Source organism: Festucalex cinctus, chromosome 5, assembly GCF_051991245.1.
Source record: "Festucalex cinctus isolate MCC-2025b chromosome 5, RoL_Fcin_1.0, whole genome shotgun sequence".
NCBI classification, from domain to species: domain Eukaryota; kingdom Metazoa; phylum Chordata; class Actinopteri; order Syngnathiformes; family Syngnathidae; genus Festucalex; species Festucalex cinctus.
In genome coordinates this window covers 16,011,086-16,083,174 of record NC_135415.1, presented here as the reverse complement: position 1 = coordinate 16,083,174, position 72,089 = coordinate 16,011,086, and the positions used below count along the sequence as shown (strand labels likewise).

At 39.4% G+C, this 72,089-nt stretch overlaps 1 long non-coding RNA gene across 2 annotated transcripts; it reads left to right on the top strand.

The window, feature by feature from the left end:
* Nucleotides 1-29,045: 29,045 nt before the first annotated feature.
* LOC144019718 (uncharacterized) lies at nucleotides 29,046-49,933 on the top strand. 2 transcript variants are annotated; one of them, XR_013283748.1, is made up of 3 exons: nucleotides 29,046-29,121; nucleotides 31,481-31,584; nucleotides 49,267-49,933. It is a non-coding gene; the product is annotated as an uncharacterized LOC144019718 (long non-coding RNA). The 2 variants fall into 2 exon arrangements; XR_013283747.1 differs by lacking the exon at nucleotides 49,267-49,933 and adding an exon at nucleotides 43,341-43,485.
* Nucleotides 49,934-72,089: the final 22,156 nt, after the last annotated feature.

Below are 72,089 nucleotides of genomic sequence, written 5' to 3'. Positions count from 1 at the left end.
AATTTATTTTCTCCATTTCACGTCACTTGTAGAATCAATGCAATTGTCCGCTCCCAAATTAGAGCTGCCCTTTGGTTCTTCATCCCCTATTAACTATTAACACATGAAAAACGTCATCGCTACAATTGCTGTTGTTTGTTTTGGTCTGCCCGCTGCTGACTGACATTCAAATTATTATTACATGCTACTGCATATACTGCCTTTAGTCTTATTTATAAGCCTAATTATCATTTTGAGGTGACATTATTTTGAACCTAACTCATTTAATGAGCTGGAAATTGTGTTTTGTAAAAACAAACAAACAAAAAAAAACATTGCTGTGCATCTGCCATGACGGATAATAAACCAAGTTGTGAATGGACTCGGTTAATTAAGCATTGTAATCTCATTTGGAAATCTGGGATTAGTTCAAGTTAGACCGGTTGCTTATTATTGTACTACCTTGTTTACTATAATTATCTCCACCAATCACAACATTCATTAAATCTTCTTTCTTACCTGTAAAAAGATCATTGCTGGATTCCTAATCAAGAACTCTTGTTTAAACAGAAGGTGAACAGTGGTAACTGTGGGCTAAAGATTAAAATAATACATTCCACATCCGAGGATCACTATTCCAGTGACATAACTGCAGAGCTTTCCTGTTTACGTTTCTCACAGCTGTCGCACTGATTAAAACATTCAAAAAACAAAAAAACATTTTGTTTGGGTTTGGATGTGTTTTCTTAAATCGCAGTGTTTTCAAGCTCTCGTGGCCATTGAACTGCTTTTACTCTCTGATATTCATCATCAATTTTATAGCCGTGCAGCAGACAGCACAGTGCAATGTTAAGAAAGAAAGTCAAAAATAAAATAAATTCCCATACCAAACACCGCGAGCCGAGCGCATAATTTCAGTTGAAAAAAAAAAATATTTTGACCAACAAGAGACGAAAGTGTAGCTTTGTGCAAATAAAGAATAGCGAAGAAAACCCAGAAGCAATCCATAAAAAGCAACCCAAAAATTGTTTCTTTTATAATATACCATCATTATAGCAGTGGGCATTGTGAACGCTGTCTGATTCCAACCTAAAAACGCTGTGATATATCTTTTCATGTCTCCACATTCACCAGGTTGTGCAACCTTGGAACCTGAGGCACCATTAGGAGGTGTGCACCTCTCAGCGTGATGCCCAACCGCTTCTGTACTCCATTTGCCTCCGCTACACCGTTTCTGTTCTTGCTCAGTGCAAGCCAATTATTTATTGAAATGCCCATTTTTCCATCATACGTCTTTGGTGCTGCCTTTAGGAGACCCTTTTGTCTCAGTTCGTAGATGCGATTGCTTCACACGTGGATGCTAATTAGCTAACTGCCAAGCTCATTTGAACACTGGTTGTGGACAATTTAGGCCCTGTTTAGATGGAAGCAAAGCCGGCTTCGTTCCTCAAACAAAACTTGTACAGACAGAGCCGTCCCAAAACATGCGGATGTCCAAAAGAAGACGCCGAGGACGTTTAACGGCTGTAATATATATGCCGAGTCTGGAGTTAACGGAAAGCGTAGAAGAATCAGCGAAGAAGACGAACCACTGATCGGAATATATATATATTGAAGCCACGAGGCCGTCATATTACTCCTCCCCAAAAAAGTTTCTCGGCATACGATCCTATACATTTACAGTATTGAACATTTGAGACAGTACTACTTAGTAGAAACAACAGGGGACTAGCAAATGAGCGATAAAAGAAAAGAGGTCTTCAAAGTAGTTTGAACATCAGTCTGCTCGTGAGATTGGAGGACCAAGATGGCTGCCCAGCCGCTTCAACGGCTTGTACGGGCATGTATGGGCTATCCAGTAATATATGCAGATCAGTGAGATTAACACAACACGGAAAAGCGACAATGCCGGGTGATTCAAGTACAACATCACAAGTGTTGCCAGGTGTACGATAGTTATCGTATTTGTACGATAATTTGACCGTCTGTACGATGTACGATCAATAATCCACAAAAATGGCAAATGTACGATAATTTCACCATTTCGTATTATTGCCGGTAAAACTGAAAAACTGAGTTTTTTTGCAAACCCTGAAGGTATCTGTTCTCATGTGACATAATACTACTACTAATAATAATAATACATGAGAAATGAGTGACGTCCATGCATTGATTGGCTGAATGATAAGTGCCCACCCCCAGGAGACACTCCCAAACAGGAAATAGCGCAAGACTCAAACCACCTATCCCGTAACATATACAGATCAGTGACGTTAACCCGCAACGAAGCACTGAGTGCCTGTGAGCGGTGAGCGCTTTTAAAAACAAGAACGACTATATTTGACTGTCGCGAATCAGTGTATTATGACGGGTGCACGATAATTTCCATCACAACACGATAATTTTGAGTCTATGTTACGATAATCCTACTTAATATTTTCCCACCTGGCAACGCTGAACATCACGCAAAACATCTTGCTGTAAAAGCATAAACAAGCTAAGGTGGTTGCGCAAAACGAGGAAAACCACAGCTATCCGCCATTGTTGTTGACAGAGTCACAGGAGAAGTAGCTATCCTGATATGGTGTCCACATTGGAACGTACGGGGCGCGTTTTGAAATCTTTCTACTCTGGAGCCCGGTTTCAAAAGTGATCGGTGTCAAGCTCCGAAACCGAGCCGCCGTGCGGACGAACTGCCCAAACGGTAAGAAACTTGTGTGAATATAATGAAACGGGCTTTCGTGTGAATGCGGAAGTGACTTTCAAGTCTTTTGGACCAACGAAAATTCTGATCCACACAAGTCAAACAGTACAAAAACAAGATGGTTCTTGGCAATAATAGATTCAATTTCATCTCAGAAGGTCAAATCATCTTTAATACTGCACACAGAAATTGTGTGGTAAGTTTCCACACTTCTATTCGGAGAGACTATTTATTAGTCTTGGTACAGTAAATACTGCTTGATTCTTTGGATATCAGCAGAGTTCACAGTTCAACGATACATTTTTGTTTAGTAGTAGTTAATTGAACTTTTGTGCCATTGCATGGAATGAAGGCAACATTACTATTTGAGTATCTGAATATGGACCTTGTGAGTTAGCATATTCCACTATAATAGCCCTAAACACTTTTTATTAAAAAAATAATGACATGCAGGCATGGGTAAACACAAATTGCTCACTAAGCAAGTTTTTTGTTTTTGTTTTACTGTTTGCAAGTCATTTTCATATCGTCAACTGAATCTTCTAAACATACAGTTTATGGATTCCATTTAATCATGCATTTATTATGGCTATCTTTACGAACAAAATGGCTTGAAGTGACCCTTGTGCACAGTATGCACAATGTATTTCATTCACATTTTTTGTACACTTTGGAACCAAATCAGAAGATTTATTTCTTTTTTTTCCGTGTTTCTTTTTCATGCAGCTCCCTGTGACCCCGGTGGCTCACTTCTCTCTCGCCTCAGAATATTTGTTTTGTTGACACCACACAATTTCTAAACATTCTCAAGCGAAGGTGGGATGAACCCATCATTTTGCTGCGTATCATTCTTTTGTTTGTTCTAATTCAGTCAAGAGCAAAAGTTCACTCTCACGAGATTGCTTTCCACCTTTGAAGTTTTTGTTTTTGTTGCAGCTGCTTAGCAAAGATATATATAGTATCTCGCAATATTATTACTTTTCAAGGGATAGCGTTGAAGAAGCAGTCAGCGTACAACTTGTATGACCAAAAGTTTACAGTTCCTTTAAATATCCATCCATCCATTTTCTTGACCGCTTATTCCTCACAAGGGTTGCGGGTCCTTTAAATATACTCAACAAAAATATAAACGCAACACTTTTGTTTTTGCTCCCATTTTTTATGACCTAAAACTTCTTCTACATACACAATATCACCATGTTTATCAAATATCGTTCACAAACCAGTCTAAATCTGTGATAGTGAGCACTTCTCCTTTACCAAGATAATCCATCCCATCTCACAGGTGTGCCATATCAAGGCACTGATTAGACACCATGATTAGTGCACAGGTGTGCCTTTGACTGCCCACAATAAAAGGACATTCTTAAAGGTGCACTTTTGTTTTATTTTTATTTTTTCTGGGGACTCAAAAAATGGTGTGAAAACCATTTTATATTTTGTTGAACTATATCCCAACATCACAATATGAAGCTCATGATACGGTAATTATCACGATATTGTGGGGAGTTTGGCAATATAAAAAAAGGTAATATTGTTAAAAAATAAATAAATAAATAAATCATACAAAAAAAGCACACTATTGTGCTTTTGTACAAAACAGCAATGCATATTGTCACGATGGGGGGGGGGGGGGGTGTTGGAGGCAGGACCCAAATGCAGGGGGCAACAAAAACAGGGCAAGGCAGGGATGCAAGTAAAAAAAGGGGTTTAATTAACAAAAAGGCAAACGAGGTACTCTGTGAAAATGACAAAAGTAACAAGAGCCAAAAAATAAACTAAAGCAACCAAAACAGGAGGGAAACAAGACATGGCATGGAAGGCACCATGGGATGACTAGACAGTAACAGTAACAGCAACAATGACTCAACAAGAACAGAAAGAAAGCAGGGTAACTAAATACACATGATAACGAGAAAACAACAGACACCTGGGCAAGATACAAGAGGCTTGGGGAGCTGATTGGTCAACACACTGGGAAGGGAGGACACACTCAGGTGGACGTGGTTACACATAACGGGACAAGGGAAGAGACAAGGAATACATGACAAACAACCAAAAGAAAACAAAATCCCACCCCCACAAAACCAAAACATGACACATATAAACGACCTACAATCTCTATAACACTTAATATTGATGCATATACTTGCTAATGCACGCACACATTGAGTTCCTCCACATATTGACTCAATTCACAGGCATATTACGACGATCATCTGACGATTAACATAGATTTTAAACATAGAAGGGCTAAAACATCCCCCATCAAAATTAAACTGTACAAAAAAAATAGCCACCAAAGGGTGGTAGAACTACTCAAATCGACTTTTTTTTTTTTAACAGATGTGTTGCTTTTAATATCATGACATGATGACGATATTGTGGCAGTTTTAATAACGCGATATCACGATATTGTCGTTATCGTTACATCCCTAAACAGAAGTGATAACACCCCTAGGTGAAAATGACCATTGGGGTCCAATTAGCCATTTGTCCCGTTGGGTGTCATGCGTGTGTGAATAGGTATCAGGTGTGTTAAATTTGGTGTTTTCTCTTTCACACTTTCTTGCTGGTCACTGGAAGTTTAATAATATTGCACCTCAACGCAAAGAACTTCCAGCTAATCGGAAAGAAGGTTTTTTTTTACATCATCGTTACGGTGATCAAAAATGGTAGATTTAATTGGTTATACAAGGAAAAATTACTCTCAAGTTTTGGGGGCAAAATTTAAGGGCAATCTGCATCCCTTGCATTATCCCTTTGAATATAAATCTTGTGCCCTTTACATAACCTCGGCCAAATTCTTTAAGGCCAGCTGGTGATGATTGAACAGCAAAACACAGGTGTGCATGTGTGTGTGCGCGCCTGTGCGTTGGCCTAGAGGCCGCTTGTTCAGGGACCATTAGTGGGTTACCAAGTAGGTCCTGTGACCAGGCTCTGGTCCAGGGCCACTGGAGCTCCGTGCCAGGACTGCCGAGCTTCCTGCCTGAGCGGCTGACGCTTTTGCGGCGGCGAACAGGCACGTCACTGTGCCTATTTTAAACATCACATCAAAGGTTTCCCTCAGCCTCGTTTTCTTTGCTCTTGTTTACGGTCTTAACTAGCAAGAAGAGTTTAGTTCCCGGGGTGCTCTGTTGGAGCACATACTCGAGATCTGTTGAAAATGATTATCCTGTTTTTTTCTGTCTTTTGGCATTTTCGAACAAAATACATTTATAAACAGTGGCTATGGATTACTGTCTGGTGGTTTCACCCTAACCTTTAATGTATATTTGTTTGTCTCTGATAAAAGCGCGCAGCAGCAGTCTCACTCCTATTTTTAATAATCCGTGCAGCCTGGCTGTATTAAAGTTCATGAATGAATAGTTGACATCATTTAAAAATAAAGAAAAGCGCAAAACTCCAAGGAAGTGTTTCTTCTCAAAGTGTGGCGGCGTCTCCTTTGAAAGAGGAGACGCTGTCACCTCAGGCAGATCTCCAAACACTTGAAATGAACGCAATCAAACGAGCTGTCAATACTGCTCACTGTGTATTCTGCAAAGTGGAAAAATTGCTATCTGTCTAAATGAGCCTGAATAAAGATTTTTTTTTTTCCATTCCCTCTCATCTCATCCAGTGGAGCAAAGAAGGGAGGATGACGCGGAGGCAGGAGAAGGAGGAGAGCGTCTCCTCTAATGAGTATCTGCTGGGTGTTCTCCCAGAGTCGTGACTTGTTTGTTCTTCTATTATTCTTCAACTCTTCCATCCCTCCATGTGGAATAAGATGTCGTTGCGGCCTCCCGTCACAGGCAGCTAATTGGATGCAGTCCAATTGACCTCTGATCCTCCGGCCGTCTCGAGTGCGACCTAATCTCTCTGAGAAGTCACTCTGACGTTCATTTGACTGCTACTTCCGCACTGCGCTGGAATGTGACGGCGATGTTTGATACGGTTGTCCCCGCGTTTAAGTGGCGGGAGAAGGATCAAGTGTGTTGGTGCATTGTTCCATATTGAGTAACACAGCAGACCCACCATAGACATGGATTAATAGAATGCCACTGTACTACAAACGATTCAGAGTTAACATGAATGATAAATGAATCTTCAGATGCTACGCAGATTTTGCAAAACTGGAAATAAACATGAAACGGACCCATTTACAAATAAGCTAGCTTTCTGTAGTGTTCTGTGTTAGCTCAGTATTTCATTTGCTAAAATACACTGTACATACTTAGCTTAGCAACAGTGCACTGCAGCTAGCTGTAGTGGTCGACACTGAGCAATAGTTAGCAAAACAGAAATTATTATAAAGTTAAATTCAAACTAAAGATGTCAAAATCAACATTATACAATTAATATACAAGACAGAACAGTAAATTTACCACTAGAGCTGTAAAACGATAAATTTTTTTTAATCAGGTTAAACATATATTAGAATTTTGATTAATCATGATTAATCCCTGACTTAAAAAGGCTTTTTTTCCCCCAACATATTTTGCCCGCTAAATTTGAGGCGCACCTGTTATGTGTTAATTTTTCCGACATGTAATGTTATGAGGACGTCTTCAAAAATTTATATCCACTGCACACGCTCATCCTGCTTTTTCTAATCAATTAATTATTTGCATAATTTAAAATGGGAAAAAAATTACCTACGGCATATGTAAACATTTATTAAATGCTTTACTTTAATGCATGTAATTATTTTTATTGCTGAAAACCCCAACAGCTACCTTTAACGTAACCATCCGCTGTCAGCTAAAAAAGATCATCTGTGGTCAAAATTAATAGTAAAAGTGTGTCATCTGTGGTAATACAATGATTAATGTGATAAAAAAAAAAATTGTGATTAATTAATTAGTTAACGCTTTAACTTTGACAGCACTATTTACCACCAAAGCCGTTTCAAGGGCTAGAATTGGAAAGAAATATCAATTCAGCTAGAAAACCATTATTTAGCCTTCTGCCTAACTTTTTTTTTTTTTATTTGAATTTGTCATGTGACCAAGCTCAGGCGTCCACTCAACATGCAGTTCCGTAGCTCTGCCCCTAGTTGTCATGGTAACGTGACATAATCCATATTTGCCATTGGCCCAGCAGTATATCGGGTGCAGTTTATGCAGTCGCCTCCTCAACGCAAGATGAAAAACAGGCTGCGGAAATTCTGCAGTAATTCTTGAGTCAGGGAGCTCAGACTAAAAGCACATCACTGACATTTTATCAAGACTAACGGGAATTGTTTTAACTTGTGAAAGAAAAAGGCATAATGTGTCCTTTAAAACAAATCTGCATTAGATTCAAATTACAGTCTGAAGACTCCATGCACCATTTCAGTTGTTTTAATAAATTTTATTTTGTCATTGTGTAGAAAAAAGGTTACTTTGACATGCTTAACAAAAAAATAAAAAAAAAGTGCCTGAATACTGAAAGCAAATGACATCAAATGACCCCTTTATCTCTCTCTCGAGGCTGCAGATTTATAATTTTATCACCAAAATCGGTCACCCTAGAACTGTTCTTCCTGGATCACTTGTCAGATGACAAATGTGTAGATCAGGCTGGTCAGCTACAAGCTCTTTTATCCTTGCTTTATACCAGAGAACAACAGTTTGAAACAAGACGATTTTCTTTCATGTTGGTGGTTTTGAACAAGTCATCCCTGGCTGTGCTGGCTGGAACACCCATGTGGAATCCATATACACGTCAAACACAGTTTCCATTTTCAGAACTGTCTGATCAAATTAGACCGTTGAACTTTCAAACGACATCAACTGGCTGCCATCAAACCGAGGGATGGTATTGTGTGCCGTGGTATCAAACGGAATTGAATTCAATTAACAATTAAAGAGGAGCCTCGGGTCATCTGATAAAAGTTTGGCGAATTCCATTGACTTATTGCAAGTAAGTCACATCCTGTTTATTCAGACAGAACTGATGCTGAATGTACAACAGTTTGGAATACAAATGAACTGTTTTCCTGATTGCCCAGGAAGAAAACATTGCATTTTGGTGTGGATCCGCTGGCCTTACAAGGTTTCTTTTCAAAATTCTTGGTGAATAGTGCTTAGATTTTAATGTCACATTTAATGCAAAGCCAAGAGGTGGGTATAAATGTATTTACATGTTGTCAATATTCGGGTTAAAGTGAAATTTCCAGTCTCTGAAACATTCGGGATAACATGCGTGAGCAGACAGCGTTTACTCCCGTACACATAACTCGATGGAAATTGCCACGTATGGACAATACACAAATAGACGTCATTTGCGCTGACAATATATTCATGTCACTCACCACTCTAGTAGTCGGTTTACTCCTGGATGCTGCGTCGACATGTTTGTTTACCTCTAATTGTCTATTTCTGGTGGGTTGCGCGCCAGACACATGGACTATATACACATTACATATTATATATATGTATTAGGGATGGGCGAGTACCGATACCAGCCTTTTTTCAAGTACTCCAGTAGTCGTGACGCAGACGAGTACAAGCGACCGATGGCAGAGGGGGAAGACGTTAAGTGAGTCATCCTTGCCTGTAACTGGCGCTAGCTTGCAGCAGTTTTTCACCAAAACGTCACCGGTTTGGAAATACTTCAAAATTGTGAATCTTAAATTAAAAGAACATTTTTGTGTTTTATTTTGATCGTTAAGACTATTGAAGAGTGACTGTGCTGTTTTTTTGTCAAAATTAAAGGAAATATATTTGTTTAAAAAAATATTTTGGTGATTTTTTTTATTTGTCAAAATGTAGTACTGGTATCGGCAGTTGGTATCGGTGAGTACTGGTGGTCTGAGTATCAGTATCGGTCTGAAAAAAAGTGGTAACGAACATCCCTAATGTGTATATAGACACCATAGAGATAGAAAATAATCAAATGTACGGTAATCAAGTTAAGGCTCATTTAGCGAGTGGCGAAGTAGAACAGCCATGCATAAAAATAGTTCCTGTACTCATGAGACCAAGATTCCTTGCGAATATAATACTCCGCTCATTTGAGATGTTCCAAATGTGTTTCTATGACCATATATTCGGGGTGAGAAAAGAGTTAACCTGGGTATAATATTCGGGTTTTGAAATTGTTATTGACTACTTGTAAATTAAATCAATGATGCTGTTGATCCAAATTAGGACTATTCATCCTTGTTGTTGGACTTGTGTTGATTAGGGGCAGACAAAACAAGTTTTACTTCTTTCTGTCCCCTTTCATTTATTTTATTTTAAAGAGTTAAATAAAGTGATTTGATTTGATTAATTGACTTGGGCTCCGTTTATAATGCATATAATGTGTATAATGTGCTCAACTCAGCTGCACTCAACATGCTAACAAATGACAACAATGGAGGAGAATGAGGGTCTCCTGTGTACTTTTCCCTTTTGTCATGTGTCTGTGGGTCACGTCAAGGGGACAAAATGAATACATAGCACAAAGACGGCGGCAAGAAAACCGATTGAACAAAGTCGAGACTGTTGAGTACAATAGTACAGTGCAGTAACAGGGTTAAGCTAGCATTAGCATGCCTGCTTATTCTTCCAATTGCTTGTCCTGGATCTGCTCTTTTACAACACATGTTGCTGTTTTATCACCATTATCAAATTCCCATCACTTATCTGCTAATCTCTCATGTATGGGTAGATTCAGCTATGGAGTGGAACAGTGTAGAGGTGGAGACCATGGTGTGAGCATACAGCGTCATCTCCTCTAATTAGCCATCTTATAAAAAGCAGTCATTTATTATTAAGCTGCAGGATGAGCCTGGCCATGCTTGAATTTGCCAGGCAGAGTGTTAAATCTGTGTTCCTCCTCTGCTCTCAGCTGTAGCAGCACTTTTCGAGTTATAACTCGAAAAGAAGAATGCGCCTCATTTAAAAAAAAAAAAAAACAACAACAACAAACCGGTGTTTTTCGCAAATAGGCATTGTCTCCATACCAATCTAGTTTGTTGTTTTGTTGCCAAGGGGCAGCAAACACGGAGGTCTCCGATGAACCGCATAGCAGGTGAGGCTGCTCTGCAGAGTTATGCGTTGTGTCAACATTGCAGAAAGATGATCAATACGGTGCTCGAGCGGGGCGGCTTCCCATCTTTCCACATCCCCACGGTGCTACACCCCCCCCAAACATTTTCCCTCCGCCTATGACAAGGCTTCTGAGATTGACTTTCCGCAGCTTAAATTAGCTTTCTGCCGTGTTGTGCACTGGCGAGACATTCCCTATTAGCATGCCGCTCGTGCACCCTGTCCTGACCCTGCCCATTAATGATAATTTGATACTTGATCGTGCTGGGGAGTCCTCGGCTCATTGCTACGCTTTGCTGAGGGGCAATTACAGGGTCACCTGTGGTGGACAGGCAGTTAGGGCAGGGAGTGAAGTATGTGATGAGTAAACGAGATGGAACAACAATTATGCCATCTGGCGTCTACCAATAACAGGAAATCAATTAGATGTAAGTTCTTTTTTTTTTGGTCACATAGCGTACTTGATACTTCCCAGACTGCCTTAAATGTCACTAGACTGACACATTCAAACGTGTGTGTTGCTTTTAAGATGTGGACTTGAAAACAACAACCATTAAAGTTATCTATATATCCTGAAATTACAGCGAAACAACAACGGTGCTGTGGTGGAGCACCCGTCTTACTCACTTGAACTTGCTCTGTGTAACATTTTACACTTTTCCTATCAGAGAGGACCCATTTCGAAGACGTGGCCATGGCCATGATGAAATAGCTGTGGAATATCCTTCTGGGAGTGCATGAAAGCACATTACACTCCAGAGGGATTACTTCCAAGGGAAAAACTTGGTTAATTTGGATTTAAAATATCTTTAGTGACGCTTGTCCTGGAACTTTTCTGACACACCTTATGTACCAAGAACAGCTTGAGTTTGTTTTCCTGGTATTGTACTGCAAAAGAGCCTCTCAATTCCCGAAAAAAAAAAAAAAGACAATTGGACCACTTTAGCCAAGCAGCAATCTCAATCATAACCGCGTTGAAGCACCCCAAACAATAACCCTCGAAATTTGAGAGATCTAATATTTTATTTGCTGTATGTCCTTTAACAACCTTTTTTTTTTTTTTTTTAAACCATACAGTACTTGCAAACGTAACATTTTATCACCAAAAATACACCCCCCACTCTGCTTCCAAAATGTTTGATCCACCAGATCACTCCCACCCAGTGTTGCCAGGTGTACGATAATTATCATATTTGTACGATAATTTGACCCTCTATACGATCAATAATCCAAAAAATGGCAAATGTACGATAAATTGACCATTTTGTATTATTGCCGGTAAAACTGAAACTGCCAGAGATTTTTAGCGAACCCTGAAGGTATCTGTTCTCATGTGACATAATACCAGCCAATCACGCTTTGCTGAGCACGAGAAATGAGTGACATCCATGCATTCATTGGCTGAATGGAAAGTGCCCGCCCCCAAGAGACACTACCAAACAGGAAATCGTGCAACTCAAACCACCTATCCAGTAATATATACAGCTCAGTGACGTTAACCCGCAACAAAGTCCTGAGTGCCTGTGAGTGATGAGCGCTTTTAAACACAAGAACGACTGTATTTGACTGTCGCGAATCAGTGTATTTTGGTTATGACGGGTGTACGATAATTTTCATCAAAATACGATCATTTTGAGTCTATGGTACAATAATCCTATATTTCCCACCTGGCAACGCTGCTCCCACCTCTAACATTGTCCGGTTGGTTTGATGAAGTAGCGCTACCTTACTTAGGACATGTGGCAATATGCCACTCAATATCATCACATTATCACTTACCAGGCTTCATTTCTGCTGCATTTAACCATATGTTAAATGTTTATGTTGTTCGTAAAGACTAGCACATACTGTCTTAAACTTCACAGTCACGAAGGTGGCCACATTGTTGTGTAACATTAGCATGCTTTGCAGAGTGTTTGATGTCAACTTAACAAAACACAGTTCCCGTAAGATGCAACCTTCTTGTGTCTCTCTTTTCTGCTTGCTATGTCTCTTTCTTCGATCACAATTCAACTGGTCGAGGCCGAGGGCCACCCAACATTGAGTCTCGGGCCTGTTTGTGGCTTTCTGTTTTCTTCCTCAGTCTAAGAACTGTTATCCGATAGAGACCTTGCTAAAAAAAAAAAAAAATCCCATCATGCATCGCAGCTATTGTTCGACTACCTCCCCCATTCATCTATGTCTCCAGACTCTCATGCTTTTTTAGTAGCACCCAATCCGATACACTCCCATTTAAGTGGTAGGACTGAGTCTGTTTGCACTCATTGTCCTTGAGCGTTCCCTGTGGCCAGCTGCGGTGTAATGGCCTCCTCCCAGTGGGACTTTCAGCGTCGTAAGAAAGGCGCAGGGACGACGGCTAATCAATGCATACCGCCCCCTGATGACACCCAAAGGGCTGGTGTGGAGGCTGTGTGAGATTTCATCATCAATGCTTGTGAATGGGAATGACCATGAGCGTGGACACAGTGGTAAAGCTAAATTAAAGGTGCTTTGTGTGTGTGTGTGTGTCTGTTGAAAACAGGACCCTGGTAAATAAACAGCTTTTAAGGGATGATGATTCGGTTCAAGGACGACACATTGACACGGGCCAAATAATTTCTTTCAAACTTAAGCACTACCCTTGCCGCTGAAGAAAACATAAATTTGTATGTGGAGTAGCCTACCTCCAGATGAGGTTGATCTGTTTTCCTTTCCTGTTCACCTTTGTTTGGATCAACAAACTGAAAGAGATGAAAGAGATTTGCAAATCAAAAAGTTGAAGCCTTGAACTGAAAAGACTTTTCTGCTCAAAAGGTGAGGAAATGGATTTGGCGAATTGAAACCAAACAGACGTCGTGATTTGGAAAGAAGGGCGCACGCCGCGGGAAGCTTTCTTAAAATCTTTGTAATAATTGATCACCTACAAGAGCTCCAAATGTGGTGTCGAGACATTGAAAGCCTGGGGAGCTTGACCAGGAAAACACGGCATTAATGTTTGAGCATACACAGCTGACGGTCGAATAAGGTTGCAGAGGCACACTATAAACATCTTATGCCATCATGTAGTCTTGTTTTGCCTTAAGGCCCAACAGTTCTAACACCCTCTGACCAAATCCGTATACTGTAACCTAAGTGTTCAAAACATTATATTCACTGCTCCTTAATACATGCTCTAGAACACACTAATGGAAATTTTATGCCACAGCAACAATGGCATTAAAAAAGGCTAGAATCTCAAAGACGATAATATTTTTGAGCCATGAATTTTTATTATGTCACATTAGTGAATTACTAAAGAAAAATGCATTGATTCACTATAGAATGGCATTTGAGTAATTGTTTTGTTACATGAGTGGTATGGTCAAAGGATTTTCCTTTTGTTTGGAAAAAAATGTAACTTGTTTCTGCACACATTACCTATGTCTGCTTAAATACAATGTGGGGTTGATTGTTAAAACTGCATAAATTAGACCCCGTGGGACTTAGTGTGCGAAGCTATAGAGTAGTGAGATGTTCTGCGTTTTAATGGTGAGTTTCTGCTTCAGATTTGCCCACTGCATACGTTTAACCACTGTCCACCAAAATGATCTAGTGCAGGAAAATTAATAATGGATAGATATGCATTAAAAGCTGTCTAAAATTGTAGTACTTTAGTACAGTCTCTGTATCTCTCCGACGCCGTGTTCTTGCTGATTGCAGCAAACGCATGAACTGAAAGATAGCACCTGCAGTGTGGTTAGTATGTGCGTTTTTTATTGCTTGCTTTCATTGTTTTTATATTTTTTTCTGCTGGAGTTTGTAATGTGTTGTTTCAATGTGTGTTTTTGTATTCCACCCTGGATTTCACATGATGTCAGCAAAAAGTAGTCGTTTTTGTGTGTCCGCTACATTTCAGATTGAGAGGCTAAGATATAGGGTTGAAACAAATTTATTATTTTTTTTCTCTGTAATCATGCTAAACAGTGAATATCAGCTATTATAAATGTTGTAAATTGAAACAAGACCAAGTCTTTTATTTAATGACTCAGAATAGATGAGAGCTTGGCTTATTTTCGCAAAAACGGCATTGGCTAGCCTCAAGGCTAGTTAACGGTTAGCATAATATGAGTCAGTTGCCATTCCGTTAATCAATTAATCCTATGTACAGTATGTATGTTTTATGTATGTTTTATAATACCACATAAACTAGATCAACCAGTATGTAATGTAAGACATATCTTTAAAAAATGTATGTTAGTAGCTCCAGCCTTCCTGGGTGGAGTTTGCATGTTCTCCCCATGTCTGCGTGTTCTCCGGGTACTCCGGTCTCCTCCCACATTCCAAAGACATGCATGGCAGGTTAATTGGGCGCTCCGAATTGTCCCTAGGTGTGCGTGTGAGTGTGGATGGTTGTTCGTCTCTGTGTGCCCTGCGATTGGTTGGCAACCAGTCCAGGGTGTCCCCTGCCTACTGCCCAGAGCCAGCTGAGATAGGCGCCAGCAGCCCCCGCGACTCTTGTGAGGAATAAGCGGTCAAGAAAATGGATGGATGGATGGATAAATAGCAGTTCAGAAATGTTTCTGTGGTTAAGATAATAATAATAATAATAATAATAAACTTTAATTGAGGTTTTATTCAGAGCAGTGTTACACATGCAAAAACATGCATACATCAGCATGCTAAATCATCCTATTATCATTTCATGTCAATATAATTTGTGAAGGGATTTCTGCATAAGAGAATATTGATTTCATATTAAACTGCACTATATGTCAAATTTGCATCTGCTAATTAACATTTCAGGGTAATCTTGTATGCATATACATATTAGAAAAAAACAAATCTGCCAATGCCAAATGATAATCATGGTCTGTCAACAGGGCATTGCGGACTCTTGCTATAATATATATACTATAAATTACTCTATTGTTCGTGTAGTCTCTAGCCTGATGCATACAAGCTACAGTATCAAGGTTGAAGGTCCTCTCTATTTGTGCTGCACGCACTCAAAGTACAGAGCCTCTCTCAACACAACTTCAGGGCTTTCTCTTTGAATTTCCTCCTACTCGCTGCTCAACAGATGCGAGCCGGCCAGCCGACGAAGAAAAAATATTGAAGATGCAGCGGCTGAGGGTCAGGAGTGCCGCGTACGGCGTGACCGTTCAATAAGCTGATTTGCATGCCATCCGTGTAGGACCCTGCCCCTATTAAATTTGCATTTCACAGGTGGAAACTGCGGCGAGAGCCCAAACATGACACATCAATAAATCTTTGTTGCCAAGTGGATAATTCACATAAACCTCATTCAGATTAGATTAGATAGATAGATAGATAGATAGATAGATAGATAGATAGATAGATAGATAGATAGATAGATAGATAGTGCTAATAAGCTAGCTAGAGCTAACTAGATAACTAGATAGCCTAATTATCTAGCTTGCTATAGAGCTAACTAGATAGATAGATAGATAGATAGATCTAACTAGATAGCTAGATAGCCTAATTATCTAGCTTGCTAGAGCTAACTAGAAAGATAGATAGATAGATAGATAGATAGATAGATAGATAGATAGATAGATAGATAGATAGATAGATAGAGCTAACTAGATAGCTAGATAGATAGCTAGATAGATAGATAGATAGATAGATAGATAGATAGATAGATAGATAGATAGATAGATAGATAGATAGATAGATAGAGCTAACTAGATAGCTAGATAGCCTAATTATCTAGCTTGCTAGAGCTAACTAGAAAGATAGATAGATAGATAGATAGATAGATAGATAGATAGATAGATCATTCACAGTCTATATTTTCAAGTATGGACACTGTTACATTGTTATTCATAGTCATCTGTTTAGACAGAAAGTTTCCTATTGTGGTTGGAGATCCAAGCTAATGATCAGTCTAATTATGTAACTGCTTTTTTTTTTTTTTTTTTAATTCTCCATGGTTCTTTTGTGCTTTTCCCTCTGAATTTGTGTAATGAATCCCCTGAATGGGGAGCAAAAATAAACTGTCATTTAATGAGCGAGTGGCATGCGGTGTCACTGTATTACAAAGTAAAATGTTATATTAATGAACTTTGAAGCAGCTTATTTAAATAACAGGCAGTCCCTCGCTGCCGGTGTCAATCAAAACCCTGGGAAGTGAAGGAAAAATTATTTCAATCGTGTTGCTTTGTGTTTCTTGATGTGTGCAACAACCAGACGACTATCATTACTTTTGGCTTTATCACTTGTGTAAAACACACATTAAAAACACTTGGCACCTGTCAGTCACAACTCAATTTTTATTTTAAACAGTTTTAGGTTGTATTTTAAAGAGAGGTACATGCATACTGTTTTAAAGATGTGAGGCCCTGCACACGATGATAAAAATCTCACTTGACGTATCACGATACATCCAACATTACTGCTTAATTGAACAAGGTGTCTATTGTGCAACCATGGCTAAACTGCAAGAGGCATCATGGTGCCACATCCAGAAATTAGAAAATACAAAGAGAAGTATCGTATTTTCCGCACTATAAGGTGCACCTCATTATAAGGTGCACCTTCAATGAATGACATATTTTACAAATTTTTCCATATATAAGGCGCTACAGTAGAGGCTGGGGTTACGTTATGCATCCATTAGATGGTGCTGCGCTAAAGGGAATGTCAACAAAACAGTCAGATAGGTCAGTCAAACTTTATTAATAGATTACAAACCAGCTTTCTGACAACTCCATTCACCCCCAAAATGAATAAACAGCTGTTTTATTATTTTCTCTGAGGTAAAGTATTAGTATTAGCTAGCGATCCAAGATGGCGGGATCTTCTGCGCATGCGCATCACCGATCGTGCGGGGTCACCGACAGCGTCTTGACAGCGAGACTTGTTGCGGCTCAATGCTGATCCATATATAAGGCGCACTGGATTATAAGGCGCATGGTCAGCTTTTGAAAAAATTGAAGGCTTTTAGGTGCGCCTTATAGTGCGGAAAATACAGTAGTAGAAGAACAGGTGGAACATTTACTAGCGTCAACCTGACCATTTTCCCGTTAGATCCAGAAGGAGAAAAATCACTCAGGATAATCTTTTATATTTACTTGACCTTAACTTCCTTGAGCAACCTGGGTCAGATATAATTCAAGATCAACATGTTTCATGCTTGGATATGAAGCCATAATCTCCGTAGGTTTGAAGATTTCACCCACAAACACAACATTGACACACCCTAATTTACTAATCTGACTCAGTAATCACAAATATCGATTTTGATATCGTTCAAAATCAATGGCGGTCTTTGCCACCAATAGAAAACCTCTTAAAGAAGGGAAACAATCCTTCTATGAATGCAGCAACCTTGGGGAAACTCCTTAAGATTCACAGGAGCTACAATAATTAAAACAGAGGCGAGGGAGTTGTCAACCCAACAGAAGAGAAACCTGCAAATTGCAAGTTTCCACACATGAGTCTTCAAATTCCCTCCACATACTTGCTGAGGATTTCTACTCCAGAGAGAGAGAGGCGCTTCTTTGGAGACAATGCCGAGCATCCTGGAATCATCAAGCTCTCTTCACCCCCTTTGAAGCCCATAGATCTTTCTTCTTTTCTTTTACTTCCACAGAGAAATTGCCTGAGCTGTTGTTGAGGTAGGACAGTGGTTGCGCATCCCAATGGAACATTAGAACACTCGGTAAATACTAATCAGCGGTAGGATTTAGTTTTCTTGTTTTGCTCGGAATACGCAGTTGTGATGCGACCGTGAAATAGTCATTCAAAGATGGTATAATGTCAATGAGGTTTGCTAACAAAGACATTACTGAACGTCGCACGGTGTGTGATAACAACAGTAGTGTGCAATCCAAGACCATTTATATGCATATATTTGAAAAGAAATATGGTACCCAAATGGAGTGTCAGTTCAGTTCCCACATGACATGAAGACCAATCCGGAGTATAAAACGCCTTTCGCCTGACGTTAACTGGGACGGACTTCAGCTTTTGTGGAACAGTGAACAGGATAAGCGGTATAGAAAAAGGCTGGATGGATTCTAAGGTTGTCAGGAAGCATAACAATGCTGGTGGTTGATTCCAAAGCAAACAACCACCACAAAGTCGATTTTATAGTCTGTATTTAAACAAAACCAGCATCCAAGCGTAAATTGTGAATTAACAAAAAGCGACTTGACTTGATGAGAAATAAGCTAACTGTACGAGACTCCGCCTACCAACGCTCTCTATGGAGCATGCAACAGAAAAATCAAAGCAAAGCAGCAACGGAACAGGCCCGTTTTACGTCCCGAGTGCTTCTTTAGAGCAAGGCCCAGCACTTCTCCTCCTGTGACGGGCGCGACTAGCAAACAAACGGCATTGAGTCTCTGTGACCTCTTGCCAGGAGGTGGATGACAAGGCCAACTCGCTCTCTTGTGGGAACAAGTCTTTATCTCAGCAGCCCTTATTTGGATGAAAAGAATCCAAGAGTAGGAGAGCGAGACAAGCCTCAGATGTGGAAGAGGAGAGAAAATGGCTTGGCAGCAACCCAAGTGCATCATTAACTTCTGGTCCACAATGCGATGCAGCGGGGAAGGTGAAAGTGATCGTTTGGAAATGAACAGAGCCCACCGGACAGGTGCTCTATCAGAGCTACTACTGTACCATGGCAGATAACAGCACAGGGCTTCAAGGTGTTTCTACCAGATGTTCCCTGGAACTGATCGACAGGCTTGTTCGTGACTTCCACACGCGCGACGGGGAAATGAAGCGATTAGAAAAACACGCCTACTTTGTAACATGCTGTTTCTGAGCGATCGTTTGCTTCATTGGTGTGTGGACATCATTGGATGTCCAACTCATGAAAAAAAAAAAACAGTGAACAAACATTAAATAAATCCATCCATTTTCATGTTTATAGATGTGTTTTTTCAAGAATAAGAACAAAAGAAATGTTTTCATTCTTGGGTTCCCCTTCAGAGGAGACGTCAGTGATCAAATGAAGGAAGACATTATAACAGGGGTGTCCAAACTACGGCCCGCCGTCCATTTTTTAGTGGCCCGTGACATATGCTAAAAAAAAATGGCATTTGACTCAGTTCAAATAAAATAAAAACAAAAATGTTTGGAGATGGTCAAAGTAAGAAGGGAGGTTGTTGAAAAACAGGTGCTATTAAAGTTTATTTTAGTTAACTAAAATTAACGGAAAAAAACTAAAATTCAAAACAACAATTTCGTTAACAAAATAAATTAAAAACGAAGATGCTTTTTAAAAAAAGAAATCTAACTGAAACTACATTTTATGTTTACTAAACTAACTAAAATAAAACTAACTGAAATTATAGGAAAAATTTCCTTAATTTTAGTCTTTGGAAATTAATTTAATATATGAGCCTTTGGGGATTATTTTAAATGTGATTTTTAGTACATTAATTTTGATATAAACCGGAATAATGACGTTGAGCACATGGTGTTTTTTAAATATCTCGCACAAGTAATACACATTAAAAGAACAAAAAAAACAAAAAAAAACTAAAACTAATAACTGAAACTAACTAAACTAAAACTAGGCATTTATTAAAGAACTAAAACTAATAAACAACCACCCTGAAAACTAATTAAAACTAACTAAATTAAAAAAATAAATAAAACAAAACAAAATAAAAACTAAAATGAAAAATTCCAAAATTATAATAACCCTACTGCCATATTACAAATAAATTGATTTATATACTGTAGCATTTTTCTAAATATGCAAAAGCACAAATAAATTATTTGTACAATTTTTAGGACTAAACACAATTTCTCTTCATAACATTATGTGGCCCTTGCGTCCTTCTGATTTTCTGTATGTGGCCCTCAAATGAAAAAGTTTGGACACCCCTGCATTATAACAACTTGACATAACTGTGAGACCATAACGGGTTTGCCCTCAGTGCAAGGTTGACTTATTGTGAAAAAAGTCAAACAGCAGTCAGTGACTCGCTCATCCTGCTGGACACTGAAAATGGAGCTAATGAACCAAACAAATGTAAAAGGTTGACGTTTCATAGAAGTCAATGGCGATAGATATATATGAGCTCAACAACTTTATGTTGGAATGGAACCAGATGTTGTTGTCAAAAACCGTGTAAAGATTTACCAACCACATTCTGATAAATGTTTGTACATGATTTACAGGTTAATGTCGTTAAATCGCAAAGTCTTTGTGTTTAATTAAAAAGTCAAATGGGCTGTAAAGTCGAGAAGGTCAAATACATAAAATGGCTTTGACTGTGTTAATTGCTCAGAAGACCTGGAGCAGGGGTTGGCAACATCCGGCCCACTCGCCAAAATTGGCCCAACAACCATTTATAACTGGCCCACCAGATGCCGTTGATGAAAAAACCCTAATAATTTGGGATGCCACTTCACATATTCTTTAATATGATAACATTTTTGTTGCAGGATTAGGCTTTTAAAATGACACATTTGTTCTTGTAGTACCATATACATTTTCCATAATATGACTACATTATTCTTATTGTTTTTTCCTCCTGCTTATCCCATGTGTTTTATTGTCAGTGTGGTTAAATGATGCAATACTGTATTTGCAAACCTCGGTGCACATGAATCACAGCGCAATGCATCAACATGAGGTGTAATTCAGATAAATGAGTGCCATTAATGTTGCTATGTAAGGTGCACATCCCCGATGCCTGCAAAAAGATGCACAGAAACGACTACTATATTTATCTATATTTAAGCGCGAGCCACTCCATTCTTGAGGTGAGGGGGCGTCGGCAGTGGTTGTTCATTTATGTGCAAATTCCTCCCATCCAACCCAATTGAGAGTTCTCCCCGCGTAATGCGGAGAATGATGACTTCAAATAAGGCGAGGCTCCGTTATAATGGATGCACGGGTGCTCCCGCAAACACTGATCAATACACTACAGACACTTCAGAAAATGACTTTGGCTTCCAAGGTTGCGGTCATTTTTCTCATTTAAATGTGCTCTCTATCTGATGAGGTGACGCTCGTCACAGATGTGGCAGCCGATGTGACGTCCGGGTTATATTACCTGCGTTCGATAGACTCGGCTCTTAATGATTGCAAAATGTTTCTTAAGGGAAATAGAGTGGAAGTCTTACAGTTTAAAAAATATGCCTTTTAAAGTTTTGATGTTGTGTGCATTAATACAAACCTCGACACACCTTGTGAGACTTCCGATAAGAAAAAGAAATAAGCATAGGGAGGTGCTATGCTTTTTCTTTGGCTTTTATTGAGGATTTGACATCGGAAGAGGTCGTTTTGGATTCATCGATCACAACAGGGGGCCCCTGTGCTGTACTCAACACTTTAATTGTGATATTCTGACGTGCGCTATTGTACACACATATATAGTACCTGATGAATAAAAGTAAACAATTACAACTATCTGGTTTGCTTCTGTTATTCAACAGCATCAATCAATCAATCAATCAATCAATCAATCAATCAATCAATCAATCAATCAAATCTTTATCTAAACCTAAATCTAAACCTTTCATACTTTAAAAGCAGCACAAAATGTTTCAAAAAATATATATATACTGGCTTTAGGAAAGGCACAATTTGCTATTTCTATTTTCATTATTTCCTATGGAAACTATTTTTCAAATCCAAAGTAACCAGAAATGTCATCCATTGTTGCGGTGGCCGGCCGATACTTTGGCCAATACCAGTATCGGACGCCCTCTAGTGGCCATTTTACAATCAGGACTAGAAAGGAGAGATTAGAAGAATAGAAAATTAGCATGCATTTCATGCAATTTTAAGGGAAAATACTGTATTGCGATTTATATAGGGCTGGCTATCGATTCAGATTTCCAGGATCGTTCGATTCACAAGGGCCCGATTCGATACACAACGATTTTCGATTCATTTGAGGAATTCATCCAGCACCGTGCTGCAAATAGTAGAAATTTCTTGCTGTAATTTAATGCATTAGTAAAAATCTGAATATTTACATTAACACATTCACTGCCATAGACGGTTTTAGACGTCAAAGATTTATTTATTTTTTCCTGCACTGGCAGTGAATGAGTTAATAAGAATTGAACTATTGCAGTTACATGAATACTCTGTTTTATTTAACATGGCCTTATAAAAACAATGAATAATTATTTAAATCAATTACAACCGCAGTACAGGTTGTGTAAAAATAGTGACAAAAAACACTGACACTCACGACATCACATTGTTGTTTTTGTGCAAATGTTCCAGTGGTGGTTGAAGGAGAGGGTGGATGGGGAGATGATTGATACTGGTTTCCTCCGTGTAAGTGACACGGGCTCGGAAGCATTTGTTTGTGTGTTGGATGTGTCGTGTGTATTGGGGGCGGGGTCGATACATGGTTTTATGTATCGATATTGGGATATGAAAAGACGTATCGATGCGATATCGATATTTTGAACCCAGCCCTAGATTTATAGGTTTTTAAATTTTGTCTTTTTTATGTTCTAGTGATATCGGTATTTGGTATTGGTATCGGTGACTACTCAAGAGTTGAGTTTCGGTATTGGTCTGGAAAAAAAAAGTGGTATCGAACATCCCTAGTTTCCGCTTTTGAGAATCACATCACTGGTTCAAAAATGCTGATCGTTTACTACCTTTAAATTTGTAGGTCATTGCGCCTCAAAGTAGGGCATAACAATGACTACTACCATTAAATGAGACAAAAAAAGCTAACATTTTACTCGTGATCTGCGGCAGAAGCACAATCATCAAGGAAAAATGGCCAAATAAGCAAGAACGAACGGACAGCAGCGCTTCTAAAAAGCTCCCAGAGGGATTGAAACCTGCTCAGAGGATGGATCAAACCGTGTCGCAGATGGACCCGTGGCTCCATCTTCATTTCTATTTAATGACCTTTTTCAGCGCCGGTCGGCCGTTTGCGGCATTCCGAATGTGTGGCATGGAACCCCGGAATGCATGCAGAGAAAGTGCGTTCCTCCCGCTGTGACACAGACATCATTTCAACTGTATCCAAATGAATGGAATGAGCCAAGCTGCTCTCACCTCATGTTTGCTCCATTTCCAGCAACATCGGAAACATTATCCAAATAATAAATCATATCAAGATTAAAACCCCATTGCTGGCCCGACCACCTGGAGGGTGCAGACTTTAAATGCATCGCTGTAATTAGTTGCAAAATTAGGTGCAAATGCGAAGTAAATCTGGCACTCAAAATGGGTTTTGTGCAGCTGTTAGCGCGCGGCGTCATCGTGAGCAACAGCCTCGGATGTGAAACTCTTGTTTGACAGCAGCTCGGTTTTAATAGACCGTACCAAATAAACACCTGCAGCCACTAGAACTCAAGACCGAAAAACATCTTCCTGCAAGACAGACAGCTGACAGCATCAGCGTGCACACTATTCCCCTAAATCATTATCAGTCATCTTCAAGCAGACAAGGAATCACACCACCTCCCTTATAGTTTGGTATTGGTGTTAAGAGCAAAATCCAATTTCAGACCAACACAGTGAGACATGAAGTGGCTTTTGTCAGATCAGGAGGGACAGGCAGTCTCATTTTACAAGCTTTTCGAAAAATATGGCACATTTGTAGAAAGTGTGAAATTAGGTTTGGTATGGTTTCATTAGTCAGTGCGTTGAGCTACTAGATTTGTTGTAGTTGACTATGCCGTGTTGAAAGTTGATTAAACTGATATTTACTACGTTTACATGCAGCAATAACCCTTTGAAAAACTGATTATTGTGCCAATATTCGGGTTTTGTAAGGCCATGTAAACATGTAACCTGGCAAAATTCGAGCTGATTGGACGATGCGGCATTCTACACGTTTGTTTTAACCAATCACGACCACAGGTGAAAATTTCGTCTTCGTTCTTGTCGAAGGGGGGAAAAATCCCGAACATCTTACCAGCTAGAAATGCATGAAGCGCCTCTCGCTGTTCAACATTCAACGAGGAAACGTTGAGTAATTCTGCGAGAACAGAATTAATTGTTATGGTATGTGGAGTATGGATGGACCCAAAGGCGGAGAAACCAGGCAGGGTGAAAGGCAGGAAGAAGAATAACTTTATTGACTAAATAAAGGAATGATTGGATGTGACAAGACTTGATATGATGACTGGACTGAATGTGGACAGACTGGGCAAGACGTGGACAGACTTGGCAGGACGTGGAGATGACCTGAGTAGACGTGGAAGTTACTTGAGTAGACGTGGAGACACTTGAGTAGATGCGGAGACTTGAGTAGACGTGGACGAGAGAACACTTGACCAAACGTAGAGAAACTACTAACACAGCTTAGCACACTGGACTGGACTGGACTGGACTGGACTGGACAAGACAAGACAAGACAAGACAAGACAAGACAAGACAAGACAAGACAAGACAAGACAAGACAAGACAAGACAATGCTCCCACAACACGTTAACAAACACCACTCCTTAAATACAACACTAACGAGACACTAACAAGACACACCTGGGAAACACAGCAGGCAGAGGGCACTAATTAGCAACACATACGATGATGGGAAACACACACATGAGGTTAACTATGACGAGACGAGGGGAGACAAAACCGGACATGCTGAAAAAAAGTGAATTATGCTATATTTTTTTATTATTCCAAGATCTGTTATACCTGATCTTGTTGTAGATTATGAAAAGTTGAAGAAAGTAATACAATAGAATGGAGAAAAATGTAACTGTAAGCGCAAATAAGACATTCCACGTGGAGTTAAATAAACATTTTCTGGATAGATATACCTTGAAAATAAAAATAAAATAAAATCACAGAATACTTCATAAACCAGATTTCATAGCTCACTCATTAATCATGTATACTTTTGTGCCGCAGATGCCAGTTTAAGATGTAATAAAACCCAAGTGTCAGCTCAGTAATTCAAAGTTTTCTTGTCTTCTAGCAAAATCAAATAAAATGGGCTCAATTAATCTCTGCACTTGCACATGCAAAGACATCTGACAGCACTGCCAGGTGTGATTGACAGATAAGATAAATATGTATAATGGAACAGATGAGCACATTAATTGGTTCACTGATAAATGCCAGAGGAAGAAAAATCGCTATTTTGGGCTTAAAGTGGTGCAGCACCTGAATGAAAATGCAACTCCGGGCTCACGATTAGACTGAGTGAAAACTTCAAGCAATGACCCCCGTGTACAGATTTGTTTTCTGAATGTGGTTTTATGTTTGTCTTGATTGGTTGTATGAGGACAGGCCGCGGGATTACAAAATGATCCAGGAAAAGCAAGGTCACTTTAGCCTTCATTTTGTTTGAAATTTTTGCCTTTGGGGTCTCTCCGAATTTTCGGAAGGACAGAATTATCCCAGCACGAGTCAAGTCTCATTTTACATATTCCACGTGATGACTCTGATGTTCTTCCCTGGAGGCGATATCTCCAAGAAGACCAATTAAGGAACGCCAGCGCCTGTCAGGAAGGAAATGGAGGCGATCCGACGGCTCGTGTCGTGGCGACTGCCAGACAGCGGGACAGTGGAAGCGACTTCGAGACAGTCAATTCATACTTCATATATGGGTGGAAAGTTCCAAATGATGTACTCGACTATCCTCTGCAGCCTCGACTGCGCACATAACATGGTTTTGATAGACAGTGGAACCTCCCAAGTTGAATGTATCTGAAGTCATAAAGAATTCAACAAACACATTCTTCGAAAATATTTCTCCAAAGTTGCAAAACAATCCAGAGGCGGAACTGCTGCCATGCCAGGCGTCACATGAGTCTTAGTAAATCTGATGAGACTTGAGACTTGTTTTTGTCTTGTTTATATGTGTGTGTGGGGTTATGTGTGTGTTGGAGGGGGGGGGGGGGGTGTTTTGTTATGCCATCACAAAAAAAAAAAAAAAACTATATCCATGAAAATGATCATCATGGAACTTGTCTGTGTATATATATATATATATATATATATATATATATATATATATATATATATATATATATATATATATATATATATATATATATGTTAGGGCTGGGCAATATATCGAAAAAATATTGATATCGCGATATTGGCCCATGCAATATGCATATTGCAAAGACATGCAATAATTTTCATATGGAATTTTTTGTTTTTACCTGAAATTGAACAAGCAGACACAAACTTAAATGTGCATCACCATCCAATAGTTGAACATCATCTAGGGTAATTACAATTAATTAACTAGGAACACATTGATCGAGCTTATTTTACCACATGAATAAAATTATTCTTCTTTCATTTGACAATAAAAATGTTATTTCTTTAGGTACATGTTAAATATCGATATCGTGATATTCAACAACTATATCGCATATCACATGCTTTTCCAATATCGTGCAACCCTAATATATATATATATATATATATATATATATATATATATATATATATATATATATATATATATATATATAAATTCAGTCGTGTTAAGAATCAATTTTATAGGGTATGATACGTTTTTTTTTGTGTCATTTTACATACCTTTGAAGAAACTTGCCGGTACATATATTAGGGGTGGAAGGGTTCACAAAATCAATCTCAGTTTTGTGGTCACTGTTTTTGGTTTAATTCGATACACTTGGATCCTTGGGAAAATCAATTATCATCAATTATGTCTTGCATAGTTCAGTAAAATGTGAAAGAATGAACAGTATTCTCACATTTTTTTTTTGTTTTTTTCCATTTTAATATTTACTTACATTGTAAAGCCTACCTTTTGGTGATATAGTAACCATGACACAAAGTCCATCTAGGAAATGACAGCAACTCTAGAAAAGTGCTGGCCAAAAAAAATAAATAAATAAATAAAAGGTGATTAGTCAAATGTTGTGTCCATCTGCTCTGACAAATTTTGGGGTTGCAGGCAAATATTTGTTCCGCCACAGTCGAGCATTACTTAATCAAATGATCCCTTTGGAGCATTTAAAAGGCACATTTAAAGTGGCGTTGACTTGGAAACACTGCCCGCCTGGAGGCATCGCTGCCTGTTTAATTATTGTTTGACTGTCACAGTGATAATTTGTGCAGATTACAGCGCTGGGTAGAAATAACTTGACAGCTTGATTTTGCACATACAGGTACAATGTTGCATCGAGTGCCTCCCTATTTTGTTTATGGGGGGGAAAAAAATCATTCTTTTCACTGAAACAGCCATTATTGCCAGGCTGAGTTGTAATTGATGGTTCAATTACGAACAAGCACGGTCTTGAAGTTTAATTGCTGAAAAATCAATTAAAGGTCTACTTTTCCTCCGATGAAGACAGAGATCCCTTTTTATAAATGTGGCTAATCTGGTATTTAGTTACTGGAATATCGAGCTCGCCGTTAAACCTCAAAGCGTGAATGCATTCTGAGAGAAAGTTTCGACCAAGTTAAAAAAAAAAAAAAAAGTACCTCAGCACGGCAATTACAGCCACTGAATGAAATCAGGGTCGATAAATTCCTAAAATAATCATTGAAATAGGCTAATGCTTTTCAAGTATTTCAAATAGATGTGATGCATGTGCGTGCAATAATTAAATGACCTTAAACGACTGCTATTTAATGCCTGAAAACTGCCTTCCATATCAAAACATTAGTCTAACTTTCACTTACTTGAATGAACATTTCTGTGCAGAGTTGCTGCAACGCGACAAAAAATAAAAATAAAAATGACAGTTGCACATCTTCCACTGCAGCTTGCTGAAAAAGGTCAGTTACATCACACTGCTGAAAGCACTGATGCATTGTGGGAAGTATTCCCAGCCCCGGTGCACTGTGGACCTTTGAGAAAGGCGTGAGTCACTTTACTGCCAAGCACGATGTCCCTCTTGTCCCAAGAGAACCAATTACATTGTATGTTTGCCCCCAAAGTCTCTTCATGAAGCGCACAAAGAATAAAAATATCAGGTGAGGCGGAGAAAGATGGTGCACACTATTGATTGTCTCACTGTTGCATAAGCCTCCAGCTGACAATGCTTTGCCGCTGTCTTGTTTGCATTGTGCAAACAGTGAACTCAACAATGGTTTGGGATGAAATCTTATATTTAAACAGTGTTTGTAATTTAAACTCACACAGCCCATGGACATACATGCGGCACTTAGCTACATGTGGTGATTCGAGATTGAACAGCAAAATTGTATCTGCAATAACGCCTACAACACAAACCTTGTATTCAGTGACCGACTGAGCCTTAAATGATATCAACTATTTTCTTATAATACAGTAACCCCCTCCTCCATCACGGTTTCCCATTTTGCGGTGCTATTCCATGGCGTTAAGTCTATTTTGGTCTATACTTGCATTAAAAAAAAAAGAAAAAAGATGCAATTCCACTTTTGACCACTAGAGGATCGTACATATTTATTTTGCGACGTATAAATTTGAAAGAAGAAGAACGGAACAGGAAGTTATTGTTCAGCACTGCAATTTTTTGTTGTTGTTGTTAAGTTTGAATGTCATACACTGTAATCCTGCTTTTTAGGTGTAACAGAAAGTGACGGCGGTAGGTTCATTTTATAATATACATTTTTGGACATGATTATTGATGTCTATTGTGAGATTAAAAATTAAGGTTATTATTTTGGGGAAAAAATAAATTTCTTTACTGTAAGCATAGAAATTGGTACACTACACTGTTACAATATGCGTCCTCTGTCAATATATTATGTGTTTCAAATATGTTTTTATGACTGTAGAACAATCTTAAATACATGTCGTGAATGCTATAAAAGCATTCCTATAAAATATTTTAAATAAGATATTTCAGATTTCACTTATTAGAGGGGCAATCTGGAATCTAACCAGGGAGGGTGATATATTTATATAAATATGTACTATTATACAAAGCTGGAAATGTCATTGAGCCCATTTTTGACGTATCCATTAACATCCATCCATTTTCTGTTGCGCTTGTCCTCACTCGTGTCAAATGTGACCTTGAATCTTGCTTCCCTTAAAGTCCTGTAAGACAAGACAATGAATCAATGAGTATTCTATATGCAACTCATGCAAACCCTATAAACCAAGGTCATACTGTTGTATCATTAATAGCTATGATATTCCCATCAAATCTTAACATTTAACAACCATAATGAAAAAAAACAAGTCAACCACTTATTGTAATGCTATTAAAATAAATTCTTGAAACAATTAAACAATATTAAAGTCACTATAAAATATATGCTTAATGTGGGCTAGCCGGTCGCAATGAGTCGCTCGCGTGCAAGCTAAGAAGCTTCTGGACACTCGTTCGTCGGCAGCGTTACCTCCTCGCTTGGCGTTGTCGGTGTGTGGGTCTACATCAGGGAAAGTCAACTGTGGCTCATGCTGCCTGACAATTTCTAACAACACCAAACTGTTCGGTAAATTGTGACAACCAAAGATGTATTTTCAAGCTAGCTGGGTAGCTAACAAAGTTACAAGATCTTAGATAGTTGTTGATAGTTGTCTCTTAAGGGAAAAAAATATATATGTTGTTGAGGTGGACTAATGCCAGACTTCAAAGTGCGTCACTAAGCACTTTTTTAACTTAAGTTGTGAAAAGCAATTTATAAAGTATATTGCCCCAATTCAATACTGAATAAGGTAGTTCTCAATCTTGTCACGTTTCAGCAGTCCAATCAATCAATCATTATTTGTATAGTACTTTTCATACAAAAAAAAATAAAAATAAAAATTGCCACTCAAAGGGCTTTACATATCGTAGTTTAAAAACTAGTGTTGTTCCGATACCATTTTTGGGCCCCCGATACCGATACCCAGCTTTGCAGTATCGGCCAATACCATACCGATACTTACGGCTTTTTTTTCCTCAACATGAAAAAGCTGTTCTGCCATTGGCTCAGAACATTCAAGGGCCAATAGGATATCTTAGATCGGCATGCAGTGAACATGTCACATATCAGTGAATGTCGTGTACCAGCAAGACACAAGATGCTGCATCCAAAATCCTATATTAGCTTTGGAATGAATGGTATCGGCATGTTACTTGTGAGTAGTCACCGAAACCGATAGCACTGTTTTAATGCAGTATCGGCGCCTCTGCATCGGAACAACACTATGAAAAACACCAAACTTAGCAACGAAAACGCTATATCAGGGAGCCATCTGCGCCATGACAGGGCCAAAGGCTGCGGCCGCAGACCCAACCCCAGCTTCTGTCGCAGAGGTCTACCTCTCAGGGAACATTGGGAAAGTAAAATTATCCATCCATCCATCCATTTTCTTGACCGCTTATTCCTCACAAGGGTCGTGGGGGGTGCTGGAGCCTATTTCAGCCGGCTCTGGGCAGTAGGCGGGGTACACCCTGGACTGGTTGCCAGCCACTCACAGAAAGTAAAATTACCAGACTATAATAATTTTTAACAACATATGACCAAGCTGAAACTATAAAAAAGAAAATACTAAAAGAATTTAAAAAAAGATGACTAGTACTATAAAATATTAAATGTTCAAAACATAAATAATAATAGACCCAACAATGTAAAAACAGGATTTAAGCCTGTTCTTAAACACATGATCATTCTCTGCAGGTTCTCCGGTTGTCTACAAACCTGTAAATATGTATTTCGAAACAATCCTCTAAATTCTCCCTCACAGGGTGTTTCAATTACAAATGACCTTGACGTGATAATGATGATTAACAGTCCCACAAGTTTGACCTTTTATGTTAGTCGGTGCAAGTTGCTAGCACTGTGCTCCCTCGTCACTAGTCAGTTATCAGCCAATTGGCTGTTGATCCTACTACATGGGCTTAACCCTCATAATATCCTTGGGATCAATTTGACCCCTTTCACCCATGGGGTCAAATGTGATTTGAGGACATCAGGAGGGTTAAATCAACTTCTGTTGTTTTTTGGCAGATGGCAACCATCTCTTGGTGCAGGTTACTGCCACCCACGCTGAAGCAACGCTGCAATGACGTTGAATTGATCCTTTGAAGCTGGTTGAAGTGAGCTCTAGTGAGGTATGCCTGTTCTCACTTCATATGATGATCTACGATTCCCTCATTCCCGTCGACAAGTTTTAGTTAAATTGGTTTGCCGTTCGAAATATCCGAGTAAACACAGACCCTCCAAACTAAATGATCTCAGGTAGCTGTTTTTGTAGGCGCTGAATTCTCATTTCCCCGAGCTCTTCAACATGGACAGATGTTCAACTAGCTCTAATTCCTATCAAGGTGTTATTCCACTCAGAGTAAAGTACCGTGACAGCGCGCCGGAGGCAGAGCTGTTTTGGCCCCGCGCAGCCTTGAAGGTCAGACTCTGAAAGGCAACTGATACCCCTGACTGCAGCTCTTTTTGCTTGTCTTCCGTTTGGGCAAATGGCAAGACTCAGGTGATCAAGTGCCATCAAAAGGCCAGACAGCAGGAAGCCAAAAAAAGAAAAAGAAAATCCTGTCCGAATTGTCCTTTTGGTTTCTTGAAATGCAGGGAGTGCCCATTGAGTAAACCAGTTATAAAAACACTATTCATCCAACCATTGTTTTATTGCTTGTCTGACTTGAGGCAAGAGGCAAGGTACAGTACATCCTAAATGACAAAACAACCATTCACACTCATGGACAATCCAGTCCAATAAACCAATGAAGAAAACCGGTATTGAAATATTATTATTCAAATTTGAAAAAAAAAAAAAAAAAAGTTGATTTATGTCTCCAAAAAATGTAAGGAATAAAAACCCAAACACATATCTGTCAACCTGTCTCCCCGGAGGATTTACAAAAGTAGTTATGCATTCAAAACATTTTTTGAACAGGTTGCCTGTTTTATGTGTATGCCAGCATGTGCACAAAGAAGTGTTTCCATATTCATAAACTGAAACAGCAGTGGGTGGTGAGATGTGGGTTCTTTTTTTTTTTTTTAACATTACAGAATTTGGGAGAAGTTTGAGGGAGATTCGGCGTAATTTAATCAACACGAAGTGCCATTTCAATGTTAATGTTTGTTTTTTAACACCTGCTACATTTCTCTCTCGAAGGTTTAATGAAGTCACAAATCAGTTTGACCTCGTTATTTCTTTGCTATCACGAGTATTTGGCTGATGTTAAATTATTCGAAATTATCTGGCTGTTTTAAGTTCATGGCCATCTCCAAAGGCAAAACTTTAATATTTGTTACCTAACTAACGAGTAATGCTATGCTACAGCTCTTACAAACCTATCGATTATGTGAGCTTATAGGGAGTACAGTGGAACCTCGGGTTACGAACTTAATTCTTTCCGTGACCCCGTTTGTGACCCAGTAAAATGATCCGCTCCAACCACCAAACTAATTTAAATGTACTTTTCCCCCTTTTTAATCAGTGTCATTAAAAATAAATACAGACAGTAAACCGGGTTAGTATAGTAACATGAGGTTCCACTGTATTAATTTTTGTAAGCTAGTTTAAAAGGAACCTTGACGATAGAGCTCTCTTAAGTTCAATGTTGAATGAAGTATTGAGTATTGTATCAATATGTGTGCTGCATATGTTCTGGACTAATGTACTTCCTCACATCCATGTATTGATGAAAACATATAAGCAACATAGTTTATATAATATGCATGATTCTATATGGGCAGTCTCAGCATACTGGAAGACTGACAGACTTAACATTAAGTTGGCTTTGCATAAAACCAAAGTTTGAAACGTCTCCATGACCACAATGTATCCCACAAGAGCTCAAGTTGAGAGAGCAAAGATTAAGTTAGATGTTTGTTTTGCTTTTTCTTTGCCGTTCTGAGAGACGTATTTTTAGGAGGACGTGAAACCGAATATCCATCTAGCAATCCATTTTCTATAGGGCTTGTTTGGTGGTGAACATCCTGGCCTTGTCCCCAAGCGATTCATATTTACCAGGTAGATACATTTTACACCAGAAAACTAACTATTTGTAAAACGTTTCAATCTGGTGACAGTTTGACCTCTGTTTTTGATGGTTTGTCAACATAAACAACAAACTCGTTTACGCGATGGCATAAGAATAAGCTTTCAAGGTGGCACAAGAAGGCAAGATCAGTTACTGCCACCGTTACTGTTTGTCATTAGTTTGGTCTACAAGTGTAAGTGATCTGGTCTGTTCTGACTTTCATACAAATTCGGGGCAGGTGGAGTACATCGTCACCAAAGGAATGGAACTTTGCCGAAAACAGAGGATGTCGTATTTTTCAGTTTCTGTGCTTTCCCATGGGAACCATAAAATTCCCCTGAACATATTTTGTTCCGCCTAAGTGATTCTACTGTATTTTTTATGTATTCAACAAATAAATAATTGATACAATCCTTTTTGCCATTCACTGTGTAGGAATTAGATCCATTAGTGTGACCGGAAGGCTGTTGCAGGATTTATGAGAGTGCGAAGTCCAAAGATCAAACCCAGGGTTTGATTAAAAAGCAGGGCTATTTCCCGCAGAAGGAGGCCGTGTTGCAGTATTGATCCGTATGTTAGATAACTACTGGCAATTTGTGTAACGAAGGACTTCTGCTGCCTGTAGTGCTGTAATCACAAGCCTCTCGCTGACGTGCCATTTCCCCCTGTCAGATGAACGGCTCCGAAATGCGCACAGACAAGCGCGGCCGGCAACTTATGAGGTTCCTTGGCATTTGCAGGGCGTTCATCTTACTCCCCTTCAACAAATCTACAATCAATTTGTACTCGGCCCCACTCTTTCCCTCTCTTGTTTCCAATTAACTACCGTCGTTCAAGGCTCCATACAGTTCAGCTTTGGTCGGCTCGCTCTTCTCGAGAGGTTGTGCCCTTTCAGGTGCGCTCCAGATCAAATGTCAGCCGCTTGCCTCACGATGAAAAGCAGACAGTCCGTCATGCTTTTCATACTGGACCTTGTTCTTGCTCACCTTTTATGTTATGTTCTAATCTGAAGTGAGCCGTTACTGAGTCACTCAGACTTAAAGTGGGAGCTTTAAACTGTCTGTCTGACCTGGCAATTGAACATTAAGTAAATGATCTGTGGGGGGGGGGAGTCGTATCTTGTGGATTGAGACCAGAACTAAGAGATAAGAACATGTTACTCCAGACATAAAGACAACGCAAACATGGTCAAGTGGTATTTAGCTGTTATGCTGCACACGATTGCTACCAATGCAGCATCAGGGGTAACTGGGGGTTCAATATCTCGATCAAGGACACTTTGACAACTCACAAACTAGGGCTGCGCAATATATCGAAAAAATATCGATATCGCGATATTGGCCCTTGCAATATGCATATCGCAAAGGCACGCAATAAGTTTTATATGGAATTTTATGCTTTTTATATGAATTTGACCAGTCAGATGCTAACTAAAATGTGCATTGCTATTCAATAGTTGAAAATTATCAAGACATAATTACAATTAATTAACTAAGATTACATGAAGGTTGCTTATTTTGCCCCATGAAAAATGTTTTTCTTTCATTAGGTAATAAAAATGTAATTTCTTGAGGTACATGTTAAATATCGCAATAATATCGATATCGCTATGTTCAGCAAGTATATCGCATATCGCATGTTTTTCCAATATTGTAAGGGAAATCAGTCCAATTAATTATTAAATCAATAATTGTTAATTATTAAATTAATAATCAATTGGCTCATTAATTGAAGGAGACTCAAACTTAATATTTAAATTAAGTTGAGCTTGCCTGCGGAGCACCACATCTCTTTTTGATAATTTTATCAGGATAACAGATGAGAACCTCGTTGAATCAGTCATTAAAATGAAGGTTGTGCCCTTACTCCAATTTTGTGAGTTCTTTGTTCAGCTTAGAGGTCACTATAAATTGATGAAACACACACACACAGTAAACCAGGTTTTGAGTTTTGTGCACGTTTATTCTCTAACCTAGGTGGGATAATCTACTTAGAATTTAAAGAAGCAAAAATAACTACTATGATAGGAAATGAAACGAGAACTAAAGTAATGAAAATAATCAAAGGAGAAGAAAAGAAGAAAAGAGAAACGGTCTTAGCCAAGGTGATGGATTTCTTAAATCAAACCAACATGGGACCCACAATCAACCTAGTTTGCACCAATTTGTACTAGGGCGAAGGCCTGCAAAGTTGCACTTACAGATGTGGTTGGTCTGAGAAGCAGGACCCTGGATGGAGACTCGCCAAGGCCGTTTGAAGAAGGGATGAAGAAGGTTCAGTTCAGAAGAGGAGCAGAATTCGTCCGGCTGGCCAGCTGAGCTTCACGGGGTCAACCTGCTGGCCGGGAAGAGGCCCTTTTTGGTTGAGGCCTCAAGGGTGCCTGGAAAGGCACCGTCCGTTTGAGCCTTGTGCAGGGACCAAAAGCAGCGTGTTTCGCCTCGCCGCGCCTGTCGCAACACGCGATGGCTTCTGTGCGTTGCCGTGTGCTGGAGGTTAAGCTAGCTGGGCTAGCTCTTTGTCTGGCAGCAGGAACAGAAGGGCCAGGGGCCCAAGAGAGAGGAGCCAAAGAGGGAGCCAAGAGAGCGAAAAGAGAGAGAGCAGCAAACAGGGAGCGTGCTTTTAAATTGGGAGGGCGGCGGCCTCCACACCAGGGGTCCGGTGAGACCAAAGTGGAAAGTTACCAGCTTAGAGAGGGTTTTGGTAGACTAATCAGATTGAATCTGGATCCCATGTTTGTTGAGATTCTAAGGTCAGAATTCAACCAATGCAACACGTACAATTGAATACCTCAAATGAAATGTTACCTAGCTTACACTGTTAAAACGTGCATACACATGAAAGTTTAGTGGAGAATCTGCCACTGCAATGGAACATTTTCATGACATTTCATGGAGTCAACATTTCACAAATGGCAAAAATAGCATTTCATAATTCATTGTTCTGTTGCAAAATAAGAAAGTCAAGTTTCTAAGAAGGCTTTTACTGTTCTGATTTGTGTGTGTGTGTGTGTGTGCGCTTGTCACCCCGGGTTTTCACTGGATGCGGTTGCGGTGCGGTGCGTCTTGACTGCGTGCTCCGGACGGGTCAATTTTTTTGTCAATCCAAACCGGCTCCGCACAGCTGCGGTCCGGCAGCTCCGTCGCCGCCCACTTCCCAACGTGTCTCGCGGGACCGCGCGCGCGCGATCATGTGGCATTTCACAACGAGAGGTGGACTTCTTTTGATTTAACCTTTTCTTCTTCTTCTGCTATGAGATAACATGCAGCATCCTTTTTTTGGTTGTCCTTGTAAAGTATATTAATAACGAGAGTCGGGTCAGTGCCGGTCCACTCTTTATTTCTGTCTTCCCCGTCCGGCTGCCGCTCAGTACGGCAAGCGAGACGGGCACAACAAGCAATCGCGAACATCAAACTCACAATACATTACAGTCCTTATAAAAAGGATGTGCCGTGTCATATATTATTTTGTGGTTTTCCACCTCCAATATAAACCTCTCCTCGTCCATGTTCGCTGGTGTCTAAACCGTGAATGAGCACATGGCCCGGCGACGCCCACGTCACGTTTTGCTGAAAAACTTGCGAAATAGGAGCTGGCGAGTGTTTTATTCTGAAAGGTAACCGGAAATTTATTTTGAAACTGCCTCGGTCTTCCTGTCCCGCTCGATGTGTTTTGTGCTAGCTTGCCATTTGCCGGAGGCCTACCGCTGCGGCGTCCGGCAAAAATAGAAAATAGGTCTATCCTTGCGGAAGGCTTGCGGCACGCCGCAGGCCTTCCGCAGTCGACACGCAACGCACCCGCAAGCGGTGTAAACTGCACCATTCGAATGAATGGAATCTAATTGCTTGCGTCGCCGGACCGCACCGCAACCGCACCGCAACCGCACCGCAACCGCATCCGGTGAAAACCCGGGGTCAGTCAGAGCATGTGTGGCTGTTTGTGGGGGATGTTCTTGTCCTCCCCACCCCCCACGGTGGCATGTCCAGGCCACAGGAGTGGAATTCCTTTGGAACTGAGGTTGCAAAAAGTTACAACCGGACGATAATCGTTACAATATCGTGCAGCCCTATCACAAACTTTGGTTTGGGAGACGAATCTACAACCCAAGCCATGCCGCCTCAACATTTTGGATACCATGCATCAGGCAAAACATTTAAAAACACATAAATATTGGTGCTTTAAAGTAATGCCTTAGCGAGCAACCTCACACCGATTACAGTTTTGTTTTTTGTTTTTTTTACTGATGGTGATCGTGGAAAGTCATAGTAATTCCCTTCTTAAGATTCTGCCTGTGCAACTCATCATTTGCACTTTTAGCATAGTATGCTGTGCGTAGAATAGGGAAGGAAAAAGTGGTCTAACAGCAGTTAGTCCTTAATGGTTCTGTTCTTTCTTGTCCTCTCCCCCTGCTGTGATAGAGACATTTGGCTGAGGGAGATCTGGGGAAATAATGCCGCCGTTCGTACATTGCGGCTGAATGAAAACTCGTCAATCATGACCAAGTTGACACGTTGTAAAATGCATCATTAATGGCTTAATGAATCACAATTTAAAAGGTGTTGCCATCTCTCCCACCTTGCCATAGCCATAGATGTGCATGTCACTTTCATTGATCTGGCCTGTGTGTGTTGATGTATAGTCTCAATCTAAGTGCACTCACTGTGGGCCGTTATGGATGTTGTCCAGGAAGGACATTTACGCTGGCTTGCCTGCGTCTCAGCTCCACCCATGTGCTTTAGTGCTTGACCCGAGTTTTCCTGCACACAAAAGGGGACAACCTGCTATTAAAAACACGACAACGTAGTTAACAAGACAAGCATTTGTTTTTCTAATGAATCCCATAGCAATAACTGTATACACAGACCATTTGAATGAGCCTATAAATTGTGGTTCTGAGGTTCTGGGTGGAATGTTCTTTCTGTGCTTGTATAGTTTTCTCAATTCTTTTGTTGATAAGCTTGTGAAAGGAGTCAATGATCAAACCGAGAATGAGTTCAAATTTGTAATAAACAAATAGCAACGCCATCCACTCAGATGATCTGCTCTTCCGGGATTGATCCCTTTTGATCTGCCTCTGTCCACATAGTGTGGGGATTTTACATATGTAGTTGAATTCTTTGACAATTCTGGATGCTGTCAGAATACTGATGGAGAATAATGAAGAAACTTGTGGACGCAACTTCCGATCGAGAAAAAAATGGCGCACCCTCTCCCTTTACCTCCGAGCCTTTATAGGGCTGAGGAATAAATAGCTATTGTTATTTCTTCATGAATATGCAAAAGTATCCGCTTACAGAACATCAATCTTGTCTCTCTAGCTGGGGTCAGACCAAGAAACCAAAGATTTGTTTGCCTGGCAATAAGAAGATCTTTTAACCTATCACTCCCAACCAGGGTTGTCAAACATAAGATCCGCGGGCCAGAAACGGCCCATCGGGGTGTCCAATCTGGCACTAATATCAACTGTTGTTGCTAATGTTGTCATTCTGAAGTTCATCTGTTACTTGAGTATTTGAGGCAAACATTTTACGCTAATGTTTAGTTAACAAATGTCAGATTATTCTGCTAAAACATCATGAATGGGAATATTTTAAGGATGTATTATTTGCACAAAAAAACAACAACAACAAAAACAACAACAACAACAGCAAACAAATGGCAAATATTTTGACCTATTGTTTTAGCTCATTAGGCCATGGAAATTGTTTTGACCCACTTGAGATCAAATGTTTATACTAGTGTTGTTCCGATACCGTTTTTTGGCTCTCGATACCGATACGGATACCCAGCTTTGCAGTATCGGTCGATACCGATACTATACCGATACTTAATTTTTTTTTTTTCCTCAACATGAAAAAGCTGTCCTGCCATTGGTTCAGAGCATTCAAGGGCCAATAGGATATCTTAGATCAGCATGCAGTGAGCATGTCACGTATCAGTGAATGTCGTGCATCCAAAATCCTATCCTAACCTCTGCCGATACCAGTATCGGTATCGGAACAACACTAGTTTATACAATATACTCTTTGTTTATGTGTACAGACTTTTTCGCACCTGGATGTTTCTGCCACTAGTGTGATGTATCTGATTGACATGAGTTTCACCTTTAGATCATAAGCAGTCCAGTGTGACAAACTGGGACTGGAATGGGCCAGCTGGTCAACTCTTAATGTACTATCATAGTTAAACATAGAAAGCTAATACATGTACAGTGTTGAATCTGCATAAATACACCACATTATCCTGACGTCAGGTGTTAATAAAATGGCTGGATTGGGCTTCAGATAACTCACAACCCAAATTAGGACGGGCTATTGGATAACCACATTTGGCTTGAGAGGGTTATTACTGCTCCTGTTTGCAAATTGACCACTTTTTATATCTTTACAATTTGGGCAAAGTCATTAAAAGAAGACCCATTTAGATGTAAATAGATCAGGAGACTGCCGCATTCCCCTCTTACAGCTACTGCCTCGAGTTTTAGATCGACAGACCCCATGCTGAGTGTGTATGAAATCCTAAAATGAACTGTTGAGAACTGTCATGTCAGCAGATCTAGCCCATTTCTATTTGGACATGACTGTCTCTGGTGTTACTGATTGTTCCACCAACAGGTTATTATTGGTCAGGAGGGTCTAATTAGGGACTTGGTAGAATAAACCTCAAGCTGCTGTCTCATGGGTGAGTGGGGTTCTCGAACGTTAGTATCAGCCAGAGACTTGTACAATTAAAGATGTTCTTCACTTGAGCTTCATGAAATCTGCAAGCCTACTGTAAGCAGTAGGAGTCACTTGGCCAAGCTTGGGTGACTGAAACTGGATCTATAAAATGTAGATGTGTAAAATGAAATAATCTACATTAACACATTTGACGTTTTTTTCCGTCAATGGCAGTGAATGAGTTAAACAGGATATATAAAATGATATATAAATTGTGTGATATCTTCTGAGGAATTTCAAAAACAGACATGTTTCCATGTTAAAAGAAAAAACAACAACAAATGACTCAGAAGTGAAGAATCCATTCAATTTAGAAAACAAGACTTATTATGATTTTCTCGCTTATGTCTTTCAGTCGGTTATCTTCATATAACCTCAGACGACTTGCAAAACACTGCATGAAGCTGCAGTCAAATAATGAGGAAAACACTCCCCAGGGGGGCATGCCCTTGACCCCCTCTGGTTTTTGCTAAGCTCCTGCATCCTGCCGTGTATTGATAGATAATGCTGGCTTAATTCCATGAACGACCCTGCTGAGAAGCGGTAAATACCTCACCAAAACAAAGTTTCAATAGCAGCATCAATGTCATAGCCCGGAGCTGTGAGCACTTATTTGGGTAGCTGCATGACCCAATTTAGTTTGTGTGTCTTTTAATCCAATAGTGTTTCATTGGGTTACAGCATTTTAATTTTATTTTTTTTAACCCGCGACAGTGACTTTGAAAGAATCCTCTAGCTGGTAAACACTGGTTGTTTTATGGGGGGGAAATGCAACATGTTGACCATCACTTCTTTGTTTATTATAAATCTAAATGCTAATATTCTACTCTAAATACACAAAGGGGGTGTAATTGCCGTATAGAAAAGCCTAGATTAAAATTCTAAACTACCTCACTTTCCAAATAACGTTTTGTCTGCTTTATCACGAGAGTTACTTTGCAGGCAACGTGCATTTTTCAGAAACAATTTTTGTCACTTGAAAATGGCTCCGGATATCCTAGTGCCAAGTCATGGGGAATAGGGAATACGCAGCTAATAAAAGATTTACTCATAATGGGTGGGCATCTGGAAATCAAACTATTTCTATACGGGTCCATAAACAGTCAATTTGACTGACATCACATCACGTTACATGAAAATAAGTCACATTGAAAATTGGGGGTGGATTTCAGATCTTTTATTTGCAACGTTCTTTTCTCAAACTGCTAAAATCAAGGAATCAACTGATGTTTAAAAATAAAAATTGTAGAGTACCAGCTGGAATATAAACACAGCAGGACTTTAAATTACATTGTTCGGCTTTTGTTTTAATCATTCCATAAATGTTGTAGTTTAAATAAATACATATTTGTTCTAGTTAGGTCAGTATTTAATTATGAAATTATTCAATTACACTGGCTCATAGTAAAAGTTACCACACAATAAAAGTCTGCAATAGTGAGGATGTCATTTTTTCCCCCATTCATTCCACATAATACAAAGGCATATATATATATATATATATATATATATATATATATATATATATATATATATATATATATATATCCATCCATCCATCCATCCATCCATTTTCTTGACCGCTTATTCCTCACAAGGGTCGCGGGGGCTGCTGGCGCCTATCTCAGCTGGCTCTGGGCAGTAGGCGGGGGACACCCTGGACTGGTTGCCATATATATATATATATATATATATATATATATATATATATATATATATATATATATATATATATATATATATATATATATATATATATATAAATTACAGTTTCCTCTGTATTTATCATTCATACCATAGACACAACGTGTAAGCTTACTAATTAGTTTACCACACCACCTTGTTGTTCTGCATCCTCTCTGGAGTACATAAATAGCAGCTAGCTCACATCAGGTCAAACCTGCAACAGCAGATCAAGTCGCAATGCATCATAATTTTAATAACCCAAACAACTGAATTTCTACCGGGGTTTCCCCATCTCTTACTCAAACTCATCTGGGTTTGAATGAAACTCTCATATATGTAAGAACTGTTTTGACAAAACTGTCAAAATGTCCTCCCGCTGTGCTCAATCAAATATGCCTTTGTCACATCTCTGGAGCATGTTATAGGAATGATGTGTGTTGGTTCTGCCTGTCATATGTTTGTCATGCTCTACAGGAAGTTTTGAGAGGGAGGAAGTTACATTCCCTGGGAACATATGGCAAAAACTCAAACAGCATGTGCAATAATTTTATAAATACATAAAAATCACTTGCAATGTCATTTTTTTCGTACAGTATTGAAGTCTTGTGGAGTACAATGCAGCTGTGGTGCTTTTATAAATTATTAACCCATAAACATAGAATATAATCAAATCCTAACTGTGAATCACATTTGACAAGCTTTTATGTTTAAATAAAAGTAAAAGTTCAAAGAGGCGATTGACTGCTGAGATGCTGTAAAAGTTCAAATGAACCCAACAGGGATGATGCCGTCTGTAGAGAGAATCTGCAGCTTAATTTCATCTCACCAATACTTGTTGAACCCCTGGTCCAATGTGGCAGCATTATAGGGAATTTAATAAATAATAAATAGGAGTAAATGGCCAAAAGATCCTTGGAACTTTTCAAGATAAAAGTTGAAATGCTGACTGAAGCAGACAGATCACTGCTCCTCCACTTTTTGATGAGCGCCAACTTTTTCCTTTGAAATTTGAAATAAATCATACAGACGATTATGCTTTCAAGTGTACGTCGTTGGATTTAAAAGACTGTCCATAGCCATTATTTCTAACGAGTCTTATTTAGACGCTCAGGGATTATTGCTGCGTTAAAGCAAAAATCCCTAAACAGTTTCAAGTCTCTGTGTGACTAAATGGCCAAAGTGCTTGTCAGAAAAATAAAGGCCTTTGCGCTTATAAAATATGCTGTTATTATACGTTGTTTATGACCTTGTATAATCTTCGTGTTTTATTAAGATGACAAGAAAGTAGACGTTGTTACGCTTTGTCTCTAACTTTGCATTGTCAATTTGCTGTATGACAAAGCAAGATGTGTGTGTGGTTGCTGGCTGTTGGGGGTTTCCAGTTGCATTCAGCATCTGATTATGGATGAGAGTGCAGGTAAGAGAGAGCACAGCAGGTTATAATGGCAAAATGTTTTTTGTGAGTGGCAGATATGGCTGTGGCTGGAGCGAAAGGTTCTGGGACTAGGAGATTCAGATGATTCTGGGTGCAGGGTCCAGACAGGCCGAGGACATGCTGGACACGGTGTGAGGGAGGCAGACCGAGAACAAAAGGCGGACAGTTCCCAACAAACAGTCTGCATTCAAGTGGGAATATTCTATCAGCTGGATGCAGAGGACCAGACAAAGAGCATTGGTGATCAGGCGACAATGAAGGGAGTCAAATGTCGGCTAAAGTCTGACGCACTCTGGATCATTCTGCTGAGCAAAAAAAAAGTCGTTTGAAACGGTTTGCTCAGAACGTAGCTTACTGAATGGTTGTCGGTTTTATATGTGCTGACCAGTCGAGGGTGCACCACACCACACCTTTAGTCAAAAGTCAATTGGGATAGGCTCCAGATCTCTATCACGCTGAACAGAAACTAGCCCAGACGTTTCTATTTAGTTTAAGATTAGATCAGTCACATATTTCAAATCAAACACTTTTAATTGTGTCAAATCCATACTTGATACTGACTTTCATATCGGTCAAAACATGATCACGCTACGGCCACCAGTAGTAAATATAAGTGGGATCCGATTCTGAAATAGCTGAGTTAAAATTGTTGTGCTCAAGACCACATTTTCCGAGACCACGTCAAGACCAAAACTGGGTCAAAACCAAGACCATAAAAATCCAGTTAAGAAAACAGGACAAGGTTGAACACTTACAGACCCACTTACCTTATGTGTTTTTAAAATTGCATTTAAAAATGAACACTTTATGACTATAAAGAAATAAGTCCCCCAAATCAAATGAATGGTCCAGAGAAATCACTCCCGTTTACAAAACCAGATTTTGATTGCTATCTAGGTACTCTCTATAGTCTGTATTAAGTCGAAAGAAGGTGTTTGTTGTTTTAGCAAGTGCTTCTCCTAATCACATGAATGAAGATGAAGAATTGCATGTTAGTGCTGGTCTCGACTAGTCTTGACGGCAAAAGTCCAAGGCAAAGACAAAAAGTCGTCCCCAGACCGGTCTCAAGATCAAGACTGATCTTGAGTGTTGCAACTTACAACTGTATAAATCAGTACAAAACTTTACCATTTGAAAGTCTGGTAATTTATGACAAATAGTCATTCTGATTTCAAATGCTCCAACTGTCAAAATGTTCATCAAAACTTTGATGGGTCACTTTTTTATGCCAAAGTCAAAACTATCGAAATCTAGTCGAAATCTATTCTTTGGCAATCATATTCAAGACAGGATGGCCAAAGTGGCTGAGGTCAGCATTCAAGTCAAACTGCCCAGTGCCCACTTTCCAATGCAAAATCTTAAGTTTCTTCTCAAAGAGTTCTGTCTGGTATTTTTTGTCCAATAGAGCCATTACAGTTTTCAAGACAATTATTATAAGTCAAAGGAAGAATGTGAACATTTTTGGTTGGGTTAGCTCAGGTCATCACTGGCTCGATTATTATTATTATTATTTTAATATCTTGCAGTTCTGCAGCAATTCTCCCAACTCAATGTCAGTTTAGACCTCATTTAAATAAACTATTCTTTCGTGCGCTCATAATGCGAGCGACTTTCTTGTTTAAACTAACAATTATTTTTAGACGTGCGGTTGAGCCTCTTCATTCCCCGTGTAGCGCATTAGATGTGACTGCGGCTCCGGCTCGCACTAATATAATGTCACATTGATCCGTCAGCCAGAGGCCCTCGGAATCTGGGACACTTTCCCCATCCCAAAGGCATGATTAGTGATTACAATTTGACGCCACATCAGTGCAGCAACTTGTGGCTGCTGCTGGTTGAGCTTGAAAATCAACGCTGAGGGCTCACTGGTCACCAGATGCAACTGAAACGGCACGAATTTCTCGAATAATCCAAACAAAAAGGACATCATTCTTTATTTACATGATAGGAAATGTATTACCCTGCCAACGTCAGTGAATTTAAACGATTTCCTCCTTCTGGCTATTCTCTCTGAATGTTTTAAGAGATTAGGCGTGTGAGGAAACGGTGGTGACACGCGTCTCTCATGTCTAACACTAACAATGTACGTGGGTTGTACACACACACACACGCACGGACATCAGCTGACCTCTCATGCATCACCGCGCTAATTGTGTATCCGACCTCAAAGGAGCGAGGCGGACCTGAGATGTGGTGACAGGAACATCCAGAGCGATGCATCAAAAGACGCGCGATGACACGTTTATGCCCCCAGGTAATGATCTGCGACATATGAGCCACTTCCACTATAGATTTTATCGTCCCCTAATCAAAATGATGCCCTGAAGGCGATTTGTATGGAGGACCAAAACTGCCAAAATTCAAAATAAATAAATGACTAAATAAATAAATAAATGATTTAAAGTGAAAATAAAAATGAATATAAAAAAGTATAATTAGAAAATTATCCATCCATCCATTTTCTTGACCGCTTATTCCTCACAAGGGTCGCGGGGGCTGCTGGCGCCTATCTCAGCTGGCTCTGGGCAGTAGGGCGGGGGACACCCTGGACTGGTTGCCAACCAATCGCAGGGCACACAGAGACGAACAACCATACACACTCACACGCACACCTAGGGACAATTCGGAGCGCCCAATTAACCTGCCATGCATGTCTTTGGAATGTGGGAGGAGACCGGAGTACCCGGAGAAGACCCACGCGGGCACGGGGAGAACATGCAAACTCCACCCAGGAGGGTCCGAGCCTGGACTCGAACCGGAGACCTCAGAACTGGGAAGCGGACATGCTAACCACTCGACTACCGTGCCGCCCCATTAGAAAATTATATAAAATATATATGTATAAATGGAAATAAATCCGTTTTTAGTTTCACTTTCGCATTTTGATTTGTCAGTACGGCCCAAAACAGCCAGAATTCAAAATAAATAAATGACTAAATAAATAGATAAATGACTAGATAAATAAATAAATAAATTACTAAAAGTGAAAATAAAAACAGATTTATTTGCATTTTTATATATATATATATATATATATATATATATATATATATATATATATATATATATATATATATATATATATATATATATATATATATATAGGGCGGCACGGTAGTCGAGTGGTTAGCACGTCCGCTTCCCAGTTCTGAGGTCTCCGGTTCGAGTCCAGGCTCGAACCTTCCTGGGTGGAGTTTGCATGTTCTCCCCGTGCCCGCGTGGGTCTTCTCCGGGTACTCCGGTCTCCTCCCACATTCCAAAGACATGCATGGCAGGTTAATTGGGCGCTCGGAATTGTCCTTAGGTGTGCGTGTGAGTGTGGATGGTTGTTCGTCTCTGTGTGCCCTGCGATTGGCTGGCAACCAGTCCAGGGTGTCCCCCGCCAGCTGAGATAGGCGCCAGCAGCCCCCGCGACCCTTGTGAGGAATAAGCGGTCAAGAAAATGGATGGATGGATGGATATATATATATATATATATAATTTTTGAATTATATTTTTTTATATTCATTTTTATTTTCACTTTTAGTCATGTATTCATTTATTTATTTATTTATTTATTTATTTAGTCATTTATGTATTTTGAATTTTGCAGTTTTGGTCCTCCATAATGTGTGTGTGTGTGTGTTTTTATTTTTTATTTTTTTGACCAAGCCCTAGTGATATTTAATAATAATGGTATGAATAAGTGTAAAATTAGCAAATCTTTTAATTCCAGAAGTGCTTCCTTCCTTTTCCCTTCCAGATCTGCTCAGAAAACAATCAGAGGCAACAACTGTAAATGTTAAAACCTGTTTGATTTTTACGCATGTGGTCAACATGTCTTTGGCGAAGTCTTGGATTTTGTGTTTGTGACGTGAACAGAGACAAAGCAATTAGAAAGCGAACATACCTAACAGGTTATGTTTTGCTGTGCTATGTTATGTTGTTAGTTATTCTCCGTTATGTGTGTGGCGTGTTAGTCATGTGGAGTGCAGTACACACTAGTACACAAGCAGTTGGAAGCTATTCAGCAGAAAAAAGAAAAAAAAACTCGAATAGTACTCGTAAGTAACGTGCAGTCCTTCCCTCAAGGTCAACTTTTGACAAAAGTGGGAAAAATATTGTAGAGTGTTGTGACTGTGTTGAGATGAGCAGCTGCGGCCTCACCTATACCTATTAAAAAATAAAAATAAATCTATACTACACTGAATTTCTCCAGAATCACACTTAACTCATTCATTGACGGAAAAAGTCGTCAATGTCAAAGCTTTTGCTGGACTGGCAGTGAATGTGTTAATATCTTCATTTAGACTTTATCTAACTTTGAAAAGCAAAAAAAAAAAAAAAAAAAAAAAAGTCCTTGTTAAAAAAAAAAAAAAAAAATCATCAAAAATATCAACAACAAAAGCTCACAGGCCTTTGTGAAATTTCAGGTCACAGAATTTTTGAACGGACCTCAAACGGTCTACTTTTTCATCATGCATGGTGTTGCTGTTCATATTACCATTTCAAAATGCTTTTAATATCTGCCCTCGTCTTTAATCTGCTGGACGTTTCTGTTCATCTCATGCGCAATCTACTTTCTCACCATGGAGACTCAAAATCAATCCAAAGCACCTTTACCATTGCTGTTTAAACTTTTTTTTTTTTTTTTTACTCAAACCGCTGCGTCTACCACAAAGGATGTGAAGTTCCACTTTGAAAAATGTTGAAATAATAACAGACAGGATTCTACCGTCTGAGCCAAAACAGTGAAAAAGTTGAAAATAATGCGTGCATCCATTTTTTTGTCCTCCATCCATTTTATTTGTTAGCTGTGTACTTTGTGGTTGAGCCTCCCCCTTGGGAACACAAATATGACTGAGGCCGACCATTCTACCACAAAAATAACTTATTTATCAAATATCTTTGGAGAAAACCCCAGCGGTATTAAACTCTGAATCTTCCAACACTAACACTTAAATTGTGGGCTTTTAAAGCCTATCACAACGCAGTCTTGTTTTGATATGACAACATTTTAAAAACTCATTGCAAGTGGTTTGTGTAATTTACATCACTATGTTTTCTGTAGTGCTTCTCTTAATTTCGGTCTTGTCCCAGCTGACATTGAGCAAGACCCAGGAGAGAACCAGGACTGGTTGTCTACATACAGACTACATACAGTAGAACCATCAAGCAATTGACACCTATGGACTAGTCCAAGCCACTTCATCTGCTTCTATTAACTCATTTGCTCCCAGCCATTTTCACAGAAGCAATCCCGTTCGCTCGCTGTTTTACTAGATTTTGACTGATTTTGCAAGGCCCACAGAATATTGTGTTCTATTTCTATAAAAACATGGAACCAATCAAAAGAAAGATTAAAGTCTCTTCTTTCATCAGGAAAAAAAATATATATATATTTCAATCTGTTTCCGTTTGCAGCAATTAGCATTAGAATATTGCTAAGTTTAATCAATTTAATTTAATTTAATTAATTTTCACAAATCTATTTAGAATTGTGAGTAATTGAGCTTTTTTTTCAACATAGCCCTGGTTGAGCTCCTTTGCTCTGCTGCCACCTGCTGGCCGTTTGTGTAATAACTACCATTTCTGCAAACGTTCTTTGCAGTTGAGAGGCTGCATTAAAGCCTTCTGTATGATCTAGCATAAAAAAAAAAAAAAAAAAACACACACAAACCCCCCCGTAGAAATACATCTTTGGGACACATTTAAAAAACAAAACACAACGTATTTAGAAGTTATTGGGAGCAAATGAGTTAAATATCATACAACTGTGGAGATTTACCCAACCAACAGAGTGTCCAGATTATTTATCTGTTTTTTCAAAGCAAATACACCAAATTTTGCTGACATTTAAAGCAAGCACTTTGTGTGCTGTAAAAGCACCACGCAAAACGCTGAATAAGTGTGGAGACAAAAATCACAAAACACAATGATGCACTTTCCAATTTTACAGAATTTGTCTGCTTTATTTCCAAGGAAGAAATTGGTGGATCATGAATCACGAGCCCACAAAAGGTTGTCCTCCCTCCCACGGGAGGCACACTTTGAAAAGGAAATGGATTTCCAAGTGATATAAAGACATACCTCAAGGTACAGTATACACCACTCTCCCACACGCATGAGAATAGTCTTTATCTAAGGTGTAAAATGTTTTACTCTACTGTATGAATGTTGAAGTCATCTTTCACTGAACATATGTTTTGCTTATTATTGTATTCATATTCACACATCATGGACAATTTATAGAATGTTTAATTTGTTTTTGTTTGTTTTTTTGCATGTGCGAGGGAGCTGTTGTAATAAATGTACTGTATATATATTTTTTTTATTTCCATCTACCTCAGTTTGCTCTATATCTTATTGATGTTGTTGTATTTTGTTTCCCAATTATGCCTATTTCGTTTCTCTCGTTCTCTCGTTTTAATTATGCCCATTTCAAATCACCCTTTGTTTGGTTGTTGTTTTAAATCAGATGTTAGTGTTCTTCACTATATTATAGTAACAAGTACACAACTGCTTTGCGCCGCCGTGGAATTCAATAATTTATAATTAAAGTAGTCATTATCATGAAAATTTTAATTGGCTGCAAATAAATGAACAAAACAAAGGTCAACCATTTCCATGTGACATCGTCAAAATGTGTTTTGCCCTCGAGATGTTTATAAATGCGATGGAACAACAGACTTTGAATGTGTGTAAAAGGAATCTGATATGGCTTGAAAGAAAGCAAACTCACTGAATTAATTCCAATATTAAACATTCACTAAACGGCTTAATAAGGCTCTCTGCATGCTATTACATTGTCATGGTTGACTGGGGCACTTGACTATTTTTAGCCTCTGTGTTTTAACATTGCCAGTGAAAATGTCAGCTCTGGGACAACAACAAAAAAAATAGGCAGAATGGTGTGAGAAATTGTGTGAAATCTCATTAAAAGTTTTTCACCAGTTCTTGTTTATTGTGAATACTTAAAAAAACGTGTAAAAACGTTTTTAATACTTTGTCTTTCACTCGATTTTTTTTCTTTTTTCCTTTAGAGAATTTTAATGCAAAAGCACACGGAAAGATTTGATGCAGATTCTGACATGAAGAAGTGGCTTAAAGCAGTTATTTCAAAAGTAGTCATTAAAAAAAAAAAAAAAAAAAACGGCTACCAGGTGGCAGCAGAGTATGAGAGCAACCAGGGCCATGTTGCAACAAGCTCTTTTGTTACCCCGGGTTTTCACCGGATGCGGTTGCGGTGCGGTTGCGGTGCGGTGCGTCTTGACTGCGTGCTCCGGACGGGTCAATTTTTTTGTCAATCCACACCGGCTCCGCACAGCTGCGGTCCGGCAGCTCCGTCGCCGCCCACTTCCCAACGTGTCTCGCGGAACCGCGCGCGCGCGATCATGTGGCATTTCACAACGACAAACATACAGAAAGTCTGTGCTCAACAGAGAAGCAGAAAGAGAGGTGGACTTCTTTTGATTTAACCTTTTCTTCTTCTTCTGCTATGAGATTCCATGCAGCATCCTTTTTTTGGTTGTCCTTCTAAAAAGGATGTGCCGTGTCATATATTATTTTGTGGTTTTCCACCTCCAATATAAACCTCTCCTCGTCCATGTTCGCTGGTGTCTAAACCGTGAATGAGCACATGGCCCGGCGACGCCCACGTCACGTTTTGCTGAAAAGCTTGCGAAATAGGAGCTGGCGAGTGTTTTATTCTGAAAGGTAACCGGAAATTTATTTTGAAACTGCGTCGGTCTTCCTGTCCCGCTCGATGTGTTTTGTGCTAGCTTGCCATTTGCCGGAGGCCTACCGCTGCGGCGTCCGGCAAAAATAGAAAATAGGTCTATCCTTGCGGAAGGCCTGCGGCACGCCGCAGCTGAGACGCAGTCGACACGCAACGCACCCGCAAGCGGTGTAAACTGCACCATTCGAATGAATGGAATCTAATTGCTTGCGTCGCCGGACCGCACCGCAACCGCACCGCAACCGCACCGCAACCGCATCCGGTGAAAACCCGGGGTTAGTGTTTTCACCAGGAATATAAATATTGATGAAATTCAGCTATATTCTAATTCTAATTGCTGCAAAAACGGAAACAGATGGAAACATACTTTTTTTTTGTCCTAATGAAAGAAGAGACTCTAATCTTTCTTTTGGTAGGTTTCATGTTTTTATAGCAATAGAACACAATATTCTGTGGGCCTTGCAAAATCATACAAAATCCAGTAAACCAGCCAGTGACAATGGCTGGGAGTGAATGAGTTAATAAAAGAGTTGCGGTGGCAGCAGCACTATCTAAGGAAAGATATTCATGATCAAAAAAATTGTTAATTGAAATTATTGATACCATGAATAGTTTATTCAGTCCGTCTTTGTTAAAAGCAGTATACGTCGACACATCTCAACACACCCACCCTAAATCAATAGTGGTATCTTTCAACACGTGAAAGCCCTTGTCAAAGGATTTAGTGGGTAATGAGGGTGCTCGCTCCTGACGGCTTCCCCTGCGCGTTGGCGCGCGGTGTAATGAATTGCGGGAGTCAAGCGGGAGGCCAAGCTATTTACCCCGGCTGCATGGCAACCGCTGGCCATGGCGAAAACAGCTGAGGCTCCAGTAATGAGCTGACAGCCGCGCTGTTTACAGTCTCATTGACACTCAAGGTGGAGAGGCTCGACTCCATCTTGACGGAGTCTCTTTTGGCGTGAGTGATGCAGGCACCAGTGATTCACCACTGCAATGACGGAGACAGACTAAAAGCCATGGACTGATGCTTCATCATTCTCATACATCTTACAATAGTTTATTAAATGCAAAACACATATGAGGCGTGTCAGAAAAGTTCCAGGACAGGCTACAAAGTGCACATTTTCCCTCTCAAAGTAATCCTCCTAGAGTGTAACACACTTTGTTCACCTTCTATGCCACGCCCCCATGAACTCCGGAAGGATTCTTCTGGGATCCTTGGTCGTCAAGGTCAATCGTGACGTCATCCCTATCTTGAAAATGGGTTACATGAATGACACCTTTGACCTTGTAAAAGAGGGGGGGGGGGGAATCCCACAGAGCCAGGTTGGGTAAGTCGTGAGGTTGCTCCATCATGGCGATCTTCTCAGCCAGGAATTGTCAGATGCTCAGGGCGTTGCGAGCATAGGTTGGGGTTTGTTATGCACTGTATACTTTTGTGAAACGAGTCCTGGAATAGGCCGGTTCAGTGGTTGGCACGTCCGCCTCCCTGTACTGAGGACTCGGGTTCGACTCCAGGCTCTGGCCTTCCTGGGTGGAGTTTAGATGTTCTCCCCGTGCCTGCGTGGGTCTTCTCTGGGTACTCCGGTCTCCTCCCACATTCCAAAGACATGCATGGCAGGTTGATTGGGCGCTCCGAATTGTCCCGATGTGTGCTTGTGAGTGTGGATGGTTGTTCGTCTCTGTGTGCCCTGTGATTGGCTGGCAACCCGTCCAGGGTATACCCCGCCTACTGCCCAAAGCCAGCTGAGATAGGCTCCAGCACCCCCCGTGACCCTTGTGAGGAATAAGCGGTCAAAAAAATGGATGGATGGACGGAGTCCTGGAATTTTTCTCACACGCCACAATGGGCTCTATTTTCGTAGACAGTGCACCTGTGCCATGGCACAAATGCCGGCGTATCCTGATTTTTGAAATCAGCACAAGCATCACTACGAAGACTCTGCACAGCTGCTGCTCATCAGCAATTATGTCTTGTGTATTTAAGCTTCTGCTCCTGTCGTTTCTCGGACTATTCGCTTGCTCATGCATCAGTCCAAGATAACCTCGATTCCTAGACATTGTTTGCGACCGCGACTTTGATCTTGCCTTCCCGTTTTGGTCCTTGTAAGTTCTGGAAGATTTTTGTTGTACTTTGCCTTGATGCCTTTTTGTACTGGCTCAAGTGTGTTTACGGTTCTGCTTGCCAATTTGGCAGACCGCGGCCTGTGCCAAGCTGAGTGTTCCGGCACTAAGTGTGTCAGAAAGTCAGTTTAAACTTAAGGGTCTAAGTACTGGCGCAGCTGGTCTAATGTGATTTTGGGTGAATTTGATAGGGCCTCAGGAAAACAGATTCTGAGTTTTGCCGATATGTGTTGGTAAGAGAGCCAAACCTGCTTGTAGAGTCCAAATTAATTGCCTTTTTCATCAACTGTAATTGTCCCTTCAAAGAGACTTGTTTTGTGTTTGACTGTGACTTTATTAACTCTGCTTATAGCGTTTAACATCTATTCACCAGTGTGCTACAAAACAGTCTTTAGTTGTTGTTGTTAATGCTCCTCATTAGTGTAATGATCTTTCTGGAAATTGCCATTCTACCCTCCTGACTACCTCCATAGTAATGTGAATTATAAGTTTGGGCAAAATTAAATCAATAGGTGAAAAATCAGGTTAACAGATTCAGGAACAAAACAGGCATGATTAGTTTCAATTCATTCAAAAATAACCAAGTTTAATTCAAGGTTTCTCTGACTCGGCATTGCCTCGAAATTGCCGTAGTTCATGACAATCAGTAGTTACATTAAAAATTAAAATACTAATAATTCTGTTTTCTCAAGTAGCAATGTTCATCTCAAGATCAATTTTGTCACAAAGGTGGTTAAATTGACAATATGATATATTTGAGCCCACCAGTAAGAACAACCGCAAATCTCATGTGTGAGTGCAGGCTCATCCTTCTTTAATGCGTTCTATTCCAAGACGGGCGTGTGGGGTGAATGCCTCTCCGACGACCTTCCTTGGCAGCTAAATTCTTCCACAAAAACCCTCCGTGGAATTGCAAAAGAGCTCGCAGCAGTCAATGTGAAATTCATGTTCAGTCTGATGCAACTTAAGCTGTCGTCTACAAAAACAGCCACTTTGTCTTTGATTTTATGAGAGTGCACGGAGCAATTATTGTTTCTATGGAGGTTTGTGCATTTGCTACTTCGTACAAGGGCGCATGGAGAGAAAACATTCATCTTGATGGTAGTAATTTTAATTTTAAGGAAAGCAACTGATCACATTTTGTGAATTGTGAGACTTGGGTTTTAAAATATGTCAGCAGTAGTGATGTGTCGGTCACGAACGAATCGAGTCTTTTGAACGGCTCTTCAACGTTAACGATGGGAACCGAGTCTTTATCGAGAGCCGTTTATAATCTTTTTAATCAATTGCAAGTTCAAATAAAACCAAACTGAACACTTATGATTAAAGTAACAGTCCAATATGAATGTGGTGCTCCCAATGTGGTAGCCGTGGCTAACGTTTTGTTTTGCTAATGCTAACGGAGTATTGCTGTTTGCTAGTGTTGCTATTTTGTTGACGCTGGAGATGTGTTCTGTGACTACATAACTACACACTTTCATAGCAGCATCCAATTACGGCCATGTTTGAGCATGACGCTCTTGGTCAGAGAAATTGAGGGTTGGGTGGGGATGAGATTCATTGAGGCTACGTTCCTATCTTGCTAGCAGTTCTATCACGGTAAACTTCTCCATGGTGGCCTTCATTAACTGTGCAGGTGATGTTTTAATGAACATTTTACCATTTTTAACAGTCATACAATTATAAAAAAAAGATGTTTAAACACTGTTAGCATGAAAATGACCTGGAGGCTTTCACATGAGATTCCCTGGTAATATGATTTCCAAGAGCATTTTTTTTTTCATCCCTTTTGTTAAGATAGTAAGAAAAGTGATTTCTCAGTGGAGAATAGCGCCAGCTTGACCTTAATTTCGTGGTGAATAATGCATGACTGACAAATTTAGGTGATGCAATGGGTGCGTATCTATGAAGGTTTACAAATGGATGAGGAACCAAATTGGGATTTTTTTATTTTTTGCCTTGTTTGAGTGCCCTTTTAACACGCATTAGTTTATATTGAGTAGTATTGGTCAGATGCAATTGAAGTGTAAAGCTGTTAAATATTCAGAGTGCATACAGCGGTTTTTATAACTACAATTTAGTGCATGCTGCGCGTGTGTGTAAATAAATGTGGGCTAACATTCAGAACCCACTGGGTGAAGTCTTGTTATGGACTTTCTCTAATGGTCTAAAATGTAAGCCTCTGGTTCATAGGCCCAATTGCTCGGTCACTGGTATCGATCAAGTGCACCATTAATGACATTGCACCCAACATATTACCACCATTCAGCCCAAATGCACAGTCGACTGCACTAATCACCACTTAAAAGGAGTCTCAGCTTGTTGGAGCGTTTCCACATCCTTGCTAATTAAATGACTCACAGAGATGACATTTTATTGATGTTATGGTAGGTAATTAATATAAATGTAATTTAACAAGTAGGTTCTTATGTGAAATGCGCAAGAAGGATTTGCTAGATTACATTCATTAGGATGTTAATTATTTCAATGATAGGCAAAAATACTTTGAGTCCCAATTAAGGTATAGCATTTGAGAAGGATTTTTAGCAAACGTTTGGTATTCTGGTCTGGACCAAAGCACATAGTGTTCACACTAGATTTTTTTTTTTTTTTTTTTAAATTGGATCAAAGGTTGCCGGCTATATTGGACAGACCCTGGGTAACCTGCAGTATTTTGGCGTTTCATGATCAGTCAGCTTTACGGTCCGTTTGCAGCCTGCATGGAACGGCTCAGTGTCAAACAGGTCTAATACAAGCATGTCTCCCCAACAATCAATCTCGGTTTTTCCCCAGCCCTTGAACCTCCTGGATCAGAAGCTGTCCGCAATGAATTCAGATACACTAAATCCCTGACCAATAAACTTGCCTTGGCTCTGCACTAACATCAAAACAAGCTTCCTTGTTCTGTGCACCGCCAGCTGTTAGATTTGGGCAAGATTATCAGGAAGAAATGAGTGTATCGTAGATGCCAGGATGGCTGATTCACCGTGCGTTTATTAATCCCTTTCTGCCTCCCTTTTCTCTTTGCCTTCTCTGGAAGTTCTGCTTGCATCTGCATTCTGCACTGCAGTACCGGCAAAGTGCGAGCAAACACTAAAATTTGCATGGTGCCTTGCCAGGTGCAATTATTTAGAAGGTTGAGACTCTCCGGAGTTATATTTAGCGTTGGAGAAATGAAATAGCCTAAATGTACTATACACGTGGCATATACATGGGGAGAAAAACAAGCTGTGTCAGGTTTTAGTGTGAACGTACTGCATGCTTCTCAGTTGCTTGATAAGACTGAGCATACTATTTTTGAGCATCTGTCCCCTTGAATCCCCAGTGGCTGTAGATGACAAATTAAATTAAAACAGTCAGATTTCACACTCACAATGTGATTAATTGCCCAAAGCTGCACTTGATGTCTGAATATATAATTACTGTTATTGTCGCTCATTAAAAATGATAAATGTCATTACCAATGCGGATTAGGGTGGGGAAACAGAGTAACGGTTTGTTACAATTTTAATGCAATAGTATCAAAACGTTTTGTCATAATTGACATATGTGGGTGGGGCAGTGGGGTGAACATCAGGGCTGGATTGACTTCTGGCATACAGGGCAGATGCCCGGTGGACCGGAATCTTTTCGGGTCGATGCAGTGCTTTTTAACTCATTCACTCGCAGTCATTTTCACTGAAGCAACCCTCTTCGCTCTCTGTTTTTTTTTTTTTCCTGGATTTTGACTGATTTTGCAAGGACCACAGAATATTGTGTTATATTGCTATTAAAAAAATAAATAAATAAATAAATAAATAAAAAAAATAAAAATAAAATAAAAAACAGGGAACCTATCAAAAGAAAGATTACAGTCTCTTCTTTCATCAGGGAAAAAAAGTATATTTCTATCTGTTTCCATTTTGCAGCAATTAGCGTTGGAATATAGTAGAGAGACTGATTATCGGCTTGGCCGATATTCACCATTTTGACAAATATCGGCATCTGCCATTTTGAAGAATCATATGTCCGATAATAGATCCTTTTTATTTTTATTTTTTTTTTTAAGTGTTAATTTCAGGGAACTAATTTAAATGTAGATTAAAAAAAAAAAAAAAAAAAAGTTTTCCTTTTTTCCAACCCTGGCAACTCTCTGGACCTTCTGTTTTGTTTGAAATTAAAACTAAGATAAGAACAAATTTAAAACTTCACATAGTTTTGAATACTTTATTTAGTGTAAAAAAAACAACTCTTGTTTTTATTTAACTTTTGAAAACATGCTACTGCCCCTGGGAAATCCCGGAACTTGTTAGATTTTAAAAAAGATGTCTATTGACTAAGATTAAAAACAAACAAACAAAAGAAAAAAATCTCGCAATATTTTACTAACTTTAAAAGTTGCTCAATAAACATATGCTTTAAAATTCCCCCCAAAAATTAAGAGCTGGATTAGTATTTTTTCCAAATTTTGATGCTAATATTTTCCCTTTTTAGTGAAAAGGAATATCGTCTCCAAATATCGGTTATCGGCGTCCTTGACTACTAATAATCGGTATCGTATTGGCCCTGAAACAAACATATTGGTCTATCTCTAGAATATAGCCAGGTTTAATCATTATTCACAAATCTGCTTAGAATGTAGGGAAATCAACTTGTTCTAACATGGCTCTGGTTGATCTCTTATACTCTGCTGCCATCTGGTAGCCGTTTTTGTAATTACTACCATTGCTTAAACTGTTCTCTGCAGTAGAGAGGCTGCATCAAATCTATGGTCTATCATTAAAAAACAAACAAACAAACAAAAAAACAACATAAATATGTCTTTGGGACACTTAAAACGGTTAAAACAGAACAGATTTATACGTTTTTGGGAGCAAATGAGTTAATGATGACTGCCGCGCAATTTAGAGGGACTAGTCCATTAATCCACTTGGAATATAGACAGCAAACGGAACCAACATCAGTCAATATTTATTGGCAAGACTATGTGCTAGCAGGGCTGGTCAGGCCGGGCTGGGCAAGCGGGCTTAAGTCAGAATGCCAGGGCCATTTTTTGTGTGTGCGTGTGCTAGTCCAGCTCTGGTGAACAGTAATAGTGAAAAATCCCACAGCCCCTTGAATCAGTGGGTGCTGGTGTCTGTGGATCTCACTTTGCTTTATCTATCCTTCCCTCCTTCCTCTCTTTAGTTTTTCCTCTGGTCACTTGAGATCTCAATTTATTGGAAGTTTGAGGTTTCTGGGGTTGGCATAAGACTCCGGTTTTGTAACCACGCAGGAGGGGTCTTGTTGGTGCTGGACTTCACTTTGATGGATTGGATGTACTGGCTTCTATTGATCTCACTCTGCCTTATCGATCCTTCCCTCCTTCCTCTCTTTAGTTTTTCCTCTGGGCTCTTGAGATCTCGCTAAATTTGCTGGAATTTAGAGGCTTCCGGGGTTGGCGTAAGACTTTGATTTTGTAATCATGGGGAAGGCAGGAAGTGTTTGGTCGGTGCTGGATGTCACTTTGATTTACCTTTCTTTTCTCTTTATTTCTTTTTTTTTCTGACCTTTTCTCTGGTCTCCTGACCATTTAAATCTCACGACTCTGGCAAGATTCTGAAGTACCTGGTTAAGGCGAAGGGTAATGGGATATTTATAAGGTTTTAGGTGAATGAATGAGTATAAATTTATAAGTATTTGCACGCACGCACACGCACGCACGCAAACGCACGCAAACGCACACACGCAAACGCACGCACGCACGCAAACGCACGCACGCAAACGCACGCACACATACACACACACACAAAAAAAAAAAAAAAAAAAAAAAAAAAAAAAAAAAAAAAAAAGAAAAGAGCAATGATGACAAGACGTTGAATCGGTAAGACTACCGAATGAACAATTCTGAGCTCTTCAAAAAAAAAAAAAAACAAAAAAAAAAAAAGTAATAGTGAAAAATTTGGTGCTTGTTCAATTATCGGTTGGACTATTTAACAGAAACTTTAATCAATCAGTACTTTTCACATTCTCCAAAAAGTCGATCCTGCAAGAACTTTCTAACAAATCTCAACTTTCCATTTGGCCCTCAGGCTGAGCGTTTGCCAAAATGTGCATTTCAGATGTTTTGGAGGGGATTCAACAGGCTGTTTGATCTAAAGACGGTAATGACTGTTCCTAGACTAAAACATTCACAGGCAGAATATATTAGTTGGTGGAGACATTTAAAAAAAAAAAAAAAGGCCATCAAGCCACAGTGTCGACCACTAGACATTAGCAACTAATTGTACAGCGAGCGATACACTGCGTATCGGCCCATGTAAACCACTCAGATTATGTTTTTAATCACATCTGCTCACTAGTGGGCCATTAAGTGGTGGATGACATTGCAGTATGCAAGCGGTGCGGTGCGTTTGGACTTGTATTGCGTGGGATATTCCATCAGGAAATTGTCCCCCTCCCCCCTGCTGCCTAGTTTACCAGAACAGCTTGAGAGTCGATGACCTGCCAGATGTTTGTAATCTCACACCGAGAAGCTTGTGACTCAGATAAAGGGAACATAGGAGGGGATTATAAATGCTGACAGTTTCCCTGGATCCCACTATAATCGCCGATAGATGACAATTGTCCTCTTTTACCCTCAATGCTGGCTACTTGAATTTTACATCGACATATTTCGATCAATTTCACTTTCTATGAATTTCTCAATGGTTTACTTGGGGGGGAAATCGAGAATCCTAGTGGTGCACTTCATAATTTATATAAGCCATAGCATATTTGACATTTGATCAACATTAATTTGCCAGAAATCCGTACAAATAAATTACATTAATAAAAATGTTAAATGTAAAAAGCACTAATTGGTTGCTGATTAAAAATGACCGTCTGTGGCCTCTTGGAAAAATTAAAAGCAGCATATTGGGCAGCAGCTTCACATACTCATGTTTGGCCAATTAATTTTTGGAATGCTTTTTAATCAATGTTGGGTGATAAGCAGGCATTGTTTTAATTGCAGACAGGTGAATTTGCTACATGTGCAGTACAATGAATTGGTCAGGTGGCCAATTCCAGCCACATTCTATTTTAAACATCATTTAGGTACTTTTTAAAAAATGGAGTATTTTAATTTCTTATAATGGTGGATTTCATTAGCTGCAAGCTACAATTATCATAAATAAATTAATACTATATTATTCCATTTTGTGTATAGGGAGTTTATGACATTTACTTTTTGAATTAAACTAGTGAAATAAATTCTAATCAAGTTTAAGGCCTACAAATAAATTACTCTTAATTATGTTAGTGTGATTAAATTGATTGAAAATAGTGCCCACATACAAGCACATGTCACACTGCAGGTTTTTGTGGCCCCTGTTGAGAGCGGATGCTTGCGTGGGCAGTTTGGGAATCATGAGCAGATTGGTAAGAAAATTCTGTCGCTGTTTTCGTCTTACACTGCCTTTTATTCTTCTTTCAAAGTCCAAACTTACTCATGAGTTGATTCAGGAGAGTATTTGAATGAAAAATAAGAGTGCAGTTTGAGTTCAAATGAATCCGGGAATCTGTCATCTATTGCAGAGTGAGCAGCAGGACAGAGTCCGCCTGTGGCAAATCACCACTGGGTTTACTTGCAGTGAAGAAGTCGATTTCAAGAAAATTCCTTGTGAAAGAAGTCATTATGACAACCCCGAGTATCGTACAATATTTAAAAGTAAACCTGAGAAAAATAATTTGGCCAGAAAAGCCATTGTAATTTATTCATAGCATACTGCATTGTAAATCAACAGAATCCATCCATTAATATTTTTTACTTTAATATGACTCTAAAGCCATGAAGTGTTATGGTGAATGGAAGCGCCATATTTCTTGACTACTTAGCACTGGAACATGTTGTCCTCCATTAGAGAGCAAAAATGGGACCCATGGAAGTGTAAAGAATTGGACATCAGCCCCCCTAAGACCCGGAGGTACATTCACAAATGTTGCCTTGCCAAGCACTGCCAGTTAAGCGCATGTTGTGCTTTTGAAGATGACTTTGCAGTTCTGTGGAGAGTGCATTAATGCAACATGTTCCTCCATGCCAACTGCTCTCCACAATTTAGTCCAACTCATTTTGCATCATGGTTGCATGTAATGAAATCGCTCACACTTAACACGCTTTGGGATTAGGAGTTACTTTTAGGGTTAGGGAGTTGGGTTCAGTTAGTGGTTTACTGTTATGGTGAATTTTATTTTGGGGGTGGATGGACTGTGTGTTGCTTGTAGTGTTCAAGGAATTATGGTCAATTTAGCATCTGTCAAGAAGTGGGGGTGTTGGAGGCAGGACCCAAATGCAGGGGGCAACAAAAACAGGGATGCAAGTAAAAAAAAGGGGTTTAATTAACAAAAAGGCAAACGAGGTACTCTGTGACTAAAACAACAAGGTCGAAAACACACAAGGCATGGCATGGCATGGCATGGAACACAGGGACAACAACAGGCACAATGACTCCACAAGAACCAAACGGAAAACAGGTGACTAAATACACACAGGCTAATTGACAATGACTAGACACAGCTGGGCAAGACACAAGTGGCAAGGGAAGCTGATTGGTGGATACACTGGGAAGGGAAGAAACACTCAGGTGGACGTGGTTTGACATAACGGGACAAGAGAAGAGACAAGGAACACATGACAAACAACCAAAAACACCAAAAGCAAACAAAATCCCACCCCCCACAAAACCAAAACATGACAGCATCACGGATTGGTGTTGGGTTTGGGCTAAATATTTTGTCAATTTGTTAGGGGGAAAAGTTCCACAAATATTTTTGTTTTATTGAGCTTTATTGAACATAAATGTTTGTTTACCAAAATGAAAAATCATGTTCATGGTGTCCTTAACCATTTGCCCCAAATAAATTATGACTAGTCATTAAATGTGAAGCATTTTATTTTATTTTTTTTTATTTTATTTTATTATTATTATTATTATTTAATTTATTTTTATCAAACTAGACTAAGTGCAATTTCTACAGAAATTGCATGGGAATGCTAATAGCTGAATGCTAATAACTGAATGATTATGAAGGAAATTAAAATATATTATGTCTAAATTACCAAGTAATTCACTACTAATTACTTCTAGTAGTAGTAGTAGTAGTAGTAGTAGTAGTAGTAGTAAACAGCTTTAATTGTTTTTTTTTAAATTATTATTTTTATTTTTATTTTTATTTTTATCATTTTAAACTTTTTTATGTTAAATTTTTTAAAGTTTGTTGAATAATGTTTTAAGATTGTTAGTTTGTAACCTCCATCCATCCATTTTCTTGACCGCTTATTCCTCACAAGGGTCGCGGGGGCTGCTGGCGCCTATCTCAGCTGGCTCTGGGCAGTAGGCGGGGGACACCCTGGACTGGTTGCCAACCAATCGCAGGGCACACAGAGACGAACAACCATCCACACTCACACGCACAATCACACCTAGGGACAATTCGGAGCGCCCAATTAACCTGCCATGCATGTCTTTGGAATGTGGGAGGAGACCGGAGTACCCGGAGAAGACCCACGCGGGCACGGGGAGAACATGCAAACTCCACCCAGGAAGGTCCGAGCCTGGACTCGAACCGGAGACAGTTTGTAACCTATTTTTATTATTTTTTTTTCCTCTGAATGTTAACTACTGTTTTTTTTATGCTTATGTGTTGTCTTTCCTCGTGTAAAGCACATTGAGTTGCCTTGTGTATGAAATGTGCTATACAAATAAACTTGCCTTGCCTTGCCTTGCCTAGTAGTAGTAGTAGTAGTAGTAGTAGTAGTAGTAACTAGTAATTACGAGTAGTAGTGGTAGTGGTACACCTGCTTACTGGACAAAGCACTTAACCAAGTGTGCCACTGAGCAGTATCAGAGAGAGCTGCTAATGTTGATCACTTATTGGGGAAAAGTTTATATTTAGCATTAAATTATGCCAATACTGTAAGTAATGTAGAATCAGACGATATAGATAGCTAAGATGGCATCAATTTTTGAAATTTGACCAGTGTAAATCAGAAGTATTATGTGGGAGTTGTTTGATGGCAAAAGAAAAGTGTGGAGAATGAAAAGTGCCTGAAATAATAATAATAATGAAGGTTAGAAACAACATTCAGCATTCCCACAATTAAATTTAACCCAAATAGAATATTTGCCCTACAACTCCACTTCTGCATACCAAGAGATCCTCCAAATATGTGGCCCTTCTGTTCAGCAAATCAAAACAACCGGTGTTGGACAGTATTGGACAGAGTTCCAACTTCCCCCAGGAACATCTGCAATCACAGGTGGATTGGTTTTGGCTTGGATGAGGTTGATCCCAACAATAGGAATACTCAACCAGACTTGAGTAGGGCCATGACGGGGATCAGGTGGGTTGAATCATCACACTTTCTGACAGTCAAGATGAGAAGGGATGGCGTGACATTTAATGGACCAGAGACTGATAGAGCCACAGAGCGTAGGCAGTGTGATAATTGCTTTGATGAAACGATGGCAGGATTGTGGAGGGGAAATATTTTGACAGCATGGAGGCACACAAGAGGCAAAGCATAAACAGGATATGGCAGGAATTCCCATGAAGGTCTTTGCTAATTCAACTTTACATAAAACCGATTTGATGCGGCTTGACAAATATAAAGTGCATGTTTGTTTGGCTTTTAAAGGGTGTTTTATTGATAGCTTGTAAAAGACACAATTACGCTATGGGCATACTAACAGCAAGTAAAAAATAGAAGTTGGTCTTTATTTGGCAGATTCCACTCTCCTGAGAAAATGTGGTCTGTGTACCGTCCAGTGTTGCCACAGTTACCTTGAAAAAGTAACTTAGTTACTTTACTGATTACTTGGTTTTAAAAGTAACTAAATTGCGTTACTGATTACTTGATTTTAAAAGTAACTAAGTTAGATTAAAAGTTACTTTTTTAGTTACTTTCAGCAGCTGCCGATAACACCATCTCAACATAAAAATAATGCAGTAGAAACGGAGTTCCAAATACTTTATTGAAAGTGCATTTTTAACATGAAAATAAAGGGTTTTTTTTTTATGAAAAACAAAATAGGCAGTCTCTCTTGACTTCTTGTAACGTAAATACTTTTTATAAAACAAAAAATAAAAATCTATCCAGGTTGAAAATGAAAATCCCCTAAATTCCTCTATTGTTTGTTTGTTCCGCTATTCCAGTGTGTACACATGTATCAGTTTAAATATTTATTAGTAGTTATTGACAGTTAGAATTAGAGATCGACCGATATGCTTTTTTCAGGGCCGATACCGATTCCGATTATCGGTAGTCAAGGAGGCAGATAACCGATATTTGAAGCCGATATTCATTTGCAGTAAAAGTTAAAATGTTGGCACCAAATTTTTGAATAATGCAAACCCTAACCGTTCTTTACAATGGATTCTCACACTACACTTTTCATTTTACATCCTTCTATCTGCAATAAGACGTTGGTGGCGGGGGGAGTTAAATGTGGGGGCCAATGTGACATTACCTTTTATAGCATTTGGGATACTTGTAGTTTTATTCTATAAATGTTATATTTTTATATTTTGAAGTAATAGGAGGAACCCTGTCATTCAAAATGTGCATCAGCTGTGGCATTACTTATTACTACAGCAAAAATAAATAAAAAAAATTCCATGAGAAAAACTATTCATCCCTGAACACCATACAGTTCTTGTAGACCTTATTATGATTATTGTTATTGTTACCATATAGACAGTTTTGATAAGCTGAGGATCTTAAATCGAGAACAGCAATATCATGCTACTCCTCTCTACAAGAGAACTGTCAAAAGACACTTCATCATGTAGTTTACTGCCACTTAGGATGCCCCAATCAACGCAGAAAAAGGGTTGAGTAAAATAACTTGGTTATAATAATAGTAAGAATAACTTGGTTAAACAGACATTGTTGCGGTGGACCGCTGCCAGTTTCTGCTGTTTAATGTGTTTTACACTTATAGACACGTGTGTGTATATGGGCACACTATTCTCTCACTACTGTACTGTACTGTATCACTTAATGGCACAGATGTACTTGTCTAAGTAATAACTGGGCTGCAACATTGCTAATTCACATTAACAAGCACTATCTTAGCTGTCCACATGAATAGTTACTAACACACGAGAAAGTTATACAACACACCAAACATGAGCTCATTATTCAAAGTATGATGCACGTAACGAAATTACATCACTGAACATTAATTGCAGCCGTGTACGGCCGTAGATGTTACATATTAGTGGCATCCATTGAGAGGATAATGTCCCAAATGACGGCAGACATGACGTGAAAAGAGAGACAAAACGAGCAAATAAGCACACTATACTTTAGTGCACTTCTCTACTAATGCCAAACATACGGAAGAGGACACGTTCGTGTAGTTAAACGGTGTTTGAGACACTTAATTTGTTACGGAGCGGACTTTAACGAGGTGCACAACGAGCTGTCAATCAAATCGACGTCGAAGCTTAAGGCACACAATGGCAAACCAGTGCGACAAATAAACACAATATAAAGTAACTAAACGCTATTTAGTGTCATTGTGGCATCTCACTGCATAATAACCGCTATGCAACAAGTAATGGACGTGACCCAGAATGCAATGTGTGCGTCACGAGAGGTAAATATAATGACGTTACTCTACTCTTAACATGGAACTAGACAATATAATAATGACAACTGTTAATATTTGGAACCTTTCTAACAAACATTATTTACTTAATTAAGTGAAAATGTGTGTGATTCCCTCCCCGAGTAGTTCAAGTAGCGAATTAGCTACTGGGTGTTAGCCTACATGCTAAGCTGAACACACCACTGTTAGCTAGCGGGGATTCAATGCAAGGCAATGCAGCTCCATTCATATAGTGCATTTAATACACAACATAATTCAATGTGTTTAGCTTATCATGGTGAAACGATCGGCGGAGTCTCTTCTCTTTTAACTTACCTTCGAAGCATGTGTCTGTCGCGTTGTGTACGTGGGTGCGTGTGTGACCGGCTACTGTGATACAGGCATACACTACTGATTGGTTCTGGCTCTTGCACGGCTAACCAATCAAATGCTGCTATGGGCGTTACATTGCTGGAGTTGGACTCCATAACAGACAGAGACGCTCTGGGCTGCATTCGAAGCGAAAAGACGGAGTTTTAAATGGATCGCTCATATCGGCCGTCAGATTAATAAAACAGACAGATACCGATATGTACCAATATGTCAAATATCGGCCCCGATTATCGGCCCGACCGATTATCGGTCGATCTCTAGTTAGAATTGTTTTTTGGTTTGTTTGTTTTTTCTCTTCAAAATAAGGATCAGGAAAACAAAAGGTTGATAATTTAATGTTAAATATAAATATTTAACCTTTAGACAGACACCAACACAATTAAACAGAATATTTGCACATTGTGAAGTATTTCAGAAACATAAATTTAAGACATGAAATAAACCTACCGTCCAGCCAAAAGAAATATGAAGCCACCTTATGGAACAATAAATCTATCAAACACATTTTAACCACTTAATATATGCAAAAATATTTCCAAAAGTTCATTTCCCTTTTTAATCAACAATTTTTGTATTTAACAATTTTTTTTTCTTTTGTCATCACTTTCATTTTTGGTTAATGTATGACATCTTTTTTTGTTTTTTTTAATCTGAGACACGATGATGACCACAGAATCACTACTGTTTATATTTTGTTTTTTGGGCTGTCGTAATCGCGGGCACGTCTCAGTTCTCCTATCTGCTGCTCATGCTAGTTGTAGACATTGACAGGGAGCCACAAACTGAGAAATGAGATACTTGCAGTGTGCTTTTAGCTTAGCTGGTGTGTTGGCTGTGGGACATACCTGTGTCGTTTGAATCCATGCATTGGATCGTCACGGGAGTTATTCTTTTTGGCTCGCGCGCAGTACCAACGCCGGCCCGGGACATACAAGTGCACCGAGAGGACTCGATAGCCATGGGTAGGAAATACCGAGATGTACGGCACCGGCTTCTGCTAACTGTCTCCATTTGTATGTTGTCACTCGTTGCGCGCGCGCGCGCGCGCCGTGTCGCGAGCACGGAAACACGGAAGTAGCTTGAATGGTGATGCTACTGAAATGTAAACAAAACAAGTAGAGCACGGCGCAGAACTCTTGCTATTGTTATGAAAACCATAAAGCCTCACTCGCAACCGATACGGTCGTTTAGCTCCCCTTGACGAACGATGGTTCGGTCGAATCGTGTTTTTGTTCCACCCCTACTGAAAACGTAACTTGTCTGACGTCACTCCCCCTGGCGAGAGGGCGGAGACGACCTCATCCCATAATGCTTCACGGACCAGTTGAGGATGGAAATAAATTATTTTTTTTTACCACTTTTATGGTCCATAATGCACACTTTTTTTGTTGTGTTGTGTGCCTGTTGGTTAATAAAACTAGTAGTAAAAGTATCATCACTTTTGTTTTGAATGTGCAAACCATTCATGACCAGACCATGGCTGAATTCAGTGTGGTGATCAATGACTTCTGCCTCATCTTCGTAGTTAGCAGTAGTTGTTTGTGACTGTTACAACAGTGAGGTAGTTTGCCTTCTTCATGAAAATGTGGAGTAACGCATTGATTCTCTGGACAGTAACTTTAATCAGACTACTTTGTAGAATAAAGTAACGCGTTAGACTATTAGTTACTTTAGAAAGCAACTTTTTTGAGTAACGCGTTACCGGCAACACTGGTACCGTCACTGCTGTTGGACCAGAGAGACATCTTAGAGGTAAAACGGAGTTAAGGATATATGGACCTAATAAAGTCTTAACGTATGTTTCATCAAAAATAACACAATCAAACAAGTTGTTGAACATCAAACTCTGAAATATTTGATGCCCATTTTACACTTCTAAGGTATAAAAAGCTAATGAAAACTGTAGCAAAAAAAATACATGTTCATAATAACACATTTATGTTGCGTCAAAAGAGGATTATCTGCTCAGACTACCGTTTTTTTTGTTTTTTTTTGTTTTTTTTTTAAATCCAGTAGTACGTATGTCTGTGAGTCATGCTCTCATAGTAGTCATTGGCTTTGGAGAAGATTACAAGACTGCGTGCGTTGTTGGTCTTTTGAGAATAATCAAACGTCGGCAATGATCATTGCGTGAGTGAGCACGTAACCGCAGTGATGTGGAGGGTCCGCTTTATTAAAGCTGTGGGCTTGTGAAAGCCACAGAGAGCATTTTTGTATGGCTTGCTTTGTTCTTTTTAATCATATCAAATTGGATCATTAGATGAAGCCATTTGCACAATGCGTTCACGAGGTGGACAAAGACCAAATCCTATTGGCCATCAGCCTAATCTTCTGCAGAAGCTCTGCGGCTTCTCGTTGCCTCTTTCAATGGGATTCTGTCCCCCGGAGGAGGCACGGCTGTGAACATATGTACAGCGTTAATTTGGGTGAATCAGGGTTGGGAACAAATTGCCATTCTGTATGAACAAATCCTACAGGGTTGGAAAAAATAACGAGTGGCTCAGTCCTCATAAATGGTTCAGGAGATTATCCCCCTGTCGATCACACCGCTCACCTCACTTTTGCCCTGAACCACAATGGTATCACACGGTGTCAAATTATGCTTCTCCACCGCAGAGGACCAGCTTGAATTGGATCAGATATTCGCCTCGATTTGGGAAGTCGCAATTCTACTTCAAACAGTTAAATTACGGTGTACGCAGCGGTATACGGGTTTTTTGTTTGTTTGTTTTGTTTTTACATCTCTACATGGTGCTGATGGTCACATTAGGGAGATTACTTTCATTTAAGGGCAGCAAGAAAACCATCTGTTGGAGCAAAGATGAGACTACTGAAGTGTTCATAAGTGTACTAAGGTACTCAATATTTGATGATAGCAGACCATCAAACAACAATGATCATCGCAGAATTTATAAGAAAACAAAGAAACTAAGTATAAGAGTATGTATTGTTGCATTTGGGAACTTTAGTCTCTGCTTAAAGAGCCCTTGTAAGGCAGTAAAATCAAGTGATGTGATTTCTACGAGCCAGTCAACAAAGAAATTATGATTATGTGATTTTGAAAAAGAAGTATTATTTTGGCATATTAGGACCCCATGGATTGGCATAATAATGACTTAGCTAATTGATCATTCTGTACCAGCCAGACCATCCTTTACTATATATATATATATATATATATATATATATATATATATATATATATATATATATATATATATATATATATATAATTATGTTTGGGGGAAAAAACGTTTTAAAACGGTTTTGGCACTGAAAAAAAAAAAAAAAAAAAAAAAAAAAAACGATTACCGTATTTTCCGCACTATAAGGCGCACCTTCAATGAATGACATATTTGAAAACTTTTTCATATATAAGGCGCTACAGTAGAGGCTGGGGTTACGTTATGCATCCATTAGATGGTGGTGCGCTAAAGGGAATGTCAACAAAATAGTCAGATAGGTCAGTCAGACTTTATTAATAGATTACAAACCAGCTTTCTGACAACTCCATTCACTCCCAAAATGAATAAACAGCTGTTTATTATTTTCTCTGAGGTAATTAGTATTAGCTAGCGATCCAAGATGGCGGGATCTTCTGCTCATGCGCGTCACCGATCGTGCAGGGTCACCGAAAGCGTCTTGACAGCGAGACCTGTTGCGGCTCAATATTGATCCATATATAAGGCGCATTTCAGCTTTTGAAAAAATTGAAGGCTCTTAGGTGCGCCTTATAGTGCGGAAAATACGTTAATCATGTCTTGAAGCAGTTTGTAATCGTGTCTTACCACAATTGTGGAAAACTGGACCATACTACGTGGCTGCTCTCATATAGTCATCTGTGAAAATATTTCACTCTGGGAAGTTAAGCTACATGCTTTGGCAAAACTTCATTAGTGCAACTCTGTCATTTCAAGAATATTCAGAGAGATTTTCCAGCCCTGTTAAAACAATAAAAATTAATTGATTACCGGTACCCATTTTCTTTGTCATCAGTCAAGGAAACAGGTTGTGGTAGCTGAGGTCAAACCTTGGTGTTTTGCTTTATCTTTTGACTATGATTATCATGGGATACATAGATTTCCATGCAGGAATTTAGCTTATCTTCTTCTAAATGTGAAGGATTTCCTTTGTTAGAGAACAACACTGTCTTTACTGACAAACCAGCACAAAATGACTAAAACAGCCAAGACCAATGGATGGTTTGCATCATCATATTCTGAACTATTATTTTCAATTCGATCTCGATGCAACTTTCAAGCTATTTGTGTGCACTGATACTTGTTCAACATTTCCAAGCATGTTTCAACAGTGTGAGAAATTCAAGCCCTTGAAAGTTCAGGTTAGGGGCCACTGTTTAAAAAAAAAAAAAAAAAAGTTAGAACCCTGGAACATTTTTATTTTTTTTTTGGCTGAGGCGTAGGTGAGTAATGCAGGAGGATGCTGAAGTAGGCAGAAATAAAGGCAAACGCTGTAGAAGTCTGGCTCTCGTCTACAGTGAAACTTTCTCATAAGCCTTCGCCTAAAGGTTTGAGCTGAAATATTTGAGTCACATTCACTGAAGCTTCCGGGGATATGCTTTATTACTTATGATCAAAGGTTGATGTTTTCTGAAGAAGACACGGAACGTCTGCTAGAATTTGCATTAGGAGTTAAAGGCCGGTCATTTCCCCGACGAGGGAGACACGTAGAAACAAGCGTGGAATCATTGTTTGTCTGCTTATAAGCTCTTTTTGCACTTAAGACAACTTTCACATATTAACATGAACTCTAATTTTTTTTTTCTCTTCTTGTGAACTTTTAACCTGGCATGTGACAAACTAATGCAACCATAAGATTGACCTTATTTTCTCCATAATTCTTAAGAGAAAACAGTTGGAACTGGTTGTATTGCTCGTAAAATGATGAAAATCTCAGATACTCTTGGACCGCAAAACTCAAATGTTCTGACAAAACAATAATTGTAGCGTCCCCTTTGTTCTCAAAGGCTGAATCAAATTAATCCCACACCAGCTACATAACAGAGTATGTGAACAATTACACCACCATCCATCCATCCATTTTCTTGACCGCTTATTCCTCACAAGGGTCGCGGGGGGTGCTGGCGCCTATCTCAGCTGGCTCTGGGCAGTAGGCGGGGGACACCCTGGACTGGTTGCCAACCAATCGCAGAATTACACCACCAGTGGCTCCAAAATTCTGCTTTAGTTCAGTTTGTTTTGCACAGTGTCCCCAAATGAAACATGAATCCGGTTATTATGTAATCGGAATACTAAGATACGATGTGTCCAGCGAGTTGCTATACTTTTGAGTCTCTTACAGACTTTGTTTTCACGTTTTTACTTGATTATTCTCACTTTAACGTACCCTGAGAGAGGAAAGGTCTGGGAGATCACAGGTTGACTCCCCTGACTGGCAGCATGAGTCAAGGTGGGTAAAGAGTGTACACTTGCTCTTGTTGCATTATAACATCGCTTGAGCAAGACCATTAACCTCAAATGCTCCAGTGGAGACTCACACTGGCAAGATGATCAAACTGTGTTCCAGCACTCATCCCGCAGTGAAACGATTAAACCAAACAGCCATTTCACCCCATTTTAACCTCAGTCGCTGGCCCTTCTTTTTTCTTTTTTCTTTTATTTTTTTTTTAAATTTCCTTCTAAGACAAATATCCATAATCCCCATTAGACATTTATAGCTCTGATTTCAACACGTTTATGTTCCAAAAAATGTGAGTCATTAACTCATTCAAACCCAAAGACGTATAAATACGTTTTTCAATACTTTGTTCTTCACTCCCAAAAACATATTTATACGTTTTTTGTTTCTGTTGTATTTATTTTTTTTAATGCTAAAGCATAAAGATAGAGCTTCTGACATGAAGAGGTTGTTTAAAGCAATGGTAGTTATTGCAAAAAAAACGGCCAGCAGGTGGCAGAAGAGTATAAGAGTTCAGC